The sequence below is a fragment of the Oncorhynchus keta genome, chromosome 34, assembly GCF_023373465.1.
Source record: "Oncorhynchus keta strain PuntledgeMale-10-30-2019 chromosome 34, Oket_V2, whole genome shotgun sequence".
In the NCBI taxonomy this organism is placed as follows: domain Eukaryota; kingdom Metazoa; phylum Chordata; class Actinopteri; order Salmoniformes; family Salmonidae; genus Oncorhynchus; species Oncorhynchus keta.
Window position 1 is genome coordinate 28,746,561 of NC_068454.1, and position 72,089 is coordinate 28,818,649.

At 41.8% G+C, this 72,089-nt stretch overlaps 1 long non-coding RNA gene across 1 annotated transcript; it reads right to left on the minus strand.

Moving 5' to 3' along the window:
- Positions 1-50,564: 50,564 nt before the first annotated feature.
- LOC127915088 (uncharacterized) lies at positions 50,565-55,198 on the minus strand. The gene is made up of 2 exons (XR_008090168.1): positions 54,967-55,198; positions 50,565-50,664 (listed from the first exon to the last, which is right to left on the minus strand). It is a non-coding gene; the product is annotated as an uncharacterized LOC127915088 (long non-coding RNA).
- Between the last annotated feature and the right edge of the window lie 16,891 nt (positions 55,199-72,089).

Consider the following 72,089-nt stretch of genomic DNA (forward strand, 5'->3'; position numbering starts at 1 on the left):
AGGCCAGCTTCTTCAGGAAGACGTTTGCATCCTGTAGCTCCAACTCCAAAAAGTTCTGGGACACTGTGAAGTCCATGGAGAACAAGAGCACCTCCTCCCAGCTGCCCACTGCACTGAGGCTAGGTAACACGGTCACCACCGATAAATCCATGATTATCGAAAACTTCAATAAGCATTTCTCAACGGTTGGCCATGCCTTCCGCCTGGCTACTCCAACCTCGGCCAACAGCTCCACCCCCCCCGCCCCGCAGCTCCTCTCCAGGTTCTCCTTTACCCAAATCCAGATAGCAGATGTTCTGAAAGAGCTCCAAAACCTGGACCCGTACAAATCAGCTGGGCTTGACAATCTGGACCCTCTATTTCTGAAACTATCCGCCGCCATTGTCGCAACCCCTATTACCAGCCTGTTCAACCTCTCTTTCATATCGTCCGAGATCCCCAAGGATTGGAAAGCTGCCGCAGTCATCCCCCTCTTCAAAGGGGGAGACACCCTGGACCCAAACTGTTACAGACCTATATCCATCCTGCCCTGCCTATCTAAGGTCTTCGAAAGCCAAGTCAACAAACAGGTCACTGACCATCTCGAATCCCACCGTACCTTCTCCGCTGTGCAATCTGGTTTCCGAGCCGGTCACGGGTGCACCTCAGCCACACTCAAGGTACTAAACGATATCATAACCGCATCGATAAAAGACAGTACTGTGCAGCCGTCTTCATCGACCTTGCCAAGGCCTTCGACTCTGTCAATCACCATATTCTTATCGGCAGACTCAGTAGCCTCGGTTTTTCAGATGACTGCCTTGCCTGGTTCACCAATTACTTTGCAGACAGAGTTCAGTGTGTCAAATCGGAGGGCATGCTGTCCGGTCCTCTGGCAGTCTCTATGGGGGTGCCACAGGGTTCAATTCTCGGGCCGACTCTTTTCTCTGTATATATCAATGATGTTGCTCTTACTGCGGGCGATTCCCTGATCCACCTCTACGCAGACAACACCATTCTATATACTTTCGGCCTGTCATTGGACACTGTGCTATCTAACCTCCAAACGAGCTTCAATGCCATACAACACTCCTTCCGTGGCCTCCAACTGCTCTTAAACGCTAGTAAAACCAAATGCATGCTTTTCAACCGATCGCTGCCTGCACCCGCATGCCTGACTAGCATCACCACCCTGGATGGTTCCGACCTTGAATATGTGGACATCTAAGGGTACCTAGGTGTCTGACTAGACTGCAAACTCTCCTTCCAGACTCATATCAAACATCTCCAATCGAAAATCAAATCAAGAGTCGGCTTTCTATTCCGCAACAAAGCCTCCTTCACTCACGCCGCCAAGCTTACCCTAGTAAAACTGACTATCCTACCGATCCTCGACTTCGGCGATGTCATCTACAAAATGGCTTCCAACACTCTACTCAGCAAACTGGATGCAGTCTATCACAGTGCCATCCGTTTTGTCACTAAAGCACCTTATACCACCCACCACTGCGACTTGTATGCTCTAGTCGGCTGGCCCTCGCTACATATTCGTCGCCAGACCCACTGGCTCCAGGTCATCTACAAGTCCATGCTAGGTAAAGCTCCGCCTTATCTCAGTTCACTGGTCACGATGGCAACACCCATCCGTAGCACGTGCTCCAGCAGGTGTATCTCATTGATCATCCCTAAAGCCAACACCTCATTTGGCCGCCTTTCGTTCCAGTACTCTGCTGCCTGTGACTGGAATGAATTGCAAAAATCGCTGAAGTTGGAGACTTTTATCTCCCTCACCAACTTCAAACATCAGCTATCTGAGCAGCTAACCGATCGCTGCAGCTGTACATAGTCTATTGGTAAATAGCCCACCCATTTTCACCTACCTCATCCCCATACTGTTTTATTTATTTACTTTTCTGCTCTTTTGCACACCAATATCTCTACCTGTATATGACCATCTGATCATTTATCACTCCAGTGTTAATCTGCAAAATTGTAATTATTCGCCTACCTCATGCCTTTTGCACACATTGTATATAGACTCCCCCTTTTTTTGTACTGTGTTATTGACTTGTTAATTGTTTACTCCATGTGTAACTCTGTGTTGTCTGTTCACACTGCTATGCTTTATCTTGGCCAGGTCGCAGTTGCAAATGAGAACTTGTTCTCAACAAGCCTACCTGGTTAAATAAAGGTGAAATAAATAAAAAAAATAAAAAAAGTAGGGGTGTTATACAGAATATAGCCCTATTTGGTAAAGGACCAAGTCATATTATGGCAAGAACAGCTCAAAGAGAAACAATAGTCCATCATTACTTTAAGACAGGAAGGTCAGTCAATATCGAACAAGTGCAGTCACAAAAACCATCAAGGTTCTCATGAGGACTGCCACAGGAAAGGAAGACCCAGAGTTACCTCTGCTGCAGAGGATAAGTTCCTTAGAGTTACCAGCCTCAGAAATGTCATGAAACAGAAACATCCCAACATCAACTGTTCAGAGGAGACTGTGAATCAGACATTCATGGTCAAATTGCTGCAAAAAAAACACTATTAATGGAAACCAATAATAAGAAGAGACTTGCTTGGGCCAAGAAGCACGAGCTGATGAGTCTAAATTTGAGATTTTTGGCTCCAATCGCAGTGTCTTTGTGAGATGGCCTCCACAATGACCCGACCTCAACCCAAGTGAGATGGTTTGGGATGAATTGGACCACAGGGAGAGGGAAAAGCAGCCAACAAGTGCTCAGCATGTGTGGGAACTCCTCAAGACTGTTGGAAAAGAATTCCAGATGAAGCCGGTTGAGAGTCTTCCAAGAGTGTGCAAAGCTGTCATCAAGGCAAAGGGTGGCTACTTTGAAGAATCAAAAATACAAAATATATTTGGATTTGTTTAATGTGTGTTATTTCATATTTATGATGTCTTCATTATTATTCTACAATGGAGAAAATTGTGAAAATAAAGAAAAATCCTTGAGTGAGTTTTTGTGTCCAACCTTTTGACAGATACTGTATATCTCACTAGGTCAGTGTTTTTTAGTCTCCAAATATCCACTATTTCTAATGTGTCCATAATATTTGAGATCTCCTTAATGGACTGTAAAGTAAATCACCCTACAAAATATCATCACCGTGCCCTACTTAACTCTGTGTTATCGTCTCCCACCATAATGGTTTGATCGTTTGGTGCCTGTAAATTCTATAGATTGGTATAAATATTAAGTGTGGATCATCCTGATTTGGACCATATGGATTAATGAGAAAGTGTACACCGCTTTATCTCTTGACCAGAGTTCAGATTATGACACTGTTAAAGCTGCTATCCTTCAGCCTTACGAGTTGGTCCCAGAGGCATGAAGACAACAGTTCCATAAATGACAAAAGACAGAATCACAAAGCCATGTTGAGTTCGCAAGGGAACAAGCATTTCTTTTTGATCGGTGGTGTGGTTCTCAAGAGGTCAAGGACCTTGAGGATTTAAAGACACTCATACTTCTCGAGCAGTTAAAGATGAAAAGCTTGCTCCATGAAAGGCTTGCTACCTACATTTATGAGAAAGCTGCAGTCTTTGCCGATGAGTTTGTGTTGACACATAAAACTACCTTCACAAACAAAGCACCCAGTAGTTTTCCTTACACAAAAATCAATCCCAAGCCACTCTTAAATATCACCTGGGCTAGCACAGGTGAAATATCTTTTACCTAACAAGATGAACTAGCCAACACAGGTGTAACATACTAACGAGGTGACACCAATCGTTGTGCGCTAACATGCTACCTCGAAATATAACTTCCAATAACTAAACCTGTAACACCTTCCACCTTAAGAAAAATGTATCCTATATTTTTGTTGGACAAGTTTGCTCACCACCAACAGAAAGCAACTTTAATTTCACAACATAATCAACTTAAATGCGTCGCTTCTTAAATGCATAGCCTTCTCCAATATATACATGGCATCTACTGGCTATCAACAATTTAAATACAAGCCAAAACACACTTTTCACACTCACTATTTTTTAAATATAGTTTTTATACATAGTTGCCTAAAACGAAAGTTTTGAGAAACTAGTAAAATAATGTACGTTTCTAATACTCTCATCCCTTTGGAATAAGCGCAAACAAAACAAAACTCATCTCCAAAATGGCAAAACGTGCAGTCAAAATAAATTGTGAGCCGGGGCTACACACTGGCTAAACACAAAATGTATTGACTGCCCACCCTTGAAAGACAATCAGCAACCAAGTTGTCCTTACCACGGACATGTCTGATTTCAAGGGGAAACTCCTGTTATATGAGACTCCAGCGAAGGAGTAGGTGGTTTGTGGAGCTCTTCTTTTGCAGGAAAACGAGAAGGTTATGATTGGATTGGTATACACCACCAGAGCTGTAGAGACCAAAACATACATCTGAAAGTGCTGAAGAGCCAGTACCAAGGTGAGCATCTCCTTCTCGATAATCAAGTAGTGTTTTTGATATGAGGCATATTTCTTTGAAAAGTACCCCACAGGGTGCTCAACATTATCGTCTTTCTGTAGGAGCACAGTCTACATCACTGGCATCGGCATACAAAGCAAATGGACAACGGAAATCTAGAGCAGCTAGCAACCAAGTTCTCCTTACGAAGGACATGTCTGATTTCAATGGGAAACTCCTGTAATATGAGACTCCAAAGCCCAGTACTAGCCAGCCATTCCCAATAATCTGCACAGTTCCTGGGGTGAAGCTGGCAATGGAAAGTTATTGATGGCCTCCACTTTTGCCAGGAGTGGTCAGACATTCCCTTGCCCCACCACCTTCCAGAGATATTTGACTGCTGCTCGAGCAATTTTGCTCTTTGGCATGCAACCTGTTAGGTTAGCAGCTGCAAGATAACTTATCTTGGTTAACTGTCATGTTGCCAATTTTTGTTCCCGAATGTATTTCATTATTTGGTCCTCAAACTTAAACTCGAGATATGCCATTTAAAAAATTAGGCGTTTCCCGTGATCCGGAATACACATTATCACACTCCCTCATCTGATTGATCGGGTAGGCGGACCTTCTGACTTTGTGGCTGTGGGAACTAGTGATGACAGTGACAGACAAAGAGGAGCAGCTAATGGATTTACTAACAGATGAAGTTATTCCTGATTTCTGATTTCAGGGGAGGCTAGGCCTTAAATTTGGCAGAAGCAATCAGGCCTGGGTAGGGCCTGAACATCGTAGGCATGGGTAGGGCTCCACCTTAAAATTCAGGCCCGTGTAGGGCTTGTTGTGTCTTTGGCATCATTAAACTTAAGACTTACTTTTATCAAATAAATTCCCTGTAATTATTATTGCGTGATTAAGCTAACTTAATCATGTAACTGTAATTAACTAGGAAGTCGGGACACCAAGGAAAATATTCAGATTACAAAGTTATAATTTTCCTAATATAACTTTCAGATATTTTAATATCTGATCAATTAGTCTTATATTTAATGAATTATTCTTCACCTCACCTTAGTCTCATTCCAAACGTAAATTGTTGGTTATCTGCACGAACCCAGTCTTCACTATGAATCATCCATACATCAATTGTCTTAAATCATTCATTTACTAACTAAATAATCACAGAAATGCATAAACAAACAAACAGTAGATATAGTTACAAGGAAATGATAGCGGATGTGCCCTAGTGGGCTAAACCAGTATGGCGGCTTGGTAGACAAATGGATTGAGAAGGGCGCGAAAGATAAAAGACACTACAAGGTTGATAATTATAACAATTGAAATGCTAATCCTTTGCACATGCTAATCCTTTGCTCACTCATTTGGGATTAATTGCAATCAATATATATATTTGCGCTCAGTATGTCGTCGTGATCAATTTGTAAGTCGCTCTGGATAAGAGCGTCTGCTAAATGACTTAAATGTAAATGTAAATGTGATCGCTGTTGGAAAGTTTGTTTCTGTTGGAGAGTTTGTACGCCCTCTCTCTAACTACCGTGGTTAGGTTGGATAGTTCAGAGTAACATTCAGCAATGTTGTTATAGAATAGATGTTTCGGCAGTTGTCGGCTTTTGCATTCACGGGTACATAATTCCTAGCTGCAGACTAGTAATTAGAATCAAAGATTGGTTCTTATTCTGTCGGTATTGATAGTCTCAGAGTTTAACCATGTGTTATGGTTAAGATTTCAACAATCTACTCAAACCTTAGCCCTCTCGGTTATCGAGGTAAGCTGGTCTTAAAATAAATTCCCACTGTGAGGGTCGCCAGATCAATGTCTGTGCTCATGTCTGTGCTCATGGGGCGGGCCAATGACTTAGTTAACTTCAAAGGGAATTGGGTTCCCTTACATTAAACCGTTTAAAATCACATTACATAATTTCACAAATAGTTTAATCTTTACTGATTTTATACAACAATTAGATGCAAGCCTCATAACTGAGACTCTTGTATAAACAGAGTTATGGTAATGTGGCTGTATTGTCTCTCATGTGTTTCACAAACATTAAACGAAATGGACCGGTCGTAGCTGGATTCTTCCCCGACCGTGTACACCTTCTCCAAAACATGTACATTGTTCAGTTCTCAAGTTCTATGCTGGAGAAGAGGTTCCTGTGTTCTCCTGTGAAAACTTACTCTCTCTTATACTCTGGCCATGAAGAGAGAAGTCCTCAAGGAATGTATGACCTGCCTAACAAAGCCTGTTGTTAGGGGGTGAGAGAGAGGGGGATGGTGCAGAGAGAGGGGGATGGTACTCGCTATCCCCAGAGAGGGCAATGTCATGACAGCCTACAGTAGGCTGCTCCTTACTTCAAACAGATAAGCAAGACCAAACAAGGAAACACACAGAAACACATGGTTCCCCTAGTTTCCCTAAAGCACCAGCAGTGAGCTGTTGTCAGAATTCAAAGTGCCATCAAAGTCCTCACACATCAAACACCATAATTGGTTCTTTACCATCCTATTGCAAATGAGGGGAGACAGGTGCACACTGTTGTTTCGCTGCATCAGTCAGTCAGTCAGGCTGCTGATTCGCCTTTTCAGAGGGAGAGGGGCCATCGTCACCTCGCCGACATCCCTGACAAGCAATAGGATTACTCCGAGATGTAATTAAGAGCTTGACAGGGAAACAGCTTTTGACACACTCAGATAGGATTCCTAGGTACACCTTCCAGATATCTCCCCGTTAATGCTCAAACGGTGAAGTGCAACGCACACCTTGAGTCATGTTAGATGACTTCGCTTCAATTGTTATGGTGTTAATTTATTCTGGGTTTGTGAGGGTTCCATACTGCTTGACTTGAGGGCAATTACTTATTCGCTGCAGCAAACCAATTACCTAATGCAAATTATTACAGTATATATGGCAAGAGGAAGATAGTCATTCGAGACAGTGGCAGATACAAGAGCCGTTCAAAGCTCTTAAGAGGCATGGGATCTGGTGAATAGCTCAAAATGCACATCATAGGTATTTCATATCAAATAGTAACAACCAATAGAGCCAATGAATGTACCCATAATAAGCGTACACGTATTACGTTATTGTAAACAAACTCTATCTGTTAAGCAATCTTTGCACATATACAAACAGTTTCTAGTTCGTTTCCTAGTTAGTGAGCTGCTACCACCCAGCACTCTGTTCAATAATTCAAGGTAATAACACAACATGGGTCTGGGTTTTATAACTAGCAGCCTGATCCATCTGACCCATATCTCAACAGCCCTAGTCTCTTTCCTCCATGGCACCCAGCAAGGAAAACACAACGAAGGAGTACCTTGAAGCCCTCGAGCGAAGCTCTCAGCGAGCAAACATGACCTTATGGGATCATTACGAACTACAAATACTCATAGTCTAAACCGGTCTTGTAGAAACAGTCCATCCCCAGGGATTACTCCTCCACTAGCAGACAAGACTTCACAACATAGACTGCAACAATAACTAGAGGGCCGGTCGGATAATGGTCAGGGATGATCTAATAGAGGACTATTGCTTTTTCAGAACTGCATTTGATTGTTCTATCATCCAATGTTTGTTTTTTCATACTCGCTTCACACTTTTCCAATTGTTAGCTATTTCCCTCTCCTCTATTGCTCTCTCTCACTCTCACTCTCTCTTTCTCTGTCGGTCTGTCTGTCTGTCTGCCTGTGTCTCTCTCTTGGTCTGTCTGTCTCTCTCTCTTGGTCTGTCTGTCTCTCTCTCTGTCTGTCTTTCTGTCTGTCTCACTCTCGGTCAATAGGAGCTGTGTCTTCAGAGCTACTCATCGTCATCGTAATGACCCCCCCAGGGACTTGGGGGTCTGTCTGACAGTCTCAGTCTGTCTGTCTTTAATGCTGCCGGACTGTTTTCTGGAGGAGGAGGTCACCGCTAATGGATTCAGTATGCAGTATGCTGACTGAAGAGCCCCTTGTTAAAAATAGAACAGCAGAGCAGAGACATCCACATCCAAATCAGGATACATTATTACACAGACCTTCTTGACTGGATGGGTAGCAGAAGCCAGAAGCAGGAACCAGTCTAGCAGTTAGTGCTAGACTTGTTTGGCGAAGTGGATATATCCAGATGGGAGTTGCAGGTTGGCATTTATTGGGATGAATCTTGTCCTGTAGGCAGCTTTGTAGGATGGTCACTAGATGGCACAGCCACAAAGTCATAACATCTGATTTTAAACCAAATCCTAACATTAACCACACTGCTAACCTTATCCCTAACCTTAAGTTAAGACCAAAAAGCAAATTTTAGTTTTCATGATTTTCTATGATATAACCAATTTTGACTTTGCAGCTGGCCTATCTAGCGGTAACCTCTCAGCTCTGCCTCAGATTTTTCGCAATAATAAATGTCACCCTGCATAGGAGTTTACACTAACTGTGTTATTAGCAATGTATATTTGTTCAAACACATCTGGAAGAAATTGTAAAACTGTCACTTGAATCTACAATTCAATTTTAAATTCAATACTATCCTTAAATTTCAATATTGAGTAACTCACAGTTGTATAGGCTTAGACAGGTCTGAAGAATATTGTGTCTAAGCGAGCTGGGAACATTGACAACCTAGGAAGGAAGCTGCTCTCTCAATGATCAGATTCTAATGTCCTGTTGTTTATAATGAGTGTCAGTGTCTAGTCTAGACAGTCTCCTAATTCAGGCCTGAAATGTGTCCTTTTCTAAAGCCATCACATCCAGACCTGAGAGCCACTGTATCCTCCATTAATTATCTGTCACACAGAGCTGTTATATTATATTCAACACTGATGACTCAGAACTGCATCCTCCCTTCTCTCCTCTCCGTGTACTTCCCTGTTGATTAAAAATAAATCTAACAGTCATTGGAATCCATTAGAATCATGTCTGTCCTGTCATCTGCCTGTCATGTGGGTACCCCAACTTACATCCCTCCAGATTGGGTAGTTTCCATTACAGTAATGAACAGTCATCTTGTTGGGATAAGGTTGTTACAAAAAAGGACTTCATCTGGATACACTGTCAGTCTATCATGATATAAATTACTTGTTAGTTTAGTTACAAAATTAAAGATGACAGTGGCTAAATTACCATAGCTTTTTTCGACTACCCTTTAACCTTGACAATGGCCTCTTTCCCGGAGATATACAGTATTAACCAATGTGCGTTGCAGTAGATACAACTCAACAGTGGTGATACTTAATACGACCTGTCATAGAAAAATGATCAGAACCCATTTTCTAGCCTTCAATATTAGCAAACCACTGTTTCAATCTATTGTGTTATTTTGTCTGCACTTCTATGACAAAATGTACAATGATACTGATGTCCATATATTCACCTATCATTTAGTGTTTGGTTGTATGGTAGTCGTTATGGTGATCTCTTACTCTTTGATAATGTAATTTTTCAAATAAATTGAACACATATTTAGAGGTAAACTTTTATGCAACTGTAAATCATCGTAAAGATCATCATAATGTTGGCTGTATAATTCCAGATTTTCTGAAATGTTGCTATTATCTGACATACTATGTAGAGATAGATCTCGAGGCATTATATATTACACAAAATAAGTTATGTCAATGGTATTTTCCTTTAGTGTTTGACATGCACCTCCATTATTAAAGAGCAACTTCCCCTAAAAAGCAACTAATCCCTTTTAAAACGGCCTATGTGGCATCGATATGAGTCAGAAATATTTATTTTATTGTCAAAATTGACTACAAAGTGTGAATAGGATAATTTTGGTGTCATGCCCTGACCTTAGAGATCCTTTATTCTCTATTTTAGGTGAGGTCGGGTTGTGACTAGGGTGGGCATTCTAGTTTTGTCATTTCTATGTTGGCCTGGTATGGTTCCCAATCAGAGGCAGGTGTCTATCGTAGTCTCTTATTGGGGATCATATTTAGGCAGCCTTTTCCCACCTGTTTGTTGTGGGATCTTGTCTATGTCTAGTTGCCTGCGAGCACTACATTAGTTTCACGTTTCTATTTGCGCTTTATTGTTTTCTGTGAGTTTCATCCAATAAACATGTGGAACTCTATGCACACTGCGCCTTGGTCCATTTATTCTCTCAGACGAACGTGACAGAAGATCCCACCACAACGGGACCAAGCAGCGTGCTCGGAGGAGATGGCATCCTGGTCTTTGGAGGAAATCAGGGAGAAAATATCCTGGACTTGGGACGAAATAATGGCAGGAGACAAGAGCCTGACATGGAAGCAGGCGGAAGCAGCGAAGGAGGGACAGCAACAAAGTCTGGGAGGAAGGCCACAGAAATCCCAATTAATTTTTTTGGGGGGGCATGGAGCAGTCAGCGGAGCCGAGGAGTGAACCAGAGCCAGTCTGGGAGAAGAGGGAGAATTTGGAGGAGAGAGAAATGGGAGAGTTGTTGAGTTGGTGGAGGATGCACGGCATTTGCCCTAAGGAACGTGTTGTCAGTTTGGTGCCACCTGAGTCAGCTCCCCGTACTCATCCTGAGAAGTGTGTTATAGTTCCGGTACAATTGATGTTGGCTTCACACACCAGGTCTCCAGTGCACCTCCACAGCCCAGTATGTGCTGTGCCAGCTCTCCGCACTCGCTTTGAGGAGCGTGTTATCGTTCCGGTACAATGTGTGCCGGTTCTACACACCGTGTCTCCAGTGTGCCTCTACAGCCAGGTACTTCCTATGCCAGCTCCCCGCACTTGCCGTGCGAAGGTTGTCATCTGTCCAGGACACATTGTGCCAGCTCTACACTCCAGACCTCCAGTGCGCCTCCACAGCCCAGTACGTCCTGTGCCGGCTTCACACACCAGGTCTCCAGTGCGCCTCCCCAGACCGGTATGTCCTGTGCCGGCTCCACGCACCAGGCCTCCTGTGCGTCTCCCCAGCCCCGTATGCCCTGTGCCAGCTCCACGCACCAGGCCTCCAGTGCGTCTCCCCAGCCTGGTACACCCTGTGCCAGCTCCACGCACCAGGCCTCCAGCGACAGTCTGCAGTCTAAAGCCTCCAGCGACGATCTGCAGTCCAGAGCCTCCAGCGATCTTGTTGTGGGATCCTGTCTATGTCTAGTTGCCTGCGAGCACCACATTAGTTGCACGTTTCGTTTTGCGCTTTATTATTTTCTGTGAGTTTCATCCAATAAACATGTGGAACTCTATGCACGCTGCGCCTTGGTCCATTTATTCTTCAGACGAACGTGACATTTGGTCATAAAGTCAGTCTCATCTAAAATGGAGTTTTGAACCTCAGTGCGCCTCAACAAGTTAATTAAAGTTGGGCTTGGATTACAATTATATCAACAACTCAAGCCCCCTTTTGCTAAGCTCCACGTGCAAATCACCCCTCCGCCCACTTCGCTTCCCTTCATTGAATGGGGCTCTGTTGTTTCATCACCCCCAAAAGCGTTCATAGGATCACAGGCCCTATACCGATTGACCATGAATCAGCCAAAGTTATATGGTTTGCATGCCCTGCCAAATGACTATTGTATGTGGTCGGAATAGGTGCTTGGAGTTAGTTGGTCCCCAAGTCTGCACCAGTAATGCTAGATTGGTGTGCAACGACTGGTGGTGGTGAGTATAACCAAAGAAACTTAAATGTAAATGTAAATGTTTGTGTCATCCGTTTGGGGAAAGTACCTGCGTAATTGCTCACCCAACTCACTCAGGTGCTTCGCTATATCACATTTGACAATTTGTAAGTCGCTCTGGATAAGAGCGTCTGCTAAATGACTTAAATGTAAAATGTAAATGTTAAGCAATAAGGCACGAGGGGGTGTGGTATATGGCCAATATACCACAGCTAAGGGCTGTTCTTAGGCACAACGGATCGAGGTTACTGGTTACCAATGTAATTGGAGCAGTATAAATAAATGTTTTGTCATACCCATGGTATACGGTCTGATATACAATGGCTGTCAGCCAATCAGCATTCAGGGCTCAAACCACCCAGTTTATAATGGAATATAATGACCTCTCCGGTATAGTGTAGCTAACGTTGGAGTTAGATATCATTTTCGGCAGGCCAGCTAACATTAGCGAGCGAGGCAGTTTAGCTAACGTTATAGCATAGCTAGATAACCAGCTAGCTAGGTACCTTGTTGTAAGTTAGGTTAAATCCAATTTGATTGGTTGCATACACATAGTTTGAAGATGTTATTGTGGGTGTAGCGAAATGCTTATGTTGCTACAACAGGGCAGTAACACCTAACAATACAAAACAATACACACAAATCCAAAACATAAAATAAAGGACTAAATTATATATAGAAATTTTAGAACAAGCGATGTCAGATTCTGGAATATAAATATATATGCATTTGATGGTGTTGGATAGACATATGCAGTATATGAATAGAAAAGGTGTTTACAGCAGTAGTTCTATAGGATGAGCCTTGATTAGAATACAGTATATACATATGAAGTGCGTAAAACAGTATGGAAACATTATTAAAGTGACCACTGTTCAATTACTATGGACATAGTGCAGCAGTCTCTAAGGTGCAGGGTTGAGTACCGGGTGGTTGCCAGCTAGTAACAGTGACTAAAGTTCAGGGTAGGATATTGGGCATAGGCCGGTTATTGGTGACTATTTAACAGATGGTCTGGATATAGAAGAAGTTTTTCAGTCTCTCGGTCCAAGCTTTGATGCACCTTTACTGTCTCCGCCTTCTAGACGGTAGTGGGTTGAACAGGCCATGGCTCTAGTGACGTCCTTGATGATGGCCTTCCTGTGACACCAGGTGCTGTAGATGTCCTGGAGGGCAGGGAGTGTGCCCCCGGTGATGAGTTAGGCTGACCCGCACCACCCTCTGGAGAGCCCTGCGGTTCGTTTATTGTGTATTGTCTAGATACTGCTGGTTATGTAACGTTATCATTTTATAATGCTAGTGAGGCAGGCTTGGTAACTATTGTTAGCCTACAAGTTGGATTTGCAAGTTAGTCTGTAGCTCATACAAGTGTATTCTGTATTGAGTCTGAGTCTGACTAATACAGTGTACCATGAGCAACAAACCGTAATGGCGTCACCGGCCTGAATCTAATCCAATCTGGAAGTACAGTCAGTCTACATTTGTAAAGCATAGAATTAGAGTTTCCACTAGTTACCACAGCCACAAAGTAAAAAATAGGTTACAATAAAATTTCATGAAAACAAAAAAATGTTGGTCCCATTTTAAGGTTAGTGTTAGGCATAAGGTTAGCAGGGTGGCTAAGGTGAGGGTTAAGGTTAGGCTTAAAATTACATTGCAAGAAGATAATGACTTTGCGGCCAGAATTACTTTGTGGCTGTGGTAACTAGTGACGACCAAGAATTAGTTCGACCCATGTTATGTGAAAGATTTTATGAAAAATTCTTGGTTTGATAAACTAGTAGCTTAATTACTCAGCCAAGCAGATATACATAGTAGAGTCATTTTTGTTGTGAAGTACATTACTGAAAAGCTATGTCCTTTATTTAGAACAAAATGAAATTCACTACTTGGTTGTGTATTGTTTCACCGCGTCACAGGCCCTCCCAGTCAACACCACCTCATAAGATGAGGAAGTACATTGTTTATGAGGATTGCCTGCTGCAGTTGTTCAAAGATGTCCAGTTTTCAGCCGAAAATGCAACATAGGCAAGACCAGCAAGGGGAGCATTCCTATAAATAGAACAGGGAGGACCCTTGAATCAGGTTGGTGACATTTGACCTGGTCAAAGGTCAAAACAGTTTGGAGTTTTGTCCCAATTCACCTTCATAACCTCGCCTGGTGGAACCAGCCTGATCACCGTTTACCTTTCTATTTCACTTCACATATGATATCTGACGTGAAATAGAAAGGTGAATGTAGCGATCAGGTTGGTTCCACCATGCTGATCATAATCACCATTGATAATATAATCAGTGATCTGTTTGTGTGTAACCGACCAGTATCTTTGATGAGGGGCCAGGAGCTGATCTATGCTGTTATGCCCATCAATGGAGCGCTGGCAAAGACCTTTACCTCCAGCCTCACATCTTGCCCGCTCACCAACAGTTGTCTATGGGGAGACCAGAATTAGGTAGGTTTAGTCTGACTTGTTCAAACTTCAACATAAGTGATATCTGACAAACAAACACTATCTTAACCGCCATTGGTAATAGTACAGTGACTGTGTATGTGTTCACATCTATGAAGCCAGCACTTGGAGCCAGCCCCATTACCACCACACAGGAAGATACTGTATGACCACTCTGACATATTACCATGGTAACCCCATTACCACCACACAGGAAGGTACTGTATGACCACTCTGACATATTACCATGGTAACCCCATTACCACCACACAGGAAGGTACTGTATGACCACTCTGACATGTTACCATGGTAACCCCATTACCACCAGACAAAATTCCGATAGGCGCAATATCTGTATCGGCCTGGAATGACAATTAAAGGGGGAAAGGTGCACATGGTTCTATTAGCAGAACACTGCTTCTATAATATGATCTATAGGGCTTCTTATTCTACATAGACCTATTACTACATTTAAAAGTTATAAAAACACTTAGTTTAGAATATCTTAATAAATTCAGAAATGGCATTCTTCTCATATTACTCTGTAGGCTACTGACCTATTCAAAGCTTCCTCTGGCATCTCCCCATACATCTGCCTGTAGTTATTGAACTCAACTTGCAGGAGGTTTGTTGGTTGTGATTGAGTTGGGGAAACAGCTGCGGTCAAGGTTCTGACAGATGGGTGTGTCTTGGTGGTGGCAACACCCACATCAAACCACACCACCAAGCCAACTCACTTTTAACTTCTGTCATGGCCACCAGAATTTCTTGAGGAGCAAGCCAAAAAACAAGGCCAAATCAGCAGATGCATTTCCACTTTAACATAATTTATGGTAACATTGAATCATCAGATATATATTATTAAAGGTGTGATATGCAGAAATCACTCTGCCATTTCCTGTTTGTTAAAATTCTAATAGTTTGCCTTACTTCAGTTTATATGTACAAAACTGGAATTAAAATATGTAAAAATGAAACATAATAACGGGAAGCATAGAAATAGTGCACATAGAACCTATTTGCACCTTCTTAGACTTACTTTCAATGAGAATGACAGATCTATAACTAACATTTCTATGTGAATTTGGTCAGGTCGTCCAAAAGTTACACATTGCAGCTTTAAGGTTTTTATTAGGATGTCTTATATTAGAGAATTCCTGTTTGATCGATTGTTCTGTATAATTGCCAGTGTATCTTCAGTGTGCCACCAGTGTACCTCTACAGATGGTTTTGTAATTACCAGTGTACCACCAGTGTGCTTCTATAAATGGTTGAATAATTACCAGTGTACCACCTCTACACAGGGACAGGGATAGATGAACAAGGCTGAGCTCCAAGAGCTGCAATCAGAGGGGTATACTACAAAGCAGGATCAATTAATTAGCCAGCTAACTTTGATAAACAACCAGAAAAAATATGCATTTTCTGGTTCATAATAAAAGTGGTTTTGGTTGTTGAGTAGACCATGCCCATTTCAAGCTTATATTTCAGAATATTTTGGCAAGTTAGAGGGTTAACTCCTTGATGTTGCTTTGTAGTTTACCCCTCAGGATGTTCCTTTCTTAGTCATCCCAACAAAATAAGACAGGATCATGAATATGCAACAGTAGGAAGGGAGGATCCCCTCCAGGCCAGAGAAAAGACACCATTAAGCTCTGATAATTCTATCCTCTTTTCCTCAGAACAATAGAGAGCATGGCGTTGAAGTTAGGATCACCTTCTACTTAAATACCTTCAACCATACCCTTGCTTAACCACTCACTAACTTGCTTAATGTAAATATCACACATTTTGCAATTCTGAGAATATACCATTGATTTATCTGGCTGTGTAATACCACCAATGTGATCGTTCGTTGTAAGTTCATGTTGGATATCAAGCTCTTTCACTCAAACATGCCGCTGGGTTATTTCATTCACGAAAGCAACAACAATCAATAAACAACAACAAAATCCCGAATAAAGAAGATTAACGCCATTACAAACACTCTTATTATATTACAGCATTATAGTGAGTATGCTGGACTAGGTAGAATGACTTGATTTAAATGCATTGAATATGAAATTACACCGCTGGTGAAGGTGATCCTTAATATGGTATAATGGCATTAGGAAGCCAGCAGCATGCATAGTATTGATTCAATTACATCAACAGCCCTGTCCAGTTCATGGAATAATGTCCATTAGTCCAAATCTGGCAGAGTAAACATTGTGCAGAGCTGCATTTTTACATGTTCGTTTATAAGCTCATACCCTTGTATGTGCAACACAGGCTGTGTATGTACGATTGGTTGTTTATTTTTCAGGTTTTCCCTACATCACAGTAAATTGTTGTCATTATCTGTTGGATTCAATACCGCTGATAATAAGGAGGACTACCGCTGTTTTGCAGTCTAGGAGGTTGACTGTCTTCTCTCTCTCTCTCTGTCTCTCTCTCTGTCTCTCTCTCTGTCTCTCTCTCTCTCTCTCTCTCTCATAATTATTACTGTTTAGTTTGATTTGAAAAGTGGTCTTGAGAGCGGATGGTTCCAAATCCTTCAGAATAATTGGCTGCAGCCTGCTGTAAGGGAAAAATACATTTACACTGAAAATCACCTATTATGATTACAGTATGCAGCCAGCTTGCCTTGCCCTGAGAATTTTAAAGTATGGGTTTTTCTGCAAGTTACTTATCCAACTTCCAATGACTTTCATCGAATAAGGAGTTGAAAAGAGACCTTTCATACATAAATTATAGATCCCAACTGAACCATGGTATCCCAACTATGTCTGACTGTCTGTTTCTATCCTCCATCCCTTCATCCCTCCATCCATGCCTTTTTCTTTTCCCTGCCGGTCCCGATCTTTGTCTGACTCCGTTTCCATCACTCCATCATTCTATCCCTCCATCCCATTCTCTCTCTTTCCCTTGCTGATATCTCTATCTATCTGTCTGTTTGTCTGTAGCTATCCTGCTGCCATCAGTTAATGAAGCTCAGGCTGGGGCTCTGCACCTGTGGAGCTCTGCTCAACCAATCTGGAGGATAGAGGTCCCCATGTGGTAGACGGAGAGGGGATTTGGGATTTCAGAACCATGGACTGGGATTCAGAGACAGCTCTATTACTGCACTGTCTGTAAGCCTCATCTTCAAACACTAGTAATTTTGACTCATGCTAGCCTCAAATATTCAGTTGGGATCTTTTGAATTCAATCCAAATGTGTTTTGGAGAATGGACATCACACAGACTCAAGTTTATATTTAAGGCTGTACACTCTTAGAAAAAAAGGGTCCCCCATAGGAGAACCCTTCCTGGTTCCAGGTAGAACTACTTTGGGTTCCATGTAGAACAGTCTGGGGACAGGGTTTTATATGGAACCCAAAATGGTTCTACCTGGAACTAAAAGGGTTCTTCAAAGGGTTCAGCTAAAGAGCTAAAGAACCATTTTCGGTTCTAGCACCTTTTTTCCTAAGAGTGTAGTCAATTGAACATGGTTAGTTTCAAGAGATATGCCAACAAATGAGATCATTCTTACAATGCAAGAATACCGGGTTGGATTCATGGACTCAAACAATATATGTTTACAGTGAGAATATAACAAACTCAACTACAGCAATTCACAATTCAACTGCGCAAAAACAATGTTGTGGCCTATGCCAGAACTCAAGTAACCAGTTTTTATTAAATAGGGTTTCAGAGAGAGAGAGAGAGAGAGAGAGAGAGAGAGAGAAAGAGATTAGCTTTCTCCCATCAGAATTCTGTCAGTGTTTACATGAGCGGTGCCCTGGCCACCATCTTGAAGTCTCATCCCAGGTATTAGCCTGACTGTCGCAGCAATCACTTCAGTGTTTGGTCAGGTCCCTTCATCAGCACCTCATTACCTGCTGTCAATGTTTATGTGACCTGAACGGGAATGTGCAGATTCATTACTGAGAGAGGTACTCTCTCTCTTTCTCTCTCTCTTTACAGACCGCTTCTCTCTCTCTCTCGCTCTCAGTCTTTCGCTTTCTCTCTCTCATTCTGTCAATTCCCCCTTTCTTGCTCTCTGAGAGGTTCTCTCTTTCTTTCTCTCTCTTTTTCTTTATGGCTGAAATCACTGGGTGTTTCTGAGGGATTGAGAGAAAAATTAGGCAAGCGTGGGATCATTCTCTCTGCCTGCATAACCCTTGTTTGCAGACCTTTCCTGAATTGGGAAGTGTTCCGTTAGAATCACCTCAGAATAGTGTTGTCAGAACAGAATCAGAACTGTCAGAACAAAAGTTTAGAACATCTGTGTGCTCACAGGAATAAGCTGAATGCTTATCACTCCATGACACATTCCAAGCACCTGGAATTGGATGCTAAAATATGCTCTCACTGCAAAAAAAGGATTTCAAATTAACTACATGCATTTTTATGATGTTACTTTGTGTCTATTTCCAACTCGAAAAATGAATTGTGGTGTTATATGGAGGTGCCTGTTTGAATGGCCCATTGTTCATATTTACCTCCACAAAGCCCTAAATATAGAAGCAGGATTCTTCATACGCTTCATGTAATTAGGGCAGAATAATTACTCTCTCAAAGTAATCAACATGTTGACACTGGCTCCATCTATGCTCTGTCCCAAATGGTAACCTGTTTCCTATAAAGTGTGCTACTTTTGACCTCGGCCCATAGGGCTCTAGTCGAAAGTAGTACACTTTATAGGGAATAGCGTGCAATTTGGGAAGCAACCATAGTCAGCACAATCAGGGTGTGAAAACAGACTTATTATGTGAGGAGGGAATATCATATTTGCATGAGAAATGAATGAAAGTGAGCCAAGTTTTTCATGTAGTGTAATGATACCTTACCTGCCGCCGAGTTCTCTCTGTAGGAATACCTTACCTGCCCCCGAGTTCTCTATATAGGAATGCCTTACCTGCAGCCAAGTTCTCTCTGTAGGAATACCTTACCTGCAGCCGAGTTCTCTCTGTAGGAATGCCTTACCTGCAGCCAAGTTCTCTCTATAAGGAATACCTTACCCGCAGCCAAGTTCTCTCTGTAGGAATGCTTAGTGTATGTAAACTTCTGACCCACTGGAATTGTGATACAGTGAATTATAAGTGAAATAATCTGTCTGTAAACAATTGTTGGCCTACAAACCTGACTCAGGTACACCAGCTGTGTCATAAGGAATGGTCCAAAATTCACCCAACTTATTGTGGGAAGCTTGTGGAAGGCTACCTGAGACGTTTGACCCAAGTTAAACAATATAAAGGCAATGCTATCAAATACTAATTGAGTGTATGTAAACTTCTGGCCCACTGGGAATGTGATGAAAGAAATAATAGCTGAAATAAGTCACTCTCTCCACTATTATTCTGACATTTCACATTTTCAAAATAAATTGGTGATTCTAACTGACCGAAGACAGGGGATTTTTAGTAGGATTAACTTCTTGACGCTACCAATCCCTGTAGCGAGATAATTTTCGCCTGCAACCGTTGAATAGCATAGTGCAACAGTCAAATAATATTACTAGAAAATATTAATATTCATGAAATCACAAGTGCAATATTTTGAAACACAGCTTAGCCTTTTGTTAATCACCTTGTCATCTCAGTGAAAGCAATCCAAGCGTTTGTGTAAATTTATCGAAAGCCTAGCATAGCATTATGTACACTTAGCATCAGGAAGCTTGGTCACGAAAATCAGAAAAGCAATCAAATGAACCGTTTACCTTGGATGATCTTCGGATGTTTTCACTCACGAGACTCCCAGTTACACAGCAAATGTTCCTTTTGTTCCATAAAGATTATTTTTATACCCAAAATACCGACGTTTGTTTGTCGCGTTATGTTCAGAAATCCACAGGAAAGAGCGATCACGACAACGCTGACGGAAATTCCAAATAGTCTTCATAATGTCCACAGAAACATGTCAAACGTTTTTTATAATCATTCCTCAGGTAGCTTTTAAAATATATATTCGATAATATATCAACCGAGTGTGTAGCTATTTCCATAACAGCGGGGGGACAGCACTCAATTGCACAAAATCTCACTCTGAGAGCCCCCACCTCTCCTCTTACGCAATGTGATCCTTCATGCTCATTTTTCAAAATAAAAGCCTAAAACTATGACTAAAGAATGTTGACAGCTTAGGGAAGCCACAGAAAAAGGAATCTGGTTGATATCCCTTTAAATGGAGGACAGGCACGCATAGGAACACAGAGGTTTCAAAATAAGAGGCTCTTCCTGATTGGATTATCCTCAGGCTTGTGCCTGCAATATCAGTTCTGTTACACCCACAGACAATATTTTTACAGTTTTGGAAACTTTAGAGTGTTTTCTATCCTAATCTGTCAATTATATGCATATTCTAGCATCTGGTCATGAGAAATAGGCCATTTACTTTGGGAATGTTATTTTTCCAAACATAAAAATAGTGCCCCCTAACTTCAAGAGGTTAAATGTCAGGAATTGTGAAAAACTGAGTTTAAATGTCTTTGGCTAAGGTGTATGTAAACTTCCAACTTCAACTGCAGGTATTACAGACTCGGCCAGGGAGAGGTTGAAAATGTCAGTGAAGACACTTGCCAGTTGGTCCGCACAGTCTATGAGTACACGTCCTGGTAATCCATCTGGCCCGCGGCTTTGTGAATGTTGACCTGTTTAAAGGTCTTGCTCACATTGGCTATGGAGAGCGTGATCTCACAGTCGTCCAAAACAGCTGGTCCTCTCATGCATGCTTCAGTGTTGCTTGCCTCAAAGTGAGCATGAAAGGCTTTTAGCTCATCTAGTAGGCTCGCGTCACGGAGCAGCTCACGGCTGGCTTTCCCTTTTTGGTCCGTAATAGTTTTCAAACCCTGCCACATCTGACAAGCGTCAGAGCCGGTGTAGTAGGATTCAATCTTAGTAATGTATTTACTCTTTGCCTGTTTGATGGTTCGTCAGAGGGCATAACGATATTTCTTATAAGCACCCAGGTTAGTGTACTGCTCCTCGAAACTGGCAGCTCTAACCTTTAGTTCGGTGCGGATGTTGCCTGTAATCCATGGCTTCTGGTTGGGAAATGTAAGTACGGTCACTGTGGGGACGTAGTCGTCGATGCACTTATTGTTGAAGCTGGTGTCTCTTTGTAAAACAGAGTCAGTATAGTACAGTCAACAGTAAAAGATCCCAGCTTTTTGAGAAAGTACAGTCTCTGTTGACTCTTTTTGTAGATCAGGTCTGTACATGTACTCCACTGAAGCTTATTGTCCAAAAGGACACCCAGATATTTGTATTCCTCTACAATATCTATGTTTTGACCTCTGATAGATGTTTCAGAGGTATGTGTTGTATGCTTCCTGAGTCTATGCACATCTCTTTGGTCTTGTTGGTACTGAGGAACAAGTGTCACACCACTCTACAAAGTTATTTAGGACTGGGTCATGGTGTTCCTCGTCGTCATGCAACAGGCTGATCAAGGTAGTGTCATCCGCAAACTTAACGTGGTGTCTGTCAGGATGGGAACAAGTACAACTATTAGCGTACCAGAAAGTTAAAATACTCTCTTACATTGAGAGTATTTTAACTTTTTGTATTGTTTGTTGGTTTGGAAATACCACTGTCAACCAGAGAACTATGCTGAGATGGATTATCACCACAGCAAGCAAGGTAATTGGAGTCAAACAGTGAGGCCTGGATGAGATCTTTAAGGTCAGGGCCCTCCGCAAGGCTCACAAAATAATTTTAGACCCAAGACACCCTCTGTACCCGGACTTTGAACTACTCCCCTCTGGGCACAGGTATAGGGCACCCCTCAGCAGGAACAACAGAACTAGACAATCATTTGTGCCAGATGTGATATCCCTCCTAAATAGCTCTGGCTAATGTTCCTATCAAACCAGTAAGGCCAACAGGCTAGTCTCTTTTTATTGGTATGTAACTGTTATGAAAGTTGTCATGTACATTTGTTTTGCATTTAAACACCACTTTCAACGTGTACATGACACTGCAACAAAATGTCCCAATGGGGACAATAAAGTCAATATAAAAAAATGGGTAAAACAAATGTAAGTTTGCCTGCATTAAAGTCCTTGGCCACTAGGAGCACCGCTTCTGGATGACCATTTTCTTGTTTGTTTATGGCCTTATACAGCTCGTTGAGTGCGGTCTTAGTGTCAGCATCAGTTTGTAGTGGTAAATAGAGGGCTATGAATAATATAGATGAGAACTCTCTTGGTAGATAGTGTGGTCTACAGCTTATCATGAGCTATTTTACATAAGGCAAGCAATACCTTGAGACTTCTTTAATATTAGATATTGCGCACCAGCAGTTATTGACAAATAGATCACACATACCCCCGCCACTCGTCTTACCAGACGTAGCTGCTCTGTCCTGTTGAAAAACAGAGAAGCCAGCCAGCTCTATATTATCTGTGTTGTGGTTCAGCCAAGTCTCGGTAAGACCTAAGATATTACAGTTTTTAATGTCCTGTTGGTAGGATAGTCTTAATTGTAGATAGTCCAGTTTGTTTTCCATTGATTGTACCGTGGCCAATAATTCGGAGGGAAGTGATGGTTTACGTACTCGTCGTCAAACTCTTACAAGGCACCCTGCTCTCCTCCCCCTTTTCTCCCCCTTTTCTTCATGCTGATGATGTGGATTTGGGCCTTGTCTCGACAAAGCAGTACATCCTTTGCGTCAGACTCATTAAAGGAAAGATCTTCATCCTGTTCGAGGTGAGTAATTGCTGTTCTGATGTCCAGAAGCTCTTTTCGGTCTTAAGAGACGGTAGCGGCAACATTATGTTCAAAATGAGTTAGAAACAATGCGAAAAAAACTAACAAAATAGCACAGTTGGTTAAGAGCCCATAAAACGTCAGTCATCCCCTCCGGCGCCATTATAAATAAAGATGTCCACCATTGTTCCTGCACCCAAGAAAGCAAAGGTAACTGAACTAAATGACTATTGCCCCATTGCACTCACTTCTGTCATCATGAAGTGCTTTGAGAGGCTAGTTAAGCATCATATCACCTCCACCTTACCTGACACCCTAGACCCACTTCAATTTGCATATTGCCCCAATAGATCCACAGACGATGCAATTGCCATCACACTGCACACTGCCCTATCCCATCTGGACAAGAGGAATACCTATGAAAGAATTCTGTTGATTGACTAGAGCTCAACCTTCAACACCATAGTACCCTGCAAGCTCATCATAAAGCTTGGGGCCTGGGTCTGAAAACTGCCCTATGCAACTGGGTTCTGGACTCCCTGACGGGCCGCCCCAGGTGGTGAAGGTAGGAAACAACACCTCCACTATACTGATCCTCAACACAGCCCCCTCCTGTACTCTCTGTTCAACCATGACTGAGTGGCCACGCACGCCTCCAACACGATCATCAAGTTTGTAGACGACACAGCAGCAGGAGGCCTGAATACTAACAATGACGAGACAGTCTATAGGGAGGAAGTGAGGGCCAGGAAAACAACCTCCCCCTCAACGTCAACAAAATGAAGGAGCTGATCGTGGAATTCAGGGGACAGCAGAGGGAGCACACCCACATCCACATTGATAGGACCGCAGTGGAGAAGGTGAAAAGCTTAAAGTTCCTCGGCGTACACATCACTGACAAGCTCAAATGGTCCACCCACACAGACAGTGTGGTGAAGAAGGCACTTCAACCTTAGAAGGCTGAAGAAATTTGGCTTGGCCCGTAAGACACACACAAACTTTTAAAGATTCACCATTCAGAGCCTCCAGTCGGGCTGCATCACCACCTGGTACGAGAACTGCACCCCCCACAAACCGCAGGGCTCTACAGAAGGTGGTGCGGTTACTCAACCCTGCACCTTAGAGGCTGCTGCCTTATGTACTGTACATAAACATTGAATCACTGGTCACTTTAATAATGGAACACTGGTCACTTTAATAATGTTTACATACTGTTTTACTCATTTCATATGTAATGTATATAGTGTATTCTACAGTATTGTAGTCAATGCCACTCCAACATTGCTAGTCCTAATATTTATATATTTCTTAATTTCATTTTTTTACTTTGAGATTTGTGTGTATTGTTGTGAATTATTAGATAGCTAGGAGCTAGGAACACAATAATTTTGCGACACCCGCAATAACAACTGCTAAATATGTGTATGTGACCAATCAAATTTGATTTTTTTAAAAGTTCTCTCTAGGAATACCTTACCTGTAGTCAAGTTCTCTGTAGGAATACCTTACCTACAGTCAAGTTCTCTGTAGGAATACCTTACCTACAGTCAAGTTCTCTGTAGGAATACCTTACCTACAGTCAAGTTCTCTGTAGGAATACCTTACCTACAGTCAAGCTCTCTCTAGGAATACCTTACCTGTAGTCAAGTTCTCTGTAGGAATACCTTACCTACAGTCAAGTTCTCGGTAGGAATACCTTACCTACAGTCAAGTTCTCTGTAGGAATACCTTACCTACAGTCAAGTTCTCTGTAGGAATACCGTACCTGCAGTCAAGTTCTCTGTAGGAATACCTTACCTATAGTCAAGTTCTCTGTAGGAATACCTTACCTACAGTCAAGCTCTCTCTAGGAATACCTTACCTACAGTCAAGTTCTCTGTAGGAATACCTTACCTATAGTCAAGTTCTCTGTAGGAATACCTTACCTATAGTCAAGTTCTCTGTAGGAATACCTTACCTATAGTCAAGTTCTCTGTAGGAATACCTTACCTACAGTCAAGTTCTCTGTAGGAATACCTTACCTACAGTCAAGTTCTCTGTAGGAATACCTTACCTACAGTCAAGTTCTCTGTAGGAATACCTTACCTACAGTCAAGTTCTCTCTAGGAATACCTTACCTACAGTCAAGTTCTCTGTAGGAATACCTTACCTACAGTCAAGTTCTCTGTAGGAATACCTTACCTACAGTCAAGTTCTCTGTAGGAATACCTTACCTACAGTCAAGTTCTCTGTAGGAATACCTTACCTACAGTCAAGTTCTCTGTAGGAATACCTTACCTACAGTCAAGTTCTCTCTAGGAATACCTTACCTACAGTCAAGTTCTCTGTAGGAATACCTTACCTACAGTCAAGTTCTCTGTAGGAATACCTTACCTACAGTCAAGTTCTCTGTAGGAATACCTTACCTACAGTCAAGTTCTCTGTAGGAATACCTAGTCTAACAAATGCATGAGGAGAAGAGAAGCATCACATGTGATGAAGAAAACACAAAGTCAAGATGTTTGTCAAATTTCTTTTTAATCATTTTTATAGCCATTGACTCGTCTCCTGAAGTGATCATCAGCAAACCATATAGGGAAAACATTCTTTCCAAATTGGAATTCTAAAGTGGGAAAGATAGAATTCAATTTATTTTGGGCAAGACATCCTCTCCATGTATTCTCTCCTGAGACTGAATGCTCTCTGCTTCGCTGGAACAGCATGGTTTTCTTATCAGCTGTATTTCCTCTCTCCGTTTTCAAACTGCACACCCCGGCACTCCATCAATTCCCTTTGACAGCTGGGACAAATGGGAACAACAGGGAGAAGGTTTTCAGATTCATTGGAAGTCAGGCTCATATTCATTTCCATACATACATATTTCTCTCCTCTCCAAGGTTGCCTTCCCAGGGAGGGATTGACTGACAGTCCTCCAGGACTGGAATGGACGTACACTTCCTTTTATACCTGGTGGGGGTCAGGGTACAAGAGTGTAGTGGTCATACCAGATCATTTAATTTCAAGTATGTGCTGTTAGCTGGGAATTTAATAGTGACCCTTCTCCTGACAGCTTTAACATAGAGACACACACACAAGCATGCACACACTCACACTCATAATCACGAAACAAGCACACACACACACAAACACAACACACACCAGGCACATACAACAAATACAGCATAGCTCAACCATGACCTTTTGCTCTTTCCGTCTCTAAAGTGCCCTTTTGTTTTGGGTAAAAAAATAAAAATTGTATACAGTTTTTGTCGTTGTTCTGAACCCACTGCCTACAAGTTGTCGTTAAATTCATGTTAAATATCTCATTTAATTAGCCATTAAGATGTTCTATTGCTTTTATGTAACTAAATAGTCAGTCATAATTGCTCAACGAGTCTGTGACCGTGGTTGCGGATATTTTTGTTGTTGTGGGGGGGTGCCCTGTCTTTTGTTTGCTCACCTGTCCCCCCAAAAGGTCTGTGCACGGCTCTGACACACACACACACACACACACACACACACACACACACACACACACACACACACACACACACACACACACACACACACACACACACACACACACACACACACACACACACACACACACACAATAACTATTTATTTTACAACGGCATTCAAAAGAAAATACACAGTCCAAATGGTATGTGGGCCCCTCCCCCTTGAAAAAAAAATTACACACAAGCCAAGGTTCACCCAAGGCTAGAGTATAAACATATCCTTAAATATTCCATCAGAATAAAATAATGTCAGGATCTTGTTTTTCTAAAAAATAATTAATGTGGTTTGTGTGATTATGACTTACTTTAAAACATGCAATGTTTAAGAACACAGGAGTGACCCTGCTATAGTGGGAGCACTACCACAGTCAACATCTATACCAATGTCTCCAAAGGTGATGAATGGCTACACAATCCAGCTCTGAGTGCTTGGAGAGACAATCAACAGTATAATAGTTAATTTTATAACTGTATTTTTGTGGATGGCAATACATTTCTCCTCAGAATGTCAGTACATTTCATAATTTATGTGGGAATCATTTATGTGGGAAACAGCCTAAGTCCCTGTTGAACATAACTGGTCAATAACAAATGAGTCAGAAAACATATTTTTGTTTTCCTAGGGGTATACTTCATTGGGATACGCAACTAAGAAATGTATTTCCACTGTGCTAGGAGAGACGTGGAAGCCAGCGGAGCAGATGTAGAAAACAAGAGTTTGCAGCTAGACTTGAATTTGTCTTATTTGGCGCCAAAGAATGTGTTATTTTAAGTATTTTGTTTCTTTGTCGATGTTTCTCATTGAAAGCCTCATTGTATTATTTATTTTTGAAACAGATGGTAGTTAATATTTTCGTACACATTCAGTTTGCATATTCAAAGCATCTGAAGATAGAACATGCATCATATGCTTTCTATTCACTGTAAGGACAGTTTAGCTGTGTCTATTCCCTGTGTAAACCAGTTTAGCTGCATTCGAAAACTGTTTTATTTAGCCAGTATAAATAGCTACGTTATAATGGGGCTTCAATGTGGTAATGGCTTTCTGGCAATGCAATATGCTATTAGACAGAGTCACATTTCTGATCATCAACTTAGCATGTCTTGCTGCCTCAAAGCATTGTGGGAGATCAATAAAGGGCAGCCGGTAGCCTACTGGTAAATAGCATTGGGCCAATAACTGAAAAGTTGCTGGTTTCGAATCCCCGAGCTGACTAGATGAAAAATCTGTTGGTGTGTCCTTGAGCAAGGCACCTAACCCTAATTCTTCCTGTAAGTCGCTCTGGCTAAGAGCGTCTGCTTAATGACAAAAATGCAAGGTGACTTTGAAATCCCATGAACATGTTATCTGCTCTTTCTCTCTGAATTAATTGCTGTGCTAATAGGGAGTCAGAATTGCCTAGATTGGTAATGTGGACCAATCCTGAGATAATTACAGAATCAGTTTGCTGAATATATATTTTTGAATGTGTCTGTGTCCCAAATTCACACCATATTCCCTACTTAGTGCACTACTTTTGACCAGAGCCCAATAGGGAACTATATAGAGAATAGGATTCTATTTAGGACACACTCTGTCTTTTTCTTGTTACTACATGAGGGGATATATTTATTTATTTCTGCAGGGAGAAGACGTGACTTTAAACAAAGAGGATGGATTTAATATGGCTTTTATACTCTTTTAGGATAACATTCAAACAAAACGTCTAGCAAAGTGATAAGCGCTAATGTAAAATTGATTTACAGTATTAGAATTCGTTTCAGCGTTTCAGTTTCATTGTATTGTTCAACATGCCAATGTAATGTGAATAAAGGATCCAAGCATGAAGGATGAAAAGGTGTTACAATCAACATAAATTTGGAACATATTTTCAGTATCATAATAAGAACATAGTACTTAGTAAAATAAAAACCTCCCATATACAGTATATTAGCATTTAATAGTATAGCATAGAAATACCAGTGTGTGTCAGTTTCCTGATTGCATTAATATCCATGACCTCCTGAAATAGAGAACTTACTGGGCTAAATGACATACAGATTCCTATCCTTGCTTTACATAATAACAGGTCAGTATCTGGAGAAGCAATCATATGATTGAAAAGGGAACCATGGAAAATGGCCATGGATGGAGAGTTATGTTTTGGTCTAACCAATTTCTCTCCCACGTCTTCCTTTATTCTGTTCTTCACACATTTTCAGATATCAGGTGATACTGACCTTTACCCTTACCTTGACCCTCACCCCATTGGAAGAAATTCTAAGGTGAGTGTACCTATAAATAATATATGGTAACTGATACTTACAGTTTAACTAGCGACATAATTACTGTATATGTGAGTAATGAGTTTTCTCACAGTTTCAAGACCCTATCCACGAGCCCCAGTTAGTCATCACAGAATATTGTGTTAAGTCCGTTTATTGATGTTCAGGGTTATGCATTTAAAATGTCCCCACAGTCTGTGGTTTCTCCATTTTAATTACAAATGTGAAATTTTCTCAGGTGGTTTCCCAAGCTTGAACTATGTTAATAAGTGAAATGCATAGCTATACTCTCTCTATGCATTAAATGTAGATGCAAGATTAAAATGATTTCATGACAAGTAAAGATGACGTGAATTTAAATCCGTACAGATTAGATGCAAAGGACTCTAATTTATAACTACCAAAGTTACACTACTTACAATGTCAATACAGTATCCTTGACTATTTAATATTTTCTCTAAATGTATGTTTTGCATGTCAAATCTAATTTAAGCAAAGCTCAAGCAGCAAGAAGTACTTCCATCCCTTGACGACCAATAGTCACACTGTGATTTCCAAACGACTGTGCTTTGAATGGAAAGCTCTAAGGAACTCCATCACCCCCCCATGCAGAAATGTCATTGTGTGGTAGTTATTACAGTTGAGACTCAAAAACGCTTTTGTTCACTTGCCAAATGTAAATGCCATATCAAATCCTTGGAGACTGTGAGCGTGTCTGTAATGTGGAGGAATACAGGGTTTAAATCCTGCTCATAAATCCAACTTAATTCCACTGTATAATCAATACTCTGCAATAGAACGTTTCCACACAAATGTGTTCCTGTTAATCTTTTAATACATACTAAACCATCTCACAAGAAAGAACGTCTTCGTCGTCCCCTTTGTGTTGACTGAATAAGTAATAATCTTTCAAATTGGATAGACTATCATTAAGACTTAAGTATACTTACCATCAGTAGGAAACATAGTGGATATGAGTAGGCCTAAGTTTCCCCAATGTTAGGCAGATCCTAACACTGGTTAACTTCTTCGAGATAGGGGGCGCTGTTTTAATTTTTGGATAAAAAATATTCCCGTTTTAAACAAGATATTGTGTCACGAAAAGATGCTCGACTATGCATGTAATTGACAGCTTTGGAAAGAAAAAACTCTGACGTTTCCAAAACTGCAAAGATATTATCTGTGAGTGCCCAAGAACTAATGCTACAGGCGAAACCAAGATGAAATTTCATACAGGAAATGGTCCAGATTTTGAATGCGCTGTGTTCCAATGTCTCCTTATATGGCTGTGAATGCGCCAGGAATGAGCCTGCACTTTCTGCCGTTTCCCCAATGTGTCTGCAGCATTGTGACATATTTGTAGGCATATCATTGGAAGATTGACCATAAGAGACTACATTTACCAGGTGTCCGCCCGGTGTCCTGCGTCAAAATTATTGCGTAATCTCTAGGTCCATGTGCGTTCCATTTCTTCAGAGGAGAAACTAAACTGCCACGAATGATTTATCATCGATAGATGTGAAAAACACCTTGAGGATTGATTCTAAACAACGTTTGCCATGTTTCTGTCGATATTATGGAGTTAATTTGGAAAAAAGTTGTAATGACTCAATTTTCGTTTTTTTTCTTACCCAAATGTGATGAAGAAAACGGAGTGATTTGTCTACACAAATAATCTTTTTGGAAAAACTGAACATTTCCTATCTAACTGAGAGTCTCCTCATTGAATACATCTGAAGTTCTTCAAAGGTAAATTATTTTATTTGAATGCTTTTCTTGTTTTTGTGAAAATGTTGCATGCTGAATGCCAGGCTTAATGCTATGCTAGGCTATCAATACTGTTACACAAATGCTTGTTTAGCTATGGTTCAAAAGCATATTTAGAAAATCTGAGATGACAGTGTTGTTAACAAAAGGCTAAGCTTGAGAGCTAATATATTTATTTCATTTCATTTGCGATTTTCATGAATAGTTAATGTTGCGTTATGCTAATGAGCTTGCGGAGAGAATTACACTCCTGGATACGGGTTTTTTTCGTAGCCAAACGTGATGAACAAAACGGAGCAATTTGTCCTACACAAATAATCTTTTTGGAAAAACTGAACATTTGCTATCTAACTGAGAGTCTCCTCATTGAAAACATCTGAAGTTCTTCAAAGGTAAATTATTTTATTTTAATGCTTTTCTTGTTTTTGTGAAAATGTTGCATGCTGAATGCTAGGCTAAATGCTATGTTAGGCTATCTTACACAAATGCTTGTTTAGCTATGGTTCGAAAGCATATTTTGAAAATCTGAGATGACAGTGTTGGTAACAAAAGGCTAAGCTTGAGAGCAAATATATTTATTTAATTTCATTTGCGATTTTCATGAATGAGCTTAAGGCTATAATTACGATCCCGGATATGGGATTGCTCGTCGCAACAGGTAAAAAAAAAATATATTAATTGAGTCGGGGGCCAGTGTCAACTATTGTGTGCAATAATTAAGGCTACTGGCTACCTGACAAGCTCACTTTTCCGTTGAACTAGTCATCTTTCTTCTCATATCTGCAGGATATAAAACAATATAGAGGTAAGATGGATATTGATTTTGAGACATGACATGTAGTATTTTTATATTTTAGTGTACACTTTTCATATTCATTAGAAATTCCAGTACTTTTTCAAAGATTTCTCACAAAAATATTAATATCTCTGTGAAATGTCAATGGAGCACTGAGCATATACCAAACTTTTTATTTTCAAAACCTTTTATATTTAATTCAGCTCATGTTATGTTCATTTAGCTTTTTGCAACCTACACAAAAATAACTTTGAAGATGATGACCACAACATTTAAAATCCTCAAAAGTTGTTACGAGAAACCTGCACCACTATGTCAACAGAGCCCGGTAGTTCCTATCGGATGTACTAGGTTACAAAATCTGACTTTTTGGATATAATGTTAATGATATTTGTCTTGGTAAAATCAATTTTCTAACATAAGGAGGTGAAATAAATTTCATCAAATTTTGGGCAGAGTGGGTGGACACAGTACTACTACTACTACTGCTCCTACATACTGCACAACTTCACTACCTCTACCCAGGGGCAGACTGGAACCATAAATTGTCTCTGGCATTTCTAACACACCGGCCCATTTTTGTCCTTGAGGCCCCTCCAACTCCCCATTTTTTTCCTTGAGGCCCTCACTATTAGCCAGATTATACACAAAATGATGCACAGATTATGCACATTTTGCACAAAAAAATAACAAGTTAGACAGGCCCACTTGACTAAAAATAGACCACTTGGTCAAAAATGTTGCCTGAAATTCTAGATAATGTGATAGAAAAATTATGTATTTCCCTGATTTATTTGATATTAATTGTTAACAATTTATTTTTAACTAACAGTAAGACATTTCTGTTCTACTAATGCTGTGTCTTTATGGTCTCCACTCCCTGCATCTAATCTGGGCGTATGGATCACTAGGGGTAGCTTGAGCTGACAATTGATTTACAGCCGGCATTCCATAGACAAGATGTGGTGTGTGTGACCCGAGATAGAGATAGCCTGGAAGAGTCTGGAACAATCCCTTATTGTTCTAATCATCCTGGCATCTGGGAAACTAACCCGAGGTGGGGTTAAAACAACGTCACAGGCAGATAACCAGGAAATGAACCCAAAGTGGCTTATGGTGCACCCAATCTGCATGGGAGTTTTAGTTTAGATTATTAATTCCACCATTTAAAAAAACAAGTACAAATAAAACTTGAATAAGCCATACATGCACATGAATAAAATCCTCAATGTCAAGGCAGTGGGTAACTGGTGAAAAGAGTCAGGCACAGGAGAGCTGAGATGCGTGGACAAGGTATTTCATTGAAGAAAACAGTATAAACACAATACTATGGTGCTGGAAAAATATTGGTACCATGAAATAAACGGCCCCTGGAGTGGACCAGCTACCACCGGCCTGAGGAGAGACACATGGAACGAGGAGTTAATACGGTAATCAGGGGATACACGTGACTCCTGGGAAGTGCTGCGTCTACCAGGAGATTTGTTGCACAATCCCCCCTATCGATGGGGTGGTAATTGAGTCGCCTTCTTTTTACAGAAGGCAAGAGCCAAATCGGCATATTCAGAGGGGATGCACACGGTGGAGACCTGGTCTGGACTTTCCACCGTAGTAGCACCGACGGAATCCCCAAAACACCCAACCGAGCACTTTCGTGACCACACCGTGAGAGCCCTCTGTTGCCACGAAATAGTGGGGTCATGACAGGCCAACCAGGGTATGCCCAGCACCACGGGAAACACAGGAGAATCAATAAGGAATAGACTGATTCTCTCCTTGTGACCCTCCTGCGTAACCATGCCCAGTGGAGCGGTGCCCTCCCTAATTAGCCCTGACCCTAATGGTCGACTATCTAGGGCGTGCACAGGGAAGGGCATATCCACAGAAACAATGGGCAAATGATCTGTCAATACAATTCCCAGCTGCGCCTGAATCTACGAGCGCCTTATGCTGGGAATGCGGGGAAAATAACAGGGGCTCTGGGTGAGCCTGGTGCCGACTCACCTGGGGTGACACGAGAGTGCCCTGCCTGCTGCCTCAACTCCCAGAGGAACCTCCCCAGCACCGACCGGCATTGTGCCCTCTGCGGCCACAGATGGTGCATGGAATGGCCCCACCTCCGGTCGCCCTAAGTGCAGCACCTCCCAGCTCCATGGGCACCAGAGTGGTGGTGCTGGGGGATGGAACCGACAGACCCCGATCTGGACGTCCACAGGTAACCAACAGGTTATCCAGCCGGATAGACAGGTCCACCAGCTGGTGGAATGTGAGAGTGGTGTCCCTGCAGGCCAACTCCCGACGAACGTCCTCGCGCAGCCTGCACCGGTAGGGATCGATCAGGGCCCTGACGTTCCATTCCGCGCCGGCGGCCAGGGTCCGGAATTCCAATGCAAACTCCTATGCGCTCCTCATCCTCTGTCTCAGGTGGACGAGACGTTCACCCACCGCTCTACCCTCAGGCGGATGGTCAAAGACTTCCTGGAAGCGGCGACTGAAATCCTCGAAGTGGTCCAACACCGCTTCTTCTTCCCCCCATATGGTGTTGGCCCACTCCAGGGTTTTCCCTGAGAGGCAGGAGACGAGGGCGGCCAAGCTCTCTCGGCCCGAAGGAGCCAGGTGGATGGTTGCCAGGTAGAGCTCTAGCTGGAGCAAGAACCCCTGACAACCCGCCACCGTTCCATCAAACTCTCCTTCCAGACCCATATCAAACATCTCCAAACCAAAGTTAAATCTAGAATTGGCTTCCTATTTTGCAACAAAGCATCCTTCACTCATGCTGCCAAACATACCCTTGTAAAACTGACCATCCTACCAATCCTCGATTTTGGCGATGTCATTTACAAAATAGCCTCCAATACCCTACTCAACAAATTGGATGCAGTCTATCACAGTGCAATCCGTTTTGTCACCAAAGCCCCATATACTACCCACCATTGCGACCTGTACGCTCTCGTTGGCTGGCCCTCGCTTCATACTCGTCGCCAAACCCACTGCCTCATGTCATCTACAAGACCCTGCTAGGTAAAGTCCCCCCTTATCTCAGCTCGCTGGTCACCATAGCATCTCCCACCTGTAGCACACGCTCCAGCAGGTATATCTCTCTAGTCACCCCCAAAACCAATTCTTTCTTTGGCCGCCTCTCCTTCCAGTTCTCTGCTGCCAATGACTGGAACGAACTACAAAAATCTCTGAAACTGGAAACACTTATCTCCCTCACTAGCTTTAAGCACCAACTGTCAGAGCAGCTCACAGATTACTGCACCTGTACATAGCCCACCTATAATTTAGCCCAAACAACTACCTCTTTCCCTACTGTATTTAATTAATACATTAATTTAGCTCCTTTGCACCCCATTATTTTTATTTCTACTTTGCACATTCTTCCATTGCAAATCTACCATTCCAGTGTTTTACTTGCTATATTGTATTTACTTTGCCACCATGGCCTTTTTTTTCCTTTACCTCCCTTATCTCACCTCATTTGCTCACATCGTATATATACTTGTTTATTCTGTATTATTGACTGTATGTTTGTTTTACTCCATGTGTAAATCTGTGTCGTTGTATGTGTCAAACTGCTTTGCTTTATCTTGGCCAGGTCATAATTGTAAATGAGAACTTGTGCTCAACTTGCCTACCTGGTTAAATAAAGGTTAAATAAATAAAAAAAATAAAGAAAATACTCCCTCGGGAGGGCGAGCCGAATCCCACTGGGCCCGGGTGAAGGAGGGGTGAGTGATGGCGAGACTGGTGGTGGAGCTGGTGGAGACGCTGGAGGGACTCCTCTTCTCTCCCAGCACTCCATGGTTAGTAGAACGTGATCGATGGCGCTGCCGAGATGCTGCAGCTTGGCATCGTGCTGCTGGTCTCGCTCCTCAACCCCTACTGCAGGGGCACCTGCTCCTGCTGACTCCATTCTGAAGGGGTGAGTGTTTCTGTCAATGCTGTGGGTAACTGGTGAAAGGAGTCAGGCGCAGGAGAGCTGAAATGTGTGGACAAAGTATTTAATTTAAGAAAACACCAGTATAAACACAATACTATGGTGCTGGAACAACACCGGTACCACGAAATAAGCGGGGGTAAAGTACAAAACCCGGGAAGAATATACCAGTCGTCAGATACAGCCTTATAATAAAACAAACACGCACACAAACATGGGGGAAACCAGAGGGTTAAATAATGAACATGTAATGTGTGAATTGAAACCAGGTGTGTAAAAAACAAAGACAAAACAAATGGAAAATGAAATGTGGATCGGTGATGGCTAGAAGGCTGGTGACGTCGACCGTTGAATGCGCTCGATCAAGAAGAGGGACCGACTCCGGCGGATGTCGTGACACTCGAGGATAACACACAATAAAGTCTGGGACTTATTTCCATTGTGGTCCTCTTGAGACAAGATGGCTAGACAACACAGTATGAAATAATAAAACAAAAACAGAGAAGAAGAACATCTATCTCATCATTCCAGGTACATCATATTCATATGGGAACAGAAGACATCAAACATATTTTTACTTCATTTTTAAAGCTGCCCAGAGAGGACGTTGTTTTTATGGGCAGAGGCAACTCATTCCATTCTGAGGCTCCAGTATAAAAGAAAGTACCTTTCCCAACATTACTCCTGAACCTGTAAGAGCACACATCAGCAACACCTGATCTGGAGCTGGGATTGTGTGCATCCCTAACACAAGGAAAGTAATCTCTTAGATATCTGGGCGCAGGACCATATATAGTCCTGCACCCAGCATAGTCAAAATGGCATTGAATGAGGGCAGTAGCTAGCACTTTCATGGAGTCCTTATCAAGCAGCTTGGATTTTCTAGCCAAAAACTTAGTCCTGGCATTAACCTTCCCTAGAAATGTATTGGCCATGCTCACACCTCCCAAGCTTCCATCAAGGATACATCCCAAGTAGCTAACAGAGGTTTTAGTAGTCAGCACCTCACTCCCTAACTCCACTCTGATTTCAGAGGACCTACTCAATTTAGGTCTGGATCTATAATTGCTTTAGATTTCCCTAAGTGCAGAGATAGCTTATTATCTCCAAGCCATTTGCTAATGTTCGTAAGCTTTGTGCTAAGTATGCTCTCCAACATAGTTCTACTTTTGTGAGACACCAGAAGTGTAGAGTCATCCTCATAAAGAAAAAATGGCTAAGACAAGCATCTTTCATATCGTTAATATACAATAAAAACATTATAGGCCCAAGCACGCTCCCCTGCGGAACACCACAACTCATTGGTTTTGCCTGAGACAGTGGACCATTAACCCCTACTACTTGCTCCCTTCCTGATAAGTAGGACTTTACCCAGCCTAGATGGATACTGCTTAACCCCAGTGCCTCCAGTTTGGAGATTAGGAGACAAGTGGTTAACTGTATCAAAGGCCTTCTGTTGGTCAAGTAGTACCATTCCACAGACATTTCCTTCATTAATCTCTTTCCTGATGAAGTCAGTCAAGTAAAGTAGACATGAATCAGTGGAGTATGTTTTTCTAAAACCCAACTGAAAATCATACATTAGACCCTGTTTGTTAACATATTCATACATTTGCTCATGTACAATTCTCTCCAGGATCTTTGATGTTACACAGAGGATAGATACAGGCCTATAATTCCCAGGGTCAGACTTTATCCCCTTCTTATACAGAGGTATAACTTTAGCTTGTTTAATGTCCCTGGGAAAGGTACCTTGTTCAAGAGAGAGATTAACAATATGCGTAATACAAGGGCCAATTTGCTCAGAAAAATCTATAAGAAACCTTGCAGGAATATTATCCAGGCCTGTGGATTTGGAGCATTTAGGCTCTGCCAGCATACTGACTTTTTTTGGCTGTTGCCACCTTTGCAAAAGAAAAAGAGTTTGGCTGAACCCCTAACTCTACATAATACTTCTTGACTTGGTTGCTTCCATACAAACCAGAACTGGTGGGCAGCTTGCTAACCAGCTTGCTGGCAACAGAAGTAAAAAAAGAGTTGAATTCACTGGCAACCTCTGCTTCTTCATATACCATCTCCTCCCTGATGTTCAGTCCAATACTGTTTAGTTTAGTTTTGGTAGTCCCACTACAGCCTAATTCCTTAAATGATTCCCAGAGCTTTTTATGGTAATTTTTTATTTTCTCAGTAAAGTAACCCCTCTTAGCTTCATCCATCCTGCTCTGTGCTTAATTTCTGTGACGTTTATATAGGACAAAATCATGCTGCTCTTGAGCGTTCTTACATTTTTTAAAAGGCTTTATTCCTTGCCTTATTCCTTGCTTGGATGGGGGTGGAACCAGCCATGACTAAGCATTTTTAGTGTCAGCTATATAAAAACTCTGCATTGTCTGTAAAGGTTGGGCTGCTCGGCCCAACAGTCAAGAGTTTTGGGTTGACTAGTCTCATTATTGCAACAATTAATCAATATTAAATAAAGATGATTGTTCAAAGAAATGACAAAGTCTCTCTCGGTACTGAATTTTCACAACAATGATCATTCCGCCCCTGCTTCTACACTCTTAGAAAAAGGGTTCCAAAGGGTTTCTTTGGCTGCCTCCATAGAATAAGCCTTGTTGGTTCTATGTAGAACCCTCTGTGGAAAGGGGTCTTCATGGGACCCAAAAGGGTTATACTTGGAACCAAAAGGTTTCTACCTGGGAAAAAAAAAGGGAGAATCATTTTATGCTCTAGAATAGATAGTCTAGATAGTACCATCATCCTTGTCATTCTTATTCAAGGGGGGCATAAAGACAACAGGCTCACACAGATGGGACCAAGTATGTTACTGTCTTGCTCATACACACCTGACAGAGTATCTCAAGTCCAGGTTACCTCCAACACCTCACACCTGACTGGCCCCCTCGCTAATGTCTTTTAACCATGCTGTTGGAGCAAGGAGAGCAGATAACAGGATCACATAGTTTTCCCTATCACCCTTATCAGCGTAATAGAGAGAGAGAGAGAGAGAGAGAGAGAGAGAGAGAGAGAGAGAGAGAGAGAGAGAGAGAGAGAGAGAGAGAGAGAGAGAGAGTGAAAGAAAGAAAGAGAAAGAAAGAAAGAAAGAAAGAAAGAAAGAAAGAAAGAAAGAAAAGGGTGATAAAGAGAGGGAGGGTGGGGGGAAGGGATGGAGGGAAGAGAGAAGGGGGGATAGAGAAGGAGAGAGAGAGAGGGTGTGGTAGAGAGAAAGAGAGAACAAAAGAGAGTGAGGGAGAGAAAGAGCTGTGTGGAAGCAAGGACTGAAAATACAAATCCAAGACTCATTCTCCCCTGCTCCCCTTGCTCTTAGCAACCCAGGCTGAATACTAAGCAATCAAAGGAGTGGATGGCATCTGCAATACCTGACCATACCCCTTTCGCTCTCTCCCCCCGACCATGACATACACTATATTCAAAATAATACATCTAAGCAATGTAATTTATATACATCAATTAGTCTGGTCCTGACTTGTATCTGAGGAGTTGGGTGAAGTACATAGAGATCCAGTCTTATATCAATGGATACACACCAATAGGCTATGCATAGAACATCACAACATACGTCAATGTACATCAGATAATCAGACATGTATTTGATCATATGTACTAGATGATGATTCAGCCAATGATCATCCTGTTTGTGAGCTAATTACTGATGAAAGGTGTTGAATGACAGAGTAAGGCATCATGTCTAAAATGTATCTGAAATTCCCTGTTGACACTGATATATACTGACAGTAGAATTATCTCTAAGTTTCTGATGTCAGAAAACTTTAAAGTGATACTGTGAACGACCTTTCTAGACAAAGCTACACAAGGCACATGTTGTGAATAAGGGTCCCATGGCATATAAATGGCACATTTCCCTTTGACCTTGGTGTGAAGAATTCTCTCCCATCTCACTACGATGATAGATTATGGGTTTTGTAGTTTATTAGAATGTCCTGCCTCATCTTGTATGACAGAAGGTGATACTCACGACCAGCGACTTGCTGGTGCTGAGGCCCAGCATGTGGACTCAATACATTGTTTGGATGGATGGCTGTATATTTCAATCTCACAGAAGAGTCACACCTATACTGTGGCAATCTCCGGGGACGAGACGTTCCCACGGAAGTCCTGTGGTCACTGATGCCAGGAGAGGTGTGAAGACTGATTAAAACTTTAAGAGAATAAATTAATGTTATAGTGTGAATTAAATTGTAATGTTTCGTAAGTTTCAAGAGTTCATAACGAGCTAACGTTTTGATATGTCTTATTGCATTGTATGCTGGCTTGACTGGTTATCAGGCAGATTCCTGTGCTTCAGTCATAACAGTCACTTTTAGTTGATTAGATTAGAATCTGAGTGTGTTGTTTCTGCCTATTGTTTTCACTAGCAAAGTGCAAAGAAATGTTAATTCAGGCTGGGGTGAGTTCCTGCTTGAATTTGATTAAAAGGGCAGTGAATTCGCTCATGCTTTGAGAACTTTTTAGCAAGGTCCCGTGTGTATCAGACACATATTTTTGGGATCTTAGAGATCATTTTGAGTGTGTAACCACGTTAAGCCTTATGTAGTTGATGGTAATTTACTCTGTGTTAATCATGTATTTCATGTAAAATGTAAATGTTTGAAATCTTTTGTGACTAATACAGCTTATTAATTGAATTAACTTCTGTGGGGTACCCCCCCCCACCCACCCTTCTTCTCAATTTCCGCCTAAAGACATACCCAAATCTACAGTAACTGCCTGTAGCTCAGGCCCAGAGGCAAGGATGTGCATATTCTTGGTATCATTTGAAAGGAAACACTCTGAATTTTGTGAAAATGTTAATTGAATGTAGGAGAATATAACACAATAGATCTGGTAGAATAAAATACAGGAAGGAAATAAACATACGTTTTCTGTTTTTTATTGTTGCTGCATCATCTTTCAAATGGCCAAGAACAGCCAAACATACAGATAGGATGCTGTGAATGGTTTGAATGAAGAACATAAGATGGCAACAATAGCTGACAGATAACTTCAAAAATGAGCGAGCTACATGACATTGAGCATGAAGTCACCCACGTGTCCCACACAAATGTACTCAAATGTACCCAAGTGGCCGAATTGGTACAGTGATACATTTTGAAGGAAAGAACTATATACAAAATACATAAATGCTATTCTAATGCTATTCTAACACACCCCCCAAAAATTAATATATATATATATATTATTATTATTATTATATTATTATTATTATATATAAATGAAATAAATAAATTAATAATAATAAACAAACAAATAACAAGGGTAACTATTTACACATTTTCTATTTACAATATTGTGAAGACCCTCAGTCCTCTACACAATATTGTGCTGCCATGGCCCATAGCAGTCTCTTTCTGCTGTAAAGCAGAGGCTTACTGAACAGGTGGTGCAGGTGATGGGGCATTTCCTGTGACAAAGGGCACAACGACGTCTCCCTACTGTGCCCTTTTTGCCCTGGGGCACATCCATGCCTGCAGAGATGAATCTGGGCAGGTGAACACCACTGGTTGGAGCAGAAGGTGCTGCAGTTGACTTGCTGTAGCTAGCAAGCTCCTGGATGAGCAGCTCCCTGAAGGCTAGCTGTGAGATGGGGGGCTGTCCACAGGTCTTGGCCATTTCCTTCTGGAGGATGAAGGAATTCACTACAGCAATGTCAATGAAATGATAGAAAATGTTTTGTACCATTTCATGGTCTTGTGAAGAACATTGTAGTATCCTATCAGCGCATCTGACAGGTCCACACCTCCCATGCTCTTGTTGTAGTCCTTCACAGCAGCTGGAATTGGAACATTTTTTGTGGTCCATTTTCCACCATAATTTGCAAATAAATTCATAAAAAATCCTACAATGTGATTTTCTGGATTTTTTTTCTAATTTTGTCTGTCATAGTTGAATGCTGAAAATTACAGGCTTCTCTCATCTTTTTAAGTGGGCACAATTGGTGGCTGACTAAATACTTTTTTGCCCCACTGTATATAGAGTACAGGGAACATAATCACTATGGTGAAGTGCTGTTCCATTCCATGTTTATGTAAAATAAATGTAAAAAATATATCACACACACACACACACACACACACAGTATTGCCAATGTGTACTTTACACATTTTATTACAGATTATATTTTTATATATTGCAAAACAAAAACATATATTTTTAAAAAATCTCAAATTAATAATATTTCATATTATTTTCAAACAATGACATTAGCATTAGAATTTACCAATCCAACATGGCATCCTCGCCGTGCAGAAACATTTCTTCCGCCTGGGAGTCGAAACTAGCAAAACTAGCTTCGCTGAAAGATTCATCTTCCTGAAGAAACTTGGTCTCACTGTCTCGATCAATTTCCTCTATAATTTGGGTTAAATCTGTATACCTAGACTTTGTTGTTAGCTTTTCCTGATTTATTCGCCATAATTTCAATATATAAACTTGTTGAAAATGCTATTGAATATGTATTGCTATGTGTAACACTCGTGGCTCCGTCAAGTAGGATTTGCAATGGCGAATGAACCTCTTTTACGCCAGAGTTTATGACAAAGGCTGGTCTTTGAACGTATAACCATTACATATTGCCGGTTACCTCAGCTCATTGGCTATCTTCCAAGCTAGATTTCAAGATGATCAGTTGTCATTGGGCCAAAATACAGTCAATCAAAGATAGACCGGTCCTACCATTGGTGCGCAATGAGGTCATTGATTGGTGTCTTCAAATCGGTTGGTTTCGGTCAATACGTCCCGGGAAAAGAACCATCATGTATGGTTGTGGTAGTAACAACTGAAATAACAACTGAAACAATTGAAATGAAATCAACCATGACTGGATAAACGTTTGTTTAGTGTGTGTAATTACCACGAACGCTTCGTCCCAAGTTGAATGAGACGGAAATCACAACGCAACCGGTTTACAAATGTTTCGTGTTAGGCTATAAAAATGGATTTTATCAAACAAAACGAACATTCACTGTGTAGTTAGGACATTTGGCATTACCACCAGAGGAAGATCTTCAATGGTAAGCGATTTATTTTATTGTTATTTCTGACTTTCGTAACGCTAAAAATCGCATGTTTGCTTTTGCAGTAAACCTTTTTGAAATCTGACACAATGGCTGAATTAATAAGACGTTCATCTTTTAAATTATGTAAGATACATGTATTTACAGGAATGTTTAATACAACGAATGGTGTATTTAAAATGTTAGCTCTCTTCAGTTTCACCGGATGTTGGCCTGGTGGGACGTGAGCGTCTCACCTACCCTAGAGAGGTTAAATGGAAGAAGTGTGGAACCACCAATACTTTTCTTAGAGCTGGCTGCCTGACCAAACTGAGCAATCAGTGGAGAGGGGCCTTGGTCAGGGAGGTGATCAAGAACCTGATGGTTACTTTGACAGAGCTCAAGAGTTCCTCTGTGGAGATGGGTGAACCTTCCAGAAGGACAACCATCTCTGCAGCACTCCACCGTCAGGCCTTTATGGTCGAGTGGCCAGACGGAAGCCACTCCTCAGTAAAAGGCACATGACAGCTCTCACTTGGAGTTTGCCAAAAGGCACCTCAAGTACTCTGACCATGAGCAACAAGATTATCTGGTTTAATGAAATCGAGATTGAACTATTTGGCCAGACGGAAGCTAATCCTCAGTAAAAGGCACATGACAGCCTGTTTGGAGTTTGCCAAAAGGCACCTAAAGGACTCTGAGACAATGAGAAACAAGATTTTCTGGTCTGATGAAATGAAGCTAGAACTCGTCATCTCTGAAGGAAACCTGGCAGCATCCCTACGCTGAAGCATGGTGGTGGCAGCATCATGATGTGGGGATGTTTTTCAGTGGCAGGGACTGGGAGACAAGTCAGGATCGAGGGAAAGGTGAACGGAGCAAAGTACAGAGAGATCCTTGATGATAACCTGCTCCAGAGCACTCAGGACCTCAGACTGGGGCGAAGTTTCACCTTCCAACAGGAAAACGACCCTAAGCACACAGCCAAGACAATGCAGGAGTGGCTTCAGGACAAGTCTCTGAATGTCCTTTAGTGGCCCAGCCAGAGCAGGGACTTCAACCCTTTCAAATATCTCTAGAGAGACCTGAAAATAGCTGAGCAGAAACGCCCCCCACCCAATCTGTCAGAGTTTGATAGGATCAGCAGAGAAGGATGTGAGATTCTCCCCAAATACATGTGTGCCAATAATGTAGCGTCCTACCCAAAATGAATCGAGTCTGTAATCGCTGCCAAAGGTGCTTCAACAAAGTACTGAGTAATGGGTCTAAATACTTATGTAAATGTGATATTTCACTTTTTTATTTTTAATAAATTAGCAACGTTTCTAAAAACCTGTTTTTGCTTTGTCATTATAGGGTATAGTTTGTATGTTGATGATGGAAAAAAAACATTGAATCCATTTTTGAATGGTCGAATTGCTGATAAGAAACCACTACTTAAAGACACCAATTATAATAAGAGACTTGCTTGGGCCAAGAAACACGAACAATGGACATTAGACAGGTGTATGTATATCTGTCCTTTGGTCTGATGAGTCCAAATTTGAGATTTTTGGTTCGAACTGCTGTGTCTGTGAGATGCAGAGAAGGTGAACAGATTATCTCTGCATGTGTGGTTCCCACCGTGAAGCATGGAGGTGTGATGGTGTGGGGGTGCTTTGCTGGTGACACTGTCTTCGATTCATTTAGAATTAATTTAGTATTTTAATTAGAAAAGTAGCCAACAAGTGCTCAGCATATGTGGAAACTCCTTCTAGACGGTTGGAAAATTATTCCAGGTGAAGCTGGTTGAGAGAATGCCAAGAGTGTGCAAAGCTGTTAAGGCTGCTTTGAAGAATCCAAAATATAAAATATATTTGGATTTGTTTAACACTTTTTGGTTACTACATGATTCCATATGTGTTATTTCATAGTTTTGATGTCTCACTATTATTCTACAATGTAGAAAATTATCAAAATAAAGGAAAACCCTTGAATGAGTAGGTGTGTCCAAACTTTTGACTGGTACTGCAATCCAGACTCACATTAAACATCTCCAATCAAAAATCAAATCCAGAGTCGGCTTTCTATTCCGCAACAAAGCCTCCTTCACTCACGCCGCCAAGCTTACCCTAGTAAAACTGACTATCCTACCGATCCTCGACTTTGGCGATGTCATCTACAAAATGGCTTCCAACACTCTACTCAGCAAACTGGATGCAGTCTATCACAGTGCCATCCGTTTTGTCACTAAAGCACCTTATACCACCCACCACTGCGACTTGTATGCTCATTGGCCCTCACTACATATTCGTCGCCAGACCCACTGGCTCCAGGTCATTACAAGTCCATGCTAGGTTCCGCCTTATCTCAGTTCACGATGGCAACACCCATCCGTAGCACGCGCTCCAGCAGGTGTATCTCACTGATCATCCCTAAAGCCAACACCTCAATTCGTTCCAGTACTCTGCTGCCTGTGACTCAAGTTGAGACTTTTATCTCCCTCACCAACTTCAAACATCAGCTATCCGAGCAGCTAACCGATCGCTGCAGCTGTACATAGTCTATAGGTAAATAGCTCACCCTTTTTCACCTACCTCATTCCCATACTGTTTTTATACTGTTTTTATTTATTTACTTTTCTGCTCTTTTGCACACCAATATCTCTACCTGTACATGCCCATCTGATCATTTATCACTCCAGTGTTAATCTGCAAAATTGTATTATTCGCCTACCTCCTCATGCCTTTTGCACACATTGTATATAGACTGCCCATTTTTTTCTACTGTGTTATTGACTTGCTAATTGTTTACTCCATGTGTAACTCTGTGTTGTCTGTTCACACTGCTATGCTTTATCTTGGCCAGGTCGCAGTTGCAAATGAGAACTTGTTCTCAACTAGCCTACCTGGTTAAATAAAGGTGAAATAAAAATAAAAAAATAAAACATTGCTCTTAGGCTGCATGAGTTTTAACAAAGTTCATGGTCTAGCCTATGCATTGTACATTTATTTTACCTTTAATTAACTAGGCAAGTCAGTTAAGAACAAATTCTTATTTTCAATGACAGCCTAGGAACAGTGGGTTAACTGCCTGTTCAGGGTAAGAACAACAGATTTGTACTTTGTCAGCTCTGGGATTTGAACTTGTAACCTTCCGGTTACTAGTCCACCGCTCTAACCACTACGCTACCATGCCGTACATTAGGCCCAACATCATACAGCTTACAAGAGTAGATTTTAGACACTAAACTTTCTTTATTTTCTTGCATATAGTTGAAATACTATTGATGTGAATTTGTAAATACAGCGTAAAGAGTCCATAATATTTAACATATATTCTATTTTATATTGTGCTGCACACATGCAATGTATTTTAATGAACATATGAGCCGGATGACTTTGCCGATCCACAAAGCAAAAAGAAAACAGAGGGGTTTTCAAAGACCGGACTGCATATCAATCTGCATACATTACATCTCTCAGCTCCCTGGAACACCATCTGGAATTATTTGAGAAAATACACAGGGAGACAGGGGTAATGTTCCAAATGGCACCCAATGACCTATGTAGTGCACTACTTTTGGCCATGGCTCATGGAGCCATTTGGGACACACACAGATACTTTCCAAACAATGTATTTGAACAAAGTTTTTTGTCTACTACGCCTCTAACCCTCACTTAGGGTTGTGCTTTTACATTTTACCGCTTTTATTATGAAGTTGATCATACAACAACCATTAGTTTATATTTCCTTGGGTGTTTTGTGTGAGACACAGGGAGGGAGTCTTTGTAATCAAACAGATCTGAGCAGAACAGGACCTGCATAAAGAATGAAGAGAATTTGAGGTGAAGCCAGACTGAGCTGCTGTAATTGCTGGAAGCATTTATAATTTGCAACACTGAAAACAAAATGTAATTTCCTTGCTGTTTCTACAAGTAAAATAAATACATATTCAGAAATGAAAGGCTGTAAAACATACCTACATAACACACACTGACACAAGCATGAATATATGCACACACACGCTAGTTAATGCGACATCCCAGTTATATCCCAGTTATGTCTTATTTTTCCCTCTAAAAAGGTCCATACTCCCCCTAGCCGCTAGGATCCTTGAATGTTGAGCCAACATTTGCATGATTAAAATGTTTTGAAATTCAAGACAGTCATAATAAAGTATAATTCTCATATGGTCCTGCTCATGAAAATTGGTCTCTTCAAGATAATGTGTCTGGTGGGTTCTTTATTGCATTGTCTTCTCTTGAATTTGGAAGTCCATATACATACTTAAGTACTCAGAGAGCATGACTGGATTCTCCTCATTATACAGCTATGCCCTTGGCCTGCAAAAAATAAGAGGAGCCTGAGCAACAGGGAGCACCAGGTTCCATAAGAAAAATGGTATAGGGATGAATGCTAAGTTGCAATCTATTCCCTGTACAAGTAGTGCACTATATAGGGAAAAGGGTACCATCTGGGACATAATATTAAGAGTCTTTGGATCAGCATGGAGCCGCAGTAGCATGTGAACAATGGCATACATCTGTCTGGCTCCATAGAAACAGTCCAGGTGTCTTTCTGCAAATAAGTTTTAATCTCGGTCTTTAGTTTTTTCTCTCTCTTTGTTTTTCTACTTCCAGTTTCGTGTTGAATATATTTTAGTAAAGAAATATAGAAAGCGAGCTGTTGCTTGTTTTTATCTGAAGAAAAGTCACAGGAGCAAAAGGGACGACAAGGTTACAGTGAAAATAGTATCTCCCTTGATGTTAATCAGGATTGGGTAGGTTACTTTCTAAATGTAATCTGCTACAGTTACCTGTCCACATTTTGATCAGTAGCGTAACTTTTGGATTACCCAAACTCAGTAACGTAATCTTTTGGATTACTTTTGGATTTCTTTCCCCTTAATGCTACAGCATACAACAACCTTCTAGATGATTTTGTGCTTCCAACTAGTAGCTACGTTTTGCCACTCTCGTCTAAAATCATCTAGCTAGTATAAGGGATCCAATTCCAAGCACAAAGGAGTTATTCTATTTGATAGAGCGAAGTTGTTAGTTCTCATACAAGCCTTTCATTCTAATAGCAATATGTCATATTCTTGACCTTCAACATATGCACAGTGGCAAGAATAAAAACTCAGTTGGGAGATTAAAAGTCTCCCATTCAATGGTGTTCCACTTCAAGTTGTGGGCACAAATCTGTATGAATGCCACCAGGGGATAGACAGACAAACAAAAGCCAAAGAGAAATATGCTGCTAAAATGAACAAGAAGGCAGTACCTTCAAAGATGGATCACTATGTTTTATACCATACACTTTTACAACATTCATTTCATTTTAATAATGTTTAACTACTAACTAACAATATAATGTTCCTCAATAACATTGAAGAAGATATAAGAACTTTAAATGGGTGTCCTAACACTGTGGTCACTAAAGATCCCATGGTACTTATTGCAAGATGTAATGTATGTATGTAATGATGAGTACCATTTTATGTGTAATGCTGTGTATAAAAGTACCATGTATGTAAAGTGTATGAATACCGTACATATAAAAAAAACTCAAATGAAAAAACAAAGTCACTTTTGTCCTCTGAAGACCATACCTTTGAACAGAGAGGGAAACAGGTACAAAATACCAAAACGTTCAACTGCAGGGCTATGCTAAGTTAAATAGATACGTGTAAATTATTATAGTAGGTGCCTAGGTGCCAAATACATTTTTCATGTTTACGTTTTTTTATTCTTCTGTGAAATGTGAAACTGTGAACATTTTACCTGTGGATTTTGAAAATAACAAACTCAAATCAAGATGTCAATTTGTTTATCTACATGCCATTTTAAAAACAATGTAGATGTTGAAGTAAACCTACATTGGGTTAAGACAAGTAACTATGAGTAAGTGCAAACATCATGATAGTAACTATGAATAAGTGCAAACATCATGATAGTAACTATGAGTAAGTGCAAACATCATGATAGTAACTATGAGTAAGTGCAAACATCATGATAGTAACTATGAGTAAGTGCAAATATCATGATCGTAACTATGAGTAAGTGCAAACATCATGATAGTAACTATGAGTAAGTGCAAACATCATGATAGTAACTATGAGTAAGGGCAAACATGATGATAGTAACTATGAGTAAGTGCAAACATCATGATAGTAACTATGAGTAAGTGCAAACATCATGATAGTAACTATGAGTAAGGGCAAACATGATGATAGTAACTATGAGTAAGTGCAAACATCATGATAGTAACTATGAGTAAGTGCAAACATCATGATAGTAACTATGAGTAAGTGCAAACATCATGATATTAACTATGAGTAAGGGCAAACATCATGATAGGTTTGCAAGCGGAGTTTGAATAAGACATCTGATTACCACTTTGCATTTAGAATGGTTGGTTTTATTATAGCTAATAAATAACCAAATCATTGATGGATCACTAAATAACAGAAATGCGTCTCTCGTCTGCATAAATCCCTCATCTGATTGGTCGTTTCCAACTAACCGTAAACCGGTATATGTGTCAACACACTCCGTCATCTGATTGGTTGAGTAGGCGGGCCTTCTGACTTTGGGGCTGCGATAACTTGTGACCACTGTCGCTATACATGCTCTCTGCTCATGGCGGCCAGTGTTGCCAACTATTTTTTTGTGAGATCCGCTATTGGTTCCTTGATTTGTCGCTAGAAGTTGTTAGATGACGTTTTGCCTTGCCATGACAACGTCACAGCACTAATTTCCCAATTTCCCTTCCCTTCCCTCGCCCCCTCTTATGCAGCACACCCTCGCCACTTGTGCTTCTCCGTCTGTGTGCGTTGCTGCACAGACAGATTTTCCCACTTTCATTTGCAGCGGAATTGAGTGGGAAAAGTCGCTAAATGCTATCATAACCATAGAAACCCTCCGTGTCAAAACGCCCCAAAGGCAATCTGAAAAGAAGCTAAATTTGTCGCTTAGAACCTTTTACAAATAAAAGTCACTGGAGGGGTCTGAAAACGTACTAAATATAGCGACAAATTCACTAAATCAGCAACACTGCAGCTCTGAGTCTGTGCATATCCATAGCAATGGTTCAGCTTGGGCTGCTCTGCTCAAGGAAGAAAGATGAGAGCAGTTAGCTGTTAGCTACTTTTTGTAACTCTAAACTCAGACGAAACTCAAAGGAACATTATTATTTGCTGTCTTATATTTGATGAGGTTAAAGCACTTCTGACACCATGTCATGATCTTAGTCAGATAGGAATGTACTGCACAGCAGAGCACGAATGCGGGGCCTGTTTGGCTCGGGTCAAGCAGAGCTCTACTGTTGGACCTAGTGCTCCCCTAATACAAAACAACATCAGTGCCATGTTGGAACATGTTGGTCTAATGGCTTAGTATAGGACCAATCACAAGCAGTCTAATGAGATCTTTGTCAACAAATACAAAAAGCAACCAACGCTACACACAGTACATGTAGCCAATGTTCCATTTTGGGCCACTGAGCAAATTTCAGGTCTGCTGAGGACAAATGCAAACTTTGTGAAATTTCTGTGCAACTTCCAGTGCACTTTTCCTGTGATCACTGAGGCTGTACCCGCTTAAGTTACAGTTTTAACAGTGGCAAAGTAGGATACTGTGACCTATTTGATCATAATGTAGGCCCACCAGCATGGCCTACCATCAAAAACAATGGAGAAAATGCATCCCATAACATTTTAACATGGAAATAGCTGTTATATCATTCAGCATACAGAAGAAGCCAATGTGTGGTGTTCAATGTAGGCCTACATTCCATGAGACTTTAAAAAAAAAGAAACATGCAGGGCTTGGCATTAACCTGTTTATCCACTTGTCTTTCAGACAAGGAGGTGACTGAACATGAAACCACTTTACAAAATAAAATGCATTATTATTCCCATACCATTATTACAGAGAATTAGACAAATTATGCTACCCTCTGCCTATTGGCTACTTATCTTATTCAAGCCTAACTCGAAATACAACACTGCCCCTTTAAGACAAAAAAAGCTCTTTACCTGACTCTTTCAAAGATACATGTTTTCTGCTCTTGTAGGAAGCAATCACTCCCCTTTTGCTGACTACACATTATCTATATGTCATGCATAGGTGTAATAGGTGGCAGGGAAGTCAGGCGCAGGAGAGTCAAATGGAGTGTAAATATGGAGTCTTTTAATAAAGTTCCACAAGTATGCTCCATAACAATAAATGTACAAACAAACAAAACATGGGTACGAAGACCCGACGCGCACCTATACAAACAATAACACTACACTGACAACAAATCAATCTCTGACAAAGACATGAGAGGAAACAGAGGGTTAAATACACAACAGGTAATGAATGGGATTGAAAACAGGTGTGTGGGAAGACAAGACAAAACCAATGGAAAATGAAAAAAGGATCAATGATGGCTAGAAGACCGGTGACGTCGAACGCCGAGCACCGCCCGAACAAGGAGAGGCAACGACTTCGGCAGAAGTCGTGACAGTACCTCCCCCTGACGTGCGGCTCCAGCTGCGCGTCGACACCGGCCTCGGGGACGACCCGGAGGACGATGTGCAGGGCGATCCGGATGGAGACGGTGGAATTCTGATAACATGGAAGGATCTAACACGTCCTCCACCGGAACCCAGCATCTCTCTTCCGGCCCGTACCCCTCCCAGTCCACGAGGTACTGAAGGCCCCTCGCCCGACGTCTCGAATCCAAAATGGATCGAACAGAGTACGCCAGAACCCCCTCGATGTCTAGAGGAGGCGGATGAACATCACGCACTTCAGCCTCCTGGAGCGGGCCAGCCACCATCGGCCTGAGGAGAGACACATGGAACGAGGGATTAATACGGTAATGAGTGGGTAGTTGTAACCTATAATATACCTCGTTCACTCTCCTCAGGACTTTAAACGGCCCCACAAACCGCGGACCCAGCTTCCGGCAGAGCTGTCTGGCGCCTTATGGCACGCTGAAAGTTGACGTGGGCTGCCTCCTAAGCGTGCCGAAACCAATTGTCCACCGCAGGGGCCTCGGTCTGGCTCTGATGCCAAGGAGCCAGAACCGGCTGATACCCTAATACACATTGAAAGGGAGTAAGGTTAGTGGAGGAGTGACGTAGCGAGTTCTGAGCCATCTCTGCCCAGGGCACGAACTTCGCCCACTCCCCCGGCCGATCCTGGCAATAAGACCGCAGAAACCTACCCACATCCTGGTTAACTCTCTCCACCTGCCCATTACTGGTGAAAACCTGAGGTAAGACTAACCGAGATCCCCAGACGCTCCATGAACGCCTTCCAGACCCTTGATGTGAACTGGGGACCCCGATCAGACACTATATCCTCAGGCACCCCATAGTGTCGGAAAACGTGTGTAAACAGGGCCTCTGCAGTTTGTAAAGCCGTAGGGAGACCGGGCAAAGGGAGGAGACGACAGGACTTTGAAAACCGATCCACAACGACCAGGATCGTGGTGTAACCCTGTGAAGGTGGAAGATCAGTCAAAAAATCCACCGACAGGTGCGACCATGGCCGTTGAGGAACGGGTAGAGGTTGTAGCTTACCTCTGGGCAGGTGTCTAGGAGCCTTGCACTGGGCGCACACCGAACAGGAAGAAACATAAATCCTCACATCCTTAGCTAAAGTGGGCCACCAGTACCTTCCTTCAAGACAGCGCATCGTCCGACCTATCCCAGAATGACCAGAGGAGGGTGACGTGTGAACCCAATATATCAATCGGTCGCGGACAGCAGACGGAACGTACAGACGACCAGCTGGACACTCAGGGGGAGAAGGCTCTGCACGTGACGCCCGCTCAATGTCCGCGTCCAGCTCCCACACTACCGGCGCCACCAGACACGAAGCTGGGAGTATGGGAGTGGGATCCATGGACCGCTCCTCTGTGTCATACAGCCGAGACAATGCATCTGCCTTAATGTTCTGGGAGCCTGGTCTGTAAGAAAGAGTAAACACAAAACGAGTGAAAAACATGGCCCACCTTGCCTGGCGAGGATTCAATCTCTTCGCCTGCCAGATGTACTCCAGATTGCGGTGGTCAGTCCAGATGAGAAAAGGGTGTTTATCCCCCTCAAGCCAATGCCTCCACACCTTCAAGGCTTCGACGACAGCTAACAGCTCTCGGTTCCCCACATCATAGTTTCGCTCCGCTGGGCTGAGCTTCTTCGAAAAGAAAGCACAGGGGCGAAGCTTCAGTGGCGTACCCGAACACTGAGAGAGCACTGCTCCTATCCCAGCTTCGGATGCGTCCATCTCCACTATGAATGGCAAAGAGGGATCCGGATGAGCCAGCACAGGCACCAAGGTAAACAGAGTCTTCAGGTGCTCAAAAGCCCTGTTCGTCTCAGCCGACCACTGCAAGCGCACCGGGCCCCCCTTTAGAAGTGAGGTAATGAGAACCTCCGGTAGTAATTGGAAAACCCCCAAAAACGCTGCAACTCCTTTACCGTGGTTGGAGTCGGCCAATTACGCACGGCTGTAATGCGGTCGCTCTCCATCTCCACTCCTGAAGTGGAAATCCGATGCCCTAGGAAGGAGATGGATTGTTGGAAAAACAAGCATTTCTCAGCCTTGACATATAGATCATGCTCCAACAGGCGACCAAGCACCCTGCGCAACAGGGACACATGCTCGGCGCGTGTAGCAGAGTATCATCGATATACACCACTACACCCTGCCCGTGCAGGTCCCTGAAGATCTCATCTACAAATGATTGGAAAACTGATGGAGCATTCATCAACCCATATGGCATGACCAGGTACTCATAATGACCTGAGGTAGTGCTAAATGCTGTCTTCCACTCATCACCCGTCTTAATACGCACCAGATTGTACACACTCCTGAGATCCAATTTTGTGAAAAAACGTGCCCCGTATTGATCAGAGGTAGCGGGTAGCTATATTTCACTGTGATTTTATTAAGACCTCGATAATCAATGCACGGGTGTAAACCGCCATCCTTTTTCTTCACAAAAAAGAAACTCAAGGTGACGGGTGAAATGGATGGCTGAATGAACCCCTGATGCAGGGATTCAGAGACATATGTCTCCATAGCCTCCGTCTCCGCTTGCGACAGGGGATACACGTGACTCTTGGGATATGCAGCGTCTACCAGGAGATCTATCGCACAATCCCCCCGTCGATGGGGTGGTAATTGAGTCGCCTTCTGTAAGAGCCAAATCGGCATATTCGGGGGGAGGAAACCCCTAAACACCTACCTGAGCATTCTCGCGACCACCCCGTGAGAGCCCTCTGTGGCCAAGAAACAGTGGGGTTATGACAAACTAACCAGGGTAGGCCTAGCACCACAGAATACGCAGGAGAATCAATAAGGAAAAGACTAATTTTCTCCTTGTGACCCTCCTGCGTTATCATACACAAAGGTGCGGTAACCTCCCTGATATACCCTGACCCTAATGGTCAACTATCTAAGGCATGAATAGGGATAGGCATATCCACAGGAACAATAGGGATCCCTAAACTATGAGCTAGACTTTTATTAATGAAATTCCCAGCCGCACCTGAATCAACTAGTGCCTTATACTGGGAATGCAGTGAAAAATCAGGAAAAGAGTAGAGACAAACATTAGTGCAGCAGAGGGCTCTGGATGAGAATGGTGCCTACTCACCTGGGGTGACGCCAGAATGCCCTGCCTGCCCTCTCTATTCCCAGAGGAACCAACCCGGCACCGACCAGCAGTGTGCCCTCTGCGACCCTCCCAATTCCATAGGTTCGGGAGAGAGGGTGCCGGAGGATGGAACAAACAGACCCCGATCTAGACGTCCACGAGTAGCCAGCATGTTGTCCAGCTTGATGGACATGTCCACCAGCTGGTCGAAGGTGAGGGCGGACGTCCTTGCGTAGACTACAACGGTAATGGTCGATCAGGGCCCTGTCGCTCCATCCAGCGCCGGCAGCCAAGGTCCTAAATTCCAAAGCAAAATCCTGTGCACTCCTCGTCTCCTGCCTCAGATGATAGAGGAGCTCACCAGCTGCTTTGCCTTCAGGTGGGTGATCGAATACTATCCGGAACTGGTGGGTGAACTCCTCAAAATGGTCCAAGGCCGCATCCTCCCTTCTACCGTGGCTAGATATAAGTTTAGCTTGAGGAGGAAACCCTGGCAGCCGGCAGTATCTCCGTTGTATCCCGTGGGTAGGGATAAATGGATCCTCGATTCCGGAGAGGAAAAAACGTTCACGGGAGATTCCGGTTGTGGTGGTGGTGGCGCTGGAGAAACTCCCTGTCTCTCCCAGCGATCCATTTTCTAGACAATGTGCTCCATGACGGAGCTGATACACTCAAGCTCCCTCGCTTGTTCCTGAACGCATTCCTCCAGGTCCATGGGTATAGTGTCTTCTCCTGCTGACTTCATATATATTGGTCAGAGATTCTGTCATGCATAGGTGTAATAGGTGGCAAGGAAGTCAGGCGCAGGAGAGTCAAATAGAGTGTAAATATGGAGTCTTTTAATAAAGTTCCACAAGTATGCTCCATAACAATAAATGTACAAACAAACAAAACATGGGTACGAAGACCCGACGCGCACCTATACAAACAATAACACTACACTGACAACAAATCAATCTCTGACAAAGACATGAGGGGAAACAGAGGGTTAAATACACAACAGGTAATGAATGGGATTGAAAACAGGTGTGTGGGAAGACAAGACAAAACCAATGGAAAATGAAAAAAGGATCAATGATGGCTAGAAGACCGGTGACGTCGAACGCCGAGCACCGCCCGAACAAGGAGAGGCAACGACTTCGGCAGAAGTCGTGACACTATAACTGGGCTTATAACTCACTAACTAGCAAAGGATATGAACAAAATGTGCACACGTGGCTACATGCAGCTCTCGCTTTGATTTTAATTTAATTTAACTAGGCAAGTCAGTTAGGAACAAATTCTTATTTACAATGATGGCCTACTGGGGAACAGTGGGTTAACTGCCTTGTTCAGTGGCAGAACAACAGATTTTTACCTTGTCAGCTCAGGGATTCAATCCAGCAACATTTTGGTTACAAGCCCAATGGTCTAACCACTAGGATACCAGTTGCCCCAACAAGTGCATCTACTCACAACCAATCATGCTGTAAACACAGTCCAGTTCAAAGTAATTGGCACAGATCCATATATCGCAATGGTTTTGCTGCACCGGTCTGTGAAGAGTATGCTTTCTGCTTACAACAAAATGCATACTAAGTCTTGCATAGATGGTATTGCTTTGGTATGTTTCATTGAAAGTGGCTAATATTGTGTTTACAATTGCCACAGTAAAGGGGAACGTGGATAGTGTTAACTAACTGGAAAAACTCTAGAAAGTTGAGTGAAGTTCAATGTCTCGGGCTACTGTCTCGGGCAGTCTCGGGCTACTGCGTTCCAGCGTGCAGCTTAGAGGGAACATTGCATGTTGCTTTTCTTATTATTCGTATTATATATATATATATATATACAGTGGGGCAAAAAAGTATTTAGTCAGCCACCAATTGTGCAAGTTCTCCCACTTAAAAAGATGAGAGAGGCCTGTAATTTTCATCATAGGTACACTTCAACTATGACAGACAAAATGAGAAAAAAAATCCAGAAAATCACATTGTAGGATTTTTAAATGAATTTATTTGCAAATTATGGTGGAAAATAACTATTTGTTCAATAACAAAAGTTTATCTCAATACTTTGTTATGTACCCTTTGTTGGCAATGACAGAGGTCAAATGTTTTCTGTAAGTCTTCACAAGGTTTTCACACACTGTTGCTGGTATTTTGGCCCATTCCTCCATGCAGATCTCCTCTAGAGCAGTGATGTTTTGGGACTGTTGCTGGGCAATACGAATTTTCAACTCCCTCCAAAGATTCTCTATGGGGTTGAGATCTGGAGACTGGCTAGGCCACTCCAGGACCTTGAAATGCTTCTTACGAAGCCACTCCTTCATTGCCCGGGTGGTGTGTTTGGGATCATTGTCATGCTGAAAGACCCAGCCACGTTTCATCTTCAATGCCCTTGCTGATGAAGGAGGTTTTCACTCAAAATCTCACGATACATGGCCCCATTCATTCTTTACTTTACACGGATCAGTCGTCCTGGTCCCTTTGCAGGAAAAACAGCCCAAAAGCACGATGTTTCCACCCCTATGCTTCACAGTAGGTATGGTGTTCTTTGGATGCAACTCAGCATTCTTTGTCCTCCAAACACGACGAGTTGCGTTTTTACCAGAAAGTGCTATTTTGGTTTCATCTGACCATATGACATTCTCCCAATCTTCTTCTGGATCATCCAAATGCTCTCTAGCAAACTTCAGACGGGCCTGTACATGTACTGGCTTAAGCAGGGGGACACGTCTGGCACTGCAGGATTTGAGTCCCTGGTGGTGTAGTGTGTTACTGATGGTAGGCTTTGTTACTTTGGTCCCAGCTCTCTGCAGGTCATTCACTAGGGCCCCCCGTGTGGTTCTGGGAATTTTGCTCACCGTTCTTGTGATCATTTTGACCCCACGGGGTGAGATCTTGCGTGGAGCCCCAGATCGAGGGAGATTATCAGTGGTCTTATATGTCTTCCATTTCCTAATAATTGCTCCCACAGTTGATTTCTTCAAACCAAGCTCCTTACCTATTGCAGATTCATTGCTCTTTGGTCTTGGCCATAGTGGAGTTTGGAGTGTGACTGTTTGAGGTTGTGGACAGGTGTCTTTCATACTGATAACAAGTTCAAACAGGTGCCATTAATACAGGTAACGAGTGGAGGACAGAGGAGCCTCTTAAATAAGAAGTTACACGTCTGTGAGAACCAGAAATCTAGCTTGTTTGTGATTTTCTGGATTTTTTTTCTCATTTTGTCTGTCATAGTTTAAGTGTACCTATGATGAAAATTACAGGCCTCTCTCATCTTTTTAAGTGGGAGAACTTGCACAATTGGTGGCTGACTAAATACTTTTTTGCCCCACTGTATATATATATTATTATGTCTTGGGTTGGCTGACAACATTGTAGCATTGTGATCATGAAGATTATAAATTCCACTCATTAAGTCAAAACAAACACTATGAAAGTGAATTAATGAATGACTATTTGGCATAACTAAACAGCAGTGGCAAATAATTTAAAGTCTGTTATTCATGACATATGCATTAACATCCAAATTAATTTGTCTTTCTTTTCATGTTGGGAGATGATATCCGGTTTCACAGTTCTACAGATGCTAAGCGGTATTAACTATGATTAGGGATTCCAGGCGGTATGTACAGAGAAGTGTTCTTATAAGTTCCTCTACATGGTTGCCTGCATATTAAATAAATAACATTTGTGGAGTATTTTCTTTTGCAGATTTGGTCTTTTTATAGCCATGATAATACATTTGCATGTTTGGAAACAACTTGACCAAGTAATTATTATTATGATCAGGCTTAATAAGCTTGTGTGTGTGTGTGTCCGTGTGTGCCTGTGGTTGAGACCTTTCATGTCTGCTACCAGTTATTACTCCTGAAATTGCTTCTGTTTGAACTGATACCTCTTCCAATGCTTGCCCCACACACTGCTCCACGTGCAAGGCCATTGAAAGTTTTTCAACTTTTTTTGTTCATCTCATTCAGTTATTTTTCTTTGAGTAGTCTTTGAGACATATTGCTTCATATTATAGTACACTTACAGTAAAACTCCTCCTTTATGATCAGGTACAGCACATACAATTTCCTTAGATGTGATCTATTCAAGCATTGAGGGATGCAAGCTGTTCTGACGTTTGACATGTGTTCTTAGGCTCCTGTTTTTAAATCTTTGCAAGAAGAGAAAGGCATTAAGCATTTCGCTACACCCGCAGTAACATCTGTTAATCACGTGCATGTGACCAATACAATTTGATTTGATTTGAAGAAGAACTCCGAATCTGTCATGTTGCCATGTTGTTATGATGTTACAACAAGCCTGCAAGGAAATTATTTAATTCTATAAAACAGAGATTAAGAAATGTGTTCTATCTATTTTTAATTGCCCTCTAAACATAATTTAATTGTGACATAGGTGTCAAATTAGGTTCAAGAAAATGCGAAAAGGACCAATGTGCTTTAGCATCTTGTCAAGTCCGTTTATCGTTTTCCCTGAGACTGAAGAAAGGATTCCGGGCCTTGTATGGCTCATGTTTAGTTAGAGCCCTCTTAAGATAAGTTATAGTGATTACTCACTGCTTTGCAGTCTGAGTTACAGTGAAATTTCCGTTGAGCAGTGGTGAACACCGAGAGGAAGTAATGAATGTCATGGGCTTTCTGTTTTCAGCTGGGGTTTGGCCAAGGACTGAAGGTAATGGGATCTAAAAGTAATGGAAAGTTTGTTCTATCATTGGGAGAAGAACACTAAAGAGGTAAGAGTGGGACACAGAACCCAACATCTCTGTAGTCGAGGGAGTGCCAGGAGACCTGAGGTTGTTGAATAGCATGGGTTTAGATGAGAAGTTAGTTTCGATAAAAACACAAACAACAGCAAAACATATTGTATCCAGGAACTCTTTTTTTTAAATGACTTTGATGCTTTTTCAGAGAGAGGTTATTTGTTCCATTATTACCAGAATACCTTTTGGTGTTAAAATGACCGTCTAAAACGTTGGGATTCACTGTTCACTACCTCATTGAGGTACTGCCATGGGTTTGAATAATTTATTTCTGACAGTTGCTGTAGTTGGCCTATGATGCATGGTGCCTCGATGGAGTTAGAACTAGTTATTTATGATCGTGACATATTGCCTCCATGAAATTTGAGGTCCCACAGCTGTGGTCTGGGTAGCTGGAGTGTCACACAAGGGGAGGAAAGGTGACATTGGTGGTTGACCATGGCAAAACTGATTAATGGATATGGCAGAGGTCACTCAGAGGAGTGCATATGAGGTCAAAGTTCACTAAGAAGAGTGCATGTGTGAATTCTCTGAAATTAAGCGTCAACTGGCCTCCAGTTGTCGATAAGTAAGATGCTTTGTACTGTCAATGTGGTTTATCTCGTTTTTGATAAAACGTTTTGTTTCAGGACACGAAATTAAAACATGTACGTGGCGCTCAACTTTAGTTTATTATATTTTACAACATACACCAACATACCAGACTAACTCTTTGATAGAATGTTCTGTGGGTTTGGAATTCCAGAGAAATTACACATTGATCAAGGAAGGAATTTTGGGGAGGCAGAACGCATGATTATTTCATTGCACATTTGTTATTCTTCGTTTTCACTGTAAGATATAAGGTAGTACAGGTACAACAAGTTTCAATGTTTATTGCAGAAGCTTTCTGCGATTGTAAACATCAATGTGTACACTCAGCATCAAAGACTGTTATGGAGAAACGGAGAAACGGAAAGATAATTTCAGAAAATATAAATGTGTCTTTTATTTCAGATATCAATGTCCTCGATCTGTTTCGATAAATATTTGCTAGGTAAACATCTCTCTGTTTGCATTTGAAGGGCAAACATATTTTCTAACATTAGTCATGTCTTATAAAGAGTTAGACACATCTTTGAATGCATATGGGCCTATTTCATTGGTGATGTAAAAACTGTACCCAATCTGAAGCCACTCCTATGGCAAACAAGTTGTCCATCTTCGTAAAATCTTCCTCTAGCTCATCTCTTCAGATGAGTAAAACATACACTACCATTCAAAAGTTTGGGGTTACTTAGAAATGTCCTTGTTTTTGAAATATTTTTTTTTTTGCCCCATTAAAATAACATAAAATTGATCAGAAATACAGTGTAGACATTGTTAATGTTGTAAATTAATATTGTAGATGGAAATGGCTTATTTTTTATGGAATATCTACATAGGCGTACAGAGGCCCATTATCTGCAAATCACTCCTGTGTTCCAATGGCATGTTGTCTGGCAGGGTGGCCTAGTGGTTAGAGTGTTGGTCTATTAGCCGGAAGGTTGCAAGTTCAAACCCCTGAACTGACAAGGTACAAATCTGTCGTTCTGCCCCTGAACAGGCAGTTAACCCAATGACTAGGCTGTCATTGAAAATAAGAATGTGTTCTTAACTTACTTGCCTAGTTAAATAAAGGTAAAATAATGTTCTGTTAACTAATCCAAGTTGATCATTTTAAAAGGCTAATTGATCAGAAAGCCCTTTTGCAATTATGTTAGCACAAACTGTTGTCTGATTAAAGAAGCAATAAAACTGGCCTTCTTTAGACTAGTTGAGTATAGGGAGCATCAGCATTTGTGGGTTTGATTACAGGCTCAAAATGGCCGGAAACAAAGAACTTTCTTCTGAAACTTGTCAGTCTATTCTTGTTCTGAGAAATTAAGGCTATTCCATGTGAGAAATTGACAAGAAACTGAAGATCTCGTACAACGCTGTACAGTAACACCATAACAGCAAAGTAGAATTACTGGAAGAACTAATTAGGGGAACTAATCACAACAGTTTGGTGAATTTAGGTAGCAGGTTTGGTGATTTGGGTTATTTTTTCAAATAAGGGTTAGCTAAAATGCTACAGTTGTCTCCGACTTGACTCGAACATACAACCTTTGGATTGCTAGACTGTGCGGATTCCCGCCCACCAGTCCTCCCTACTTTAATTTCTGTCTCAAGTATATACTAGACCATTAGTAGGTATCATACGTCTTGGAGGTGCTCAGAAATGGTAAGTTACTACTCCCCCACAGTGTACCAAATGAAGAGTTAAACTAAACAACCAAGGGTAACCAAGAGCATTGGGCCAGTAACCAAAAGTGTGCTTGTTTGAATCCCCGGGATGACTAGGTGAAACATCTGATCACTCGGGATAAGAGCCTCTGGTAAATGTAGAAAGTTACGTTTTGATTTCCCTTTAAACTATTGAATTTACTATAGCAAACCAGCAGGATCTCACAGGCTGAGGCAACACAAGCAGTAGCTTGTAAAGGCAGATTCAGTATCTAAATCTCTAAGCACAACCCACAGAGGTAAAGCTACTATCTTGTTTACTAGGTAGAATACGAAAACATAATAATGTCATTGGTAGTGCACGGCTCTAAATATTCTCTTTGGTTGGTAATTGGGCTTTGATCTCGCTAAAATTAGCAGAGGATCCCACACCCTACGTGCACCTACCAGCTCTGACATGTAACTGTGAGGAGGTGAATTCTCATGGGGGAAAACCAAAGATTTTTTTCTTCCATTTCCTGCTTGAGTGAATCTGAGTGTGGATTGGTGAGTTGGTGTGGGTCTGCCTTTGCCTTTGTGTTTCTCCCTCTCCCTTCCCTGTGTTTCTCTCATCTGCTTTCTGTCTCACGCTTGACCTTTCTTTTACATATAGGTCACTCCATAGAAGGCGAGAGTCGAGAAATCCACTGGGTGCAGAGAAACAACTATTTAGGAAACCTGTGATGTTGTGTGGTTTGAAGAAAAGGTGCTAATTACACCAGACTCAGAGGAGAGGACAATTCAAGCTATTTTCTTTTTTCTCTCTCTGAGCTCCTGTGTTAGCTAATTAGTGGAGGTAGGAACTTGTTTTTCTTCTACTAAAAATAAAACAGAAATATGGCCTTTTCATCACAGAGAGATGATTTTTTATAGGCAGTGAAATGAAATCATAGTGGATCAAATATGATTAGTGTAGTGTTTCTTTGAGAGGTAGGCTCAGTCAAACACTGTTTGTGTAGTTTCTGCCTTTGGAACAAAGATTAAGCAGTCTGGTGGATACTAGCTAGTAGCTACAGCAAGTTTATGAAAACAGAGCTACAGCATGAAGCTGCCTCCCAGCAACATAGAAGCTCCCTCCCTCTGCTGTACTAGCAGCTTTGCAGTTAGACATCTAGAAGCTTTATGATAAACTCATCTGTAAGATAAATAAGGCCAGATCCATCCAGAGGTGCCTGGTCTCTCTCTCTCTCTCTCTCTCATCTGTATGAGGTCCACAGCAGCAGCATTAGACCCTGGAAACGATCAGGAATGTGATGTGTCTCTGGAGACAGAGAGAGAGAGTCGCCTGGGGAAAGATGAAGCTCTTAATCATCAGGGACCCACTTCTCTGGCGTTTCTCTCATTGTGGGGACACTCTCTCACCAGGCTTTCTGAATATATATAACACAATTTGCATACTTACAAATCCTTAGAAAGAAATACTGTGGTCCCATTTATACAGGACACTGTGACAAAAGCAGTCCTTGAACTGAGAGTGTTTGCAGTTTCTATGCACATTATACTGTATGTGACTAGACTGCATTATTACTTCAGGCTTAGGCCTACAGCATTTTCTCTTATTTATATATGGCTCTGAAGTACAATATCAGCCGACACAACATACAGTACAGCACTAATTAGTGGCTCAAATTGAAACATGCCTTATTTCTCAGAAAATGTCAACTGTTGCTGCAAAGCTTGAGTGGAGGCCAGAGGAAATTCATCTTCAGACAGTCGCCTCTCTAGACCTCCCCATTACAATTGTCCCTTTGAATAGAGGCCACTGACTGCAGGCTATTTCAGCTGTGCTGCTGCAGTAAGCTGAGCTAAGCTGCCTGAAGCAGGATCATTTGTTACCAATCAGTCAGCCAGCGTCTCTCGACCATACCGAAGAGGTGACAGCTATTCAGCCACTGTTGGAGGACAAATGGAAGTTGATAGCAACATTTTTCTTTCTTTGTTCGGCATTATTGCTGTTATTGTTAAAAGGTTTTGAGAATGAAGAAAGGTTTTTCTATCAGCCTCCCAGTGTCTGAATACCTCTAATTTACCAAATCCTTGCCTGTCTGTACCTCTGTTAGATTTAAAGGTAGCAAAAGTATACTTTTCTGTTTAAACCGACCAGACATTCTTCTTTGTCCTTAATCTTTGCCCAGAGATCTCAAGCATCTCGGCTAAGGCAATATTAAAAGGTCATAGAATAAGGGATAGAATATCAAATTCTCTGCACAATTCTGATAAAGCCCCTATTGCAGTATAGTTGATTAGACTATTTCACGAGATTATCTACCTATTATAGTAGTGAAGACGTGACGAGAATGAGAGAACTAGAATGGCGTTGAGCCGTGAGACCTGTATAACAAATGATTTGTTGTTATTAATGCGAGATGAACTAGAACCTATGGACTACTTCGCTAATTCAACAACACAACACCCACCATAATAGTTTTAAACATACACAGATTTTACCCCCATTATTTACTGCAAAAACACCACTCGTTGATATTCTCTCATTCTCTCCTATTAGATTTGTTCCACATTACAATCTGAAAGTGGTGAAGGCTGAATCCAAGCACTCCTCTCTTAGTCCTTGTTCAGTGCAGAGCCCTATAGGGGGCACCCAGGCACCACAGACAGGCAGATCCATTTCTGGCCAGGAGGATAATACAAAGAGGAACAACTCATCACAAGAGCAGCAGAGACCGAGACTGAGAGAGAGGCAGAATAATATGCATTCACTACACTGTCACTTTAGGGGCTCAATTAATGTGTGAGATGAAAACACCCTCAAATGTTAACCTTGTTAAAAGAAGTAAACAATCAATGGGAGGATGTATAAAGGAAAAGTAGGAGATTACCTTATTTGGGCTATTTGGTGAGGAAATAACTGAATGCAAGAATACAAAGACTCCCGGGCACTGACTACAGAAGCAATTAATATTCCTGTGCTGAGAGGAAGGTTTAGTTTTAGGCTGGCCAAGTGGTGCTTTGGCTGTCTTCCTCCTCTCCGGCTCACACAAGTCAGATAATTACCTATTTATATATCAACCAGACAGCTAGCAACGCTGCTGGTGAAGAGCCCTGTTTGTCTGTCTGTGTGTCTGTGTGTGTGTGTCACTGCTACAGCCTCTGGAAGGGAAGGTGCCATGAAGGTCTGCCATCGCCTAGAGTAGCCTAGCTGGGGTTGTCACAGAGACGTCAAGAAAAAGGATGGCATGGTTGCCACGACAACATCACCATGGCCTGAATCGATTGGATAAGTGTGTCTGTCGGGGGTGAAATGGGAGGGAGTGTATACTTGTGGGTGGACCGACCCTGTAGTTTGGAAAGCAACACTTTTTGAACAATTTTAGGGACAATTTTAGCAATGGGATGGCGAACAGATGTGGCTTGATGAGAGGACCAAGGTCTGGCAGTATCTGATGTTTATGTCCTTTGGCTGTTTCATCTCAATCAGTGGTTGAATGAGGGGAAATTCACCATTCTTCCAGCCAGGGGAGAGAGAGAGGGGTATTTACCAGGCCTGATTCATATCCAAAGACACAGTATTGCCTCTGGCACACATCTTCAATTCGTTGCCAATCAAGGGGATGTATGCCAGAGAGAGTAATTGAAATAGCCTTAAGACGGCCCTGGGTGCAGTAGTAATACAGGTAGATACAGGAGACCATTTGAATAATTGGAACTAGGCTACATAATTTGCAAAGGTGGATGGATGGTGATAAAACCTAGTAGGCAATATAAAGTAATCTCATCTCAGAGATCTGAGCACTAAGGTGGTCCTAAGGGGCAAAGTAGTGGGCTGAACTGGACCCCCCTCTAGTCTACTGGACCCCCCTCTAGTCTACTAGACCGCCCTCTGGGCAGTCAAACTGAAACTAATTTACAAATCAAATCAAATGTATTTGTCACATGCGCCAAATACAACATGTGTAGGTAGACCTTACAGTGAAATGCTTACTTACAAGCCCTTAAATGAACCAACAATGCAGTTTTAAGAAAATCCCCCCCCAAAAGTAAGAGAACAATAACAAATAATGAAAGAGCAGCAGTAAATAACTTTAGTGGGGCTATATACAGGGGGTACAGGTACAGAGTCAATGTGTCAATGTGCGGGGCACCGGTGTTGAGGTAATTGAGGTAATTGAGTTATTGAAGTTGCTATGCATGGATATTATACATGGTGGGGGGGGGGGGGGGCAATGCAAATGGTCTGGGTAGCCATTTGATTAGCTGTTCAGGAGTCTTTTGGCTTGGGAGTACAAGCTGTTTAGAAGCCTCTTGGACCTAGACTTGGTGCTCTGGTACCGCTTGCAGTGTGGTAGCAGAGAGAACAGTCTATGACTACATGTAGGGTGGATGGAGCCTTTGACAATTTTTAGGCCCCTCCACTGACACCGCCTGGTATAGAGGTCCTGGATGGCAGGAAGCTTGGACCATGTTAGTTTGTTGGTGATGTGGATGTCAAGGAACTTGAAGCTCTCAACTTGCTCCGCTACAACTCTGTCGATGAGAATGGGGGCGTGCTCAGTCCTCCTTTTCCAGTAGTTCACAATCATCTCCTTTGTCTTGATCACGTTGAGGGAAAGGTTGTTGTCCTTGCACTACACGGTCAGGGACTGTGTGGAGCTGCAATGACATGGTGTTGACATGGAATTAGGGGATATTGCATAAGATTATGCATAATGAAATCAAAATAAATAAAAAGCAATATGCATGCATCACAGCGTGTGTGAGATCTTAAATCGAAATAACATGTTGAGAGGTTTGTGGTATATAAACCCCTGAGGGCTTCAAAATTCAAGTTCAGTCAACTTCTGTCCCCAATCACATATGACCTATCTGGTTAGTTACAGTGTAAGTATAATTAACTTGGCTTTGTGTTGCATTGTGACTATCCACTATCCAAACAACTGTATGAAACTGCTTTGATGTCAATATTAACACAGTAGGTAATTACCTACAGAGAACGTAAAATGACTAATTACTTATTTCTACTGAAGCATGTCATTCTCCTCTAAAATAAACACTTTCACTTTTCTTCTGAGTTTGTTCATTGTATCAATTGTCTACAGTGTGTGTGTGCGTGTGCGTGTGCGTGTGCGTGTGCGTGTGTGTGTGTGTGTGTGTGTGTGTCTCCAAGGTTGATTTATTTATTTATTTCTCACAACATAGAACAAAACAACCAGAGATACTTAAACTGTTTTCTATGCCGTAAAACAAAACATGTCAAACTTTTACTACATTGGAAATTATCCTAATTTTATTGATCCATTATGAATAACAGCAAATAGAAAGCACATCCTAGTGACGGATTATGTATAAAGTGGACAGACTCATCCAGTTGAAATTACTCCTCGGTTGTTGTTTGTGTAGCGAGTGAAGTGATTCATCCATCAAATTGCTGTAATAATTGTTATTGGAGCTTGGCCAGTTAGAGTGGGACTATTGGAGCTATGCAACAACACATCTCTCGACCACCAACCCAACATGACAATCATGTCGCACTCATTTTACTGTTAACTAAATGTGTGAATAAATTCTAACCCTAAAATGGTACATTCTGAAGTAACCTCTGAGTGTCCTCTTGTCCTTACCCGTAAGTGTCATCATAATTTGAGGTCACAGGGTCAATTCAATAGTATTGGTGACTCTTGATCTTGACCTCAGAATACAATGTAAATGACCTTCTTCAAAGGTCGGTAGATATATAACCAAATGTCAAGGAGTCCTCATGTCTGTGTGATCAGTGTGGGCTGGCTGCAGTAGATGTGTGTTCGGATTGTGTGTGTGTGTGTGTGTTTGTCTGCAGCAGGGCCGCCAGGTCTGGATATGAGTGTTATTATTATTGACAGGTGCAAGTCCCCTCAGTTTCCTTCGTACACGGCTGCCACCATTATTAGCATAAGGGCTTTACATTTAAGCACAAAGCGGCCACCACTTCACACGTTATAGCGTCGCTAATCAGGGGTAAAGGTGAAATTTCAACCATAAGTGGGTTTCTGATGCTAATCTTCAACCAAACAAGTAGCTATGATGTGTGAGATGCAGCTATGGTGCCTGAAACGGTGGAGTGTGCTGTGAGAGAAATTGAAGCTCCTGCAATGGTCACCACCATCATCAATATGAGATAGGATTTTTCTAAAGCGCTTTTGCAGCTAAGCACTAAGTGATTATGCTGTAAACATGTAATTAGTAACATTATGACAGCAACATACTGTACCAGTCAAAAGTTTGGACACACCTACTCATTCAAGGGTTTTTCTTTATTTGTACTATTTTCTACATTGTAGAATAATAGTGAAGACATCAAAACTATGAAATAACACGTATGGAATCATGTAGTAAGCAATCAAGTGTTAAAACAAATTAAATATATTTTAGATTTCAGATTCTTCAAATTAGCCACCCGTTGCCTTGATGACAGTTTTGCACACTCTTGGCATTCTATCAACCAGCTTCACCTGGAATGCTTTTCCAAGAGTCTTGCTGAACACTTGTTGGCTGCTTTTCCTTCACTCTGCAGTCCAACTCATCCCAAACCATCTGCATTGGGTTGAGGTTGAGTGATTGTGGAGGCCAGGTCATCTGATGCAGCACTCCATCCCTCTCCTTCTTGGTTAAATAGCCCTTACACAGCCTGTAGGTGGTCCGGTTGAAAAACAAATGCTAGTATCACTAAGTGCAAACCAGATGGGCTGGTCAATCAATCAATCAATCAAATTTTATTTATATAGCCCTTCGTACATCAGCTGATATCTCAAAGTGCTGTACAGAAACCCAGCCTAAAACCCCAAACAGCAAGCAATGCAGGCGTAGAAGCACGTTAATAGTAAGGCAGAACAGTTGAAACTGGAGCAGCAGCATGGCCAGGTGGACTGGGGACAGCAAGGAGTCATCATGTCAGGTAGTCCTGGGGCATGGTCCTAGGGTTCAGGTCAGTTGAAAATGGAGCAGCAGCATGGCCAGGTGGACTGGGGACAGCAAGGAGCCATCATGTCAGGTAGTCCTGGGCCATGGTCCTAGGGCTCAGGTCCTCCGAGAGAGAGAAAGAAAGAAGGAGAGAATTAGAGAACGCACACTTAGATTCACACAGGACACCGAATAGGACAGGAGAAGTACTCCAGATATAACAAACTGACCCTAGCCCCCCGACACAAACTACTGCAGCATAAATACTGGAGGCTGAGACAGGAGGGGTCAGGAGACACTGTGGCCCCATCCGAGGACACCCCGGACAGGGCCAAACAGGAAGGATATAACCCAACCCACTTTGCCAAAGCACAGCCCCCACACCACTAGAGGGATATCTTCAACCACCAACTTACCATCCTGAGACAAGGCTGAGTATAGCCCACAAAGATCTCCGCCACGGCACAATCCAAGGGGGGGGGGGGGGGCGCCAACCCAGACAGGATGACCACAACAGTGAATCAACCCACTCAGGTAACGCACCCCCTGAAGGGACGGCATGAGAGAGCCCCAGTAAGCCAGTGACTCAGCCCCTGTAATAGGGTTAGAGGCAGAGAATCCCAGTGGAAATAGGGGAACTGACCAGGCAGAGACAGCAAGGGCGGTTCGTTGCTCCAGAGCCTTTCCGTTCACCTTCCCACTCCTGGGCCAGACTACACTCAATCATATGACCCACTGAAGAGATGAGTCTTCAAGTAAAGACTTAATGGTTGAGACCGAGTTTGCGTCTCTGACATGGGTAGGCAGACCGTTCCATAAAAATGGAGCTCTATAGGAGAAAGCCCTGCCTCCAGCTGTTTGCTTAGAAATTGTAGGGGCTGGTGTATCGCTGCAGAATGCTGTGGTAGCCATGCTGGTTAAGTGTGCCATGAATTCTAAATAAATCACTGACAGTGTCACCAGCAAAGCACCATCACACTTCCTCCTCCATGTTTACGTGGGAATCACACATGCGGAGATCATCTGTTCACCTACTCTGATCTCACAAAGATACAGTGGTTGGAAGCAAAATCCTCCAATTTGGACTCATCAGACCAAAGATTTCCACCAGTCTAGTGTCTGTTGCTCGTGTTTCTTGGCCCACGCAAGTCTCTTCTTTTTATTGGTATCCTTTAGTAGTGGTTTCTTTGCAGCAATTTGACCATGAAGGCCTGATTCACACAGTCTCCTCTGAACAGTTGATGTTGAGATGTGTCTTTTACTTGAACTCTGTGAAGCATTCAAAGGGTGGCTACTTTGAAGAATCTCAAAATATAAAATGTTTTGATTTGTTTAACACTTTTTTGGTTATTTCATAGTCTTGATGTCTTCACAATCATTCTACAATGTAGAAAATAGTAAAAATATAGAAAAACCCTTGAATGAGTAGGTGTGTCCAAACTTTTGACTGTATGTGTTACGGATGTTTTATTTTTTATATGATCTCCCATTCTGGACCACGCTCCCACACCTGTTTAGCCTGAAGTTTGTGAAGTGGAGGCAGCATCCAGAAGATGAGCAGTTCCCTGGGAACAGCCCACAGGCTGAGAAACCCTCCTCCCTGCGACCGAGCATGTGTCCTGGACAGACCTCCGTATGGGCTTGTCACTATGCCCCAGGGCTGGGCTGCTCACTGACTGCTTCCTCCATCACTAGCCTACTAGATTTACATTATGTGGAGCCTAAGTCTGCCTCCTGGTTCTGTTGCCATATATGGGCTGGATGAACTTTGGCCTCAGCCACAAATCCTGTAGTCTGTTGACCGTACAGCAATGTTCAGACTTGTGCTCATTCTATTCATACTGTATATCCTGAAATGGAATGGAAAAGTATTATAGCTCAGTTTCATCATAGCATCTTACTGTGTTACTGCCACTTTCCCTAAGGATCTGGCAATGTTTACCTTTGGAACTTTTTAATTAAAAATATCACTGGTGCAGAGAGACAAGATTCAGGACTAGGTTTTTCATTTTATTGCTGTTAGATTTTTTCGGAGAACCTTCACCCTCGCTGTCCTTTTTCTGTCTTAATCATAGACAACGATCATTTCCTCCTGTAGAGAAAATTGAATTTTTCTTATTTTATATGAGACTGGTTTTATCTGGCTAGATTACAATGACAGAGCACTCTTTTATTTTTATTGCGGGTCACATTAATTGAAGTTGCCTGCTCTCAGAGAAACACCTTCCTTTCCCTCACAGATGTTTGTCTGCAGTGTTTGCTTTATTGAAATGTGTGCATGACTTTGATGAGCTGATCCAGCCTTTCATTCTCCATACCTCTGACTGTGCACCTGTAATGAACCCTCAGAACCCAGATCCAGAACAGAGCAGGGGATTGGTAATAATTACCGTGAGAATATATAGACATTGAATAACACATACAGTGGGGTCTGAAATTATTAACACCCTTGATAAAGATGAGAAATAATAAACATAAATCATTCAAATACTGATCTATATTGTGTGCTCATTTTTATTTATTTATATATTTTATATCTAATTCAATTGCTCAGAGAAACAGATTTTGTTTGACAAGTGATAATATTTTTTCTCAAAAAGGTAGGGCTCAAAATGATGAACATCCCTGTTTTCAGTATCTTTTAATACCTCACCTTGCAAGGATAATGGCACTGACCATTTTTCTCAAAAGTTTTATGAGTTGGAGAACACATTGGAAGGGATCTTAACCATTCTTCCATAGATAATCTTTCCAGATCCTTGATATCCTTCGTCTGCACTTATAGTCCATAAGTGCAGACGAAGGATATCAAGGATCTTCATTTCAATCCACAGGTTTTGATTGGGTTTCAAGTCTGGAGACTGAGATTGCCATTGCAAAAGTTTGATTTTGTGGCCAATTAACCATTTGAAGAGTTTCTTTCCAAAACGCTATATCCATTTTCAGAAATGTTGGTAAATTAGATTGAATTGTTTCAAGAGATTATGAAAGTGATTGGTGTGTTTTAAAACTATCTACTCATTGCATGGGGTTATTTCATGACAAACATTTATTTGTTTGAAATCACTTTCAGAGAGACAAATAATCATGTTTCTTTGAAAAAAACTATAAATCCACCTCACTCTCAGAGAAACATATAGTACTGCTATTACACAATGTTTTGTAAAGAATACAGTAATATGAGATCTGTTAAACATGTTAAAATGTTAAACATTTGAGTCATTTCACATTTTATACACTTACACAAGATAGCTAGCTACGACAACGATATTACACAGTAAAATACAGTATACAAACACTCCATTCCAGCTAAACAATGGATGTACAAAACGTTAAGAAAACTTGCTCTTTCCATGACATAGACTGACCAGGTGAAGCTATGATCCCTTCCTGATATGACTTGCTAAATCCACTTTAATCAGTGTAGATGAAAGGGAGGAGGTAGGTTATTAAAGAAGGATCTTTAAGCCTTGATATATGGATTGTGTATGTGCCAAACTAATTGACATTTTAGTCATTTTGGGGAGGCAGGGTAGCCTAGTGGTTAGAGCGTTGGACTAGTAACCGCAAGGTTGCAAGTTCAAATCCCCGAGCTGACAAGGTACAAATCTGTCGTTCTGGCCCTGAACAGGCAGTTAACCCACTGTTCCTAGGCTGTCATTGAAAATAAGAATTTGTTCTTAAATGACTTGCCTAGTTAAAGAAAGGTAAAATACATTTTTAATTTTTTTTTTTAGCAGACGCTATTATCCAGAGCGACTTACTACAGGAGCATTTACGGTTAAGTGCCTTGTTCAAGGGCACATTGACAGATTTTTTCAACCAGGGTTTATTTTATTTTATTTTATTTCACCTTTATTTAACCAGGTAGGCAAGTTGAGAACAAGTTCTCATTTACAATTGCGACCTGGCCAAGATAAAGCAAAGCAGTTCGACAGATACAACGACACAGAGTTACACATGGAGTAAAACAAACATACAGTCAATAATACAATATAAACAAGTCTATATACAATGTGAGCAAATTAGGTGAGAAGGGAGGTAAAGGCAAAAAAGGCCATGGTGGCAAAGTAAATACAATATAGCAAGTAAAACACTGGAATGGTAGTTTTG